This window comes from Temnothorax americanus, unplaced genomic scaffold (assembly GCF_048541705.1).
Source record: "Temnothorax americanus isolate GAGA-0224 unplaced genomic scaffold, ASM4854170v1 Scaffold44, whole genome shotgun sequence".
Lineage (NCBI taxonomy): Eukaryota > Metazoa > Arthropoda > Insecta > Hymenoptera > Formicidae > Temnothorax > Temnothorax americanus.
In genome coordinates this window covers 125342-197430 of record NW_027509591.1, presented here as the reverse complement: position 1 = coordinate 197430, position 72089 = coordinate 125342, and the positions used below count along the sequence as shown (strand labels likewise).

General features: G+C 40.3%; 7 protein-coding genes and 1 pseudogene across 30 annotated transcripts in view; 5 read left to right on the top strand and 3 right to left on the bottom strand.

Moving 5' to 3' along the window:
• Positions 1-4506, top strand: part of LOC143903161 (uncharacterized) — a 4622-nt gene extending 116 nt beyond the window's left edge. The window contains exons 1-9 of the mRNA XM_077416629.1: positions 1-331; positions 435-489; positions 579-710; positions 914-1096; positions 1291-1474; positions 1669-1859; positions 2044-2227; positions 2422-2612; positions 2797-4506. The exon at positions 1-331 is cut by the window's left edge and continues 116 nt beyond it. Of these exons, the coding sequence (XP_077272755.1) occupies positions 947-1096; positions 1291-1474; positions 1669-1859; positions 2044-2227; positions 2422-2612; positions 2797-2838 (942 nt within the window). The 5' untranslated portion in view covers positions 1-331; positions 435-489; positions 579-710; positions 914-946 and the 3' untranslated portion in view covers positions 2839-4506. The remainder of the gene's footprint in view (positions 332-434; positions 490-578; positions 711-913; positions 1097-1290; positions 1475-1668; positions 1860-2043; positions 2228-2421; positions 2613-2796) is intronic.
• Positions 1-20875, top strand: part of LOC143903155 (uncharacterized) — a 368826-nt gene extending 347951 nt beyond the window's left edge. For 16 of the 21 annotated variants that reach the window (XM_077416615.1, XM_077416605.1, XM_077416604.1 and 13 more), the window contains 2 exons: positions 17649-17726; positions 18123-20875. In XM_077416615.1, the coding sequence (XP_077272741.1) occupies positions 17649-17700 (52 nt within the window). In that variant the 3' untranslated portion in view covers positions 17701-17726; positions 18123-20875. Of the gene's footprint in view, positions 1-7795; positions 13093-17648; positions 17743-18122 lie in introns of those variants that run through there. The other 5 variants (XR_013258624.1, XM_077416616.1, XM_077416617.1 and 2 more) reach the window with 3 other exon arrangements.
• LOC143903164 (uncharacterized) lies at positions 18786-23174 on the top strand (annotated as a pseudogene).
• Positions 23175-24855: 1681 nt separating this feature from the next.
• On the top strand, positions 24856-29060 carry LOC143903162 (uncharacterized). The gene is made up of 8 exons (XM_077416630.1): positions 24856-25090; positions 26535-26760; positions 26860-27018; positions 27396-27548; positions 27669-27808; positions 27894-28065; positions 28150-28818; positions 28917-29060. The coding sequence occupies exons 1-6, from the start codon at positions 24986-24988 to the stop codon at positions 27957-27959; spliced, it is 849 nt and encodes a 282-aa protein (XP_077272756.1). The 5' UTR covers positions 24856-24985; the 3' UTR covers positions 27960-28065; positions 28150-28818; positions 28917-29060.
• Positions 29061-37947: 8887 nt separating this feature from the next.
• LOC143903242 (E3 ubiquitin-protein ligase rnf146-like) lies at positions 37948-38815 on the bottom strand. Its single transcript, XM_077416698.1, has one exon. It carries the CDS (start codon positions 38548-38550, stop codon positions 38098-38100), a length of 453 nt encoding a protein of 150 aa, XP_077272824.1. The 5' UTR covers positions 38551-38815; the 3' UTR covers positions 37948-38097.
• A 56-nt stretch (positions 38816-38871) lies between these two features.
• On the top strand, positions 38872-40185 carry LOC143903244 (uncharacterized). Its single transcript, XM_077416699.1, has 2 exons — positions 38872-39803; positions 39877-40185. Exons 1-2 carry the CDS (start codon positions 39631-39633, stop codon positions 40013-40015), a joined length of 312 nt encoding a protein of 103 aa, XP_077272825.1. The 5' UTR covers positions 38872-39630; the 3' UTR covers positions 40016-40185.
• Positions 40186-54021: 13836 nt separating this feature from the next.
• On the bottom strand, positions 54022-57167 carry LOC143903246 (uncharacterized). The gene has a single exon (XM_077416700.1). The coding sequence runs from the start codon at positions 57067-57069 to the stop codon at positions 54022-54024; it is 3048 nt and encodes a 1015-aa protein (XP_077272826.1). The 5' UTR covers positions 57070-57167.
• A 13924-nt stretch (positions 57168-71091) lies between these two features.
• The window catches only part of LOC143903220 (uncharacterized), a 3898-nt gene continuing 2900 nt past the window's right edge, over positions 71092-72089 (bottom strand). The window contains exons 8-10 of one of the 4 annotated variants that reach the window (XM_077416673.1): positions 71974-72089; positions 71633-71897; positions 71092-71324 (exon numbers count right to left, since the gene is read on the bottom strand). The exon at positions 71974-72089 is cut by the window's right edge and continues 200 nt beyond it. The gene's annotated coding sequence lies outside the window, so the exon portion shown is untranslated. The remainder of the gene's footprint in view (positions 71325-71632; positions 71898-71973) is intronic. The other 3 variants (XM_077416674.1, XM_077416671.1, XM_077416672.1) reach the window with 3 other exon arrangements.

Genomic DNA, 72089 nt, shown 5'->3' with positions numbered 1-72089 from the left:
TTTTTCAGGCTGTATTGCTAAAGCGGGGAGCACGCGGCAACGCCGCACAGACGCGGCAACGCCGCAGTCTTAGCATATGTTTTTCTACCGTGCGTCCGCGTGAGCAGTTCAATGGTGTGTGTGCGTATTCACACATAAAACCAGAAGTTAGTTTCTCGACGTTGGCGACACTGAAACGAAGTTTTGTATTGTCACCGCGCGAGGTCTCCAACATCAATTCGGAGTTTGGCCGTGACTCCTGTCGACCCTTAACCTATCTCGATCGATCGAGAGACACGGTAGTACGCGCGGAGCGAGACCGATTGTGTGACTCTTTATTACGCGTCGCGAGGTAAGGTGCGACAACGCGCGCATACGCGCGTACGCGAAACGGCAGTAACACCGTAATCGTGCCGGCGATATACTGAATTGAATTGCTTCGTGCTTATCTAAAGATTTCGTATCCCTACATTGGGTGCGTTCAGCCGATACTTCGCTAGCCTAGCAATCGTGAGTAGTCGCTCGTTTTCGCTCGTTTCCTCTCCTTTGACCCAATGGATTAAAAGGAGAGGAAACGAGCGACTGCTCACGATTGCTAGGCTAGCGGAGTATCGGCTGAACGCACCCATCTACTATCGCTGCCGGAAAAGAAGGTTCTCTACGCTTGGCAGAAAGTGACGACTGACACGTTCGATCCCGACTTCGTTGATCGCAGAAGAGCTCAACTCGAGGTACGTTTCCGATTTGCAATTAAAAAATTTTGTGCGATGAATGATATATAGGCTACGGTCAACGTGATACAAATGCTTTGGAGCGTTCTTCTTCTCCTTCTTTCCTCATTGAAAGAAAAGAGAAAAGGAATGCTTCGAAGCATTTGTAGTGTCACGTTGACCGTAGCCATAATATCATATTAATACATTATTTTATTTTTTAGGTCAAGGATTGCCATTTAAAGCTGGTACGTTTGATGGGGCTGTCAGTATTTCTGCGCTTGTGGTTGTGCTATGCAAGCAAAACTTGCACAATCCTACAAGACGTTTATATCGTTTCTTATCAACGTTGTATGCATGTCTGTCAAGAAGCGCAAGAGCAGTGTTACAATTCTATCCAAAGAACGGTGAGAACAGGTTGTTGATATTATATATATCTTGATATATAGGCTACGGTCAACGTGATACAAATGCTCTGGAGCGTTCTTCTTCTCCTTCTTTCTTCATTGAAAGAAAAGAGAAGAGGAATGCTTCGAAGCATTTGTAGTGTCACGTTGACCGTAGCCATAATATCATATTAATACATTATTTTATTTTTTAGGACAAGGATTGCCATTTAAAGCTGGTACGTTTGATGGGGCTATCAGTATTTCTGCGCTTGTGGTTGTGCTATGCAAGCAAAACTTTGCACAATCCTACAAGACGTTTATATCGTTTCTTATCAACGTTGTATGCATGTCTGTCAAGAAGCGCAAGAGCAGTGTTACAATTCTATCCAGAGAACGGTGAGAACAGGTTGTTGATATTATATATATCTTGATATATAGGCTACGGTCAACGTGATACAAATGCTCTGGAGCGTTCTTCTTCTCCTTCTTTCTTCATTGAAAGAAAAGAGAAGAAGAATGCTTCGAAGCATTTGTAGTGTCACGTTGACCATAGCCATAATATCATATTAATACATTATTTTATTTTTTAGGTCAAGGATTGTCATTTAAAGCTGGTACGTTTGATGGGGCTGTCAGTATTTCTGCGCTTGTGGTTGTGCTATGCAAGCAAAACTTTGCACAATCCTACAAGACGTTTTATCGTTTCTTATCAACGTTGTATGCATGTCTGTCAAGAAGCGCAAGAGCAGTGTTACAATTCTATCCAGAGAACGGTGAACAGGTTGTTGATATTATATATATCTTGATATATAGGCTACGGTCAACGTGATACAAATGCTCTGGAGCGTTCTTCTTCTCCTTCTTTTTTCATTGAAAGAAAAGAGAAGAGAAATGCTTCGAAGCATTTGTAGTGTCACGTTGACCGTAGCCATAATATCATATTAATACATTATTTTATTTTTTAGGACAAGGATTGCCATTTAAAGCTGGTACGTTTGATGGGGCTATCAGTATTTCTGCGCTTGTGGTTGTGCTATGCAAGCAAAACTTTGCACAATCCTACAAGACGTTTATATCGTTTCTTATCAACGTTGTATGCATGTCTGTCAAGAAGCGCAAGAGCAGTGTTACAATTCTATCCAGAGAACGGTGAGAACAGGTTGTTGATATTATATATATCTTGATATATAGGCTACGGTCAACGTGATACAAATGCTCTGGAGCGTTCTTCTTCTCCTTCTTTCTTCATTGAAAGAAAAGAGAAGAAGAATGCTTCGAAGCATTTGTAGTGTCACGTTGACCATAGCCATAATATCATATTAATACATTATTTTATTTTTTAGGTCAAGGATTGTCATTTAAAGCTGGTACGTTTGATGGGGCTGTCAGTATTTCTGCGCTTGTGGTTGTGCTATGCAAGCAAAACTTTGCACAATCCTACAAGACGTTTTATCGTTTCTTATCAACGTTGTATGCATGTCTGTCAAGAAGCGCAAGAGCAGTGTTACAATTCTATCCAGAGAACGGTGAACAGGTTGTTGATATTATATATATCTTGATATATAGGCTACGGTCAACGTGATACAAATGCTCTGGAGCGTTCTTCTTCTCCTTCTTTTTTCATTGAAAGAAAAGAGAAGAGGAATGCTTCGAAGCATTTGTAGTGTCACGTTGACCGTAGCCATAATATCATATTAATACATTATTTTATTTTTTAGGTCAATATGTATAACCGTATCGTATATAATTATATTGTATAATCAGAACCGTTTGCCACCAGTGTCGAAAAAGTGAAAGTGACGTTTCTGATTATGACGTCATCATATAAGACGTCGGCGTTAGAAGTATATACGTATTCGTATCTTAAAAATAAATTTTCACATTTGGACTTTGCGTCGCAATATCTCCGCTCGTAGGGCACGCAGCGGAATATTATGAGAGAAACCCCCCCCCCCCCAATTGGACCTCAAGCTATCGATCAAGCCTACTTAGAACTTGATCCGTTCACTCATCGTTATCGAGATCTCAACATCTCGGGTACTCGCAACCCGTCGCGTCGCGTAAAAGAGTCACGGTCTTAATAATTTATTAAAGGATACATTTTTAAATTGGGGTCCGTTATATGGAAAAACATGCCAATTTTGTGCAGGAAATCTAGTATTTAGAAATGAATTAATGTTGACGAAAGAAATAGTTATCATTCATTTAATTTTGTTCTCGTCACAGGATAATAAATTAGTGAAAATACCACAGACATTTAATTTAACTGGCATATCAACAACTAAAATATCGATAGCGAAACAGCAGTATAAAGTAATGAATACTATATTTCATCAGGGTACATCTATTGAAGATGGTCATTATACAAGTATGTGTAGAGAAAAGACATTTTGGATTGAATTTGATGATGGAAAAATTATAGAAAATAAACGATGGCCTACAGGTGCTAAAGGTCTTTATATATTATTTTTGGAAAAAGTTGGTAAGAAATAATTTATACAAGCAACGTAATATACATGCATATTTTACATAAAAGCAATGTCCGGCAATATGTATATATATATATTTACAACTTCAGACACATTTCTTTATAAGATGTAATTTTTTTCTGTTAAGATTAAGATGCGTAACACTACAAAAAGGCGTGATATCCGTACAAAATTACCTTTTTCAAAAAAAAAGGTAAAAAAAGGCGCCAAGTACACGCATAGTAGTACATATGTTTTATGTTGTTACCTCGAAAAAAACAAAATGGTAGTATTATACCTCGAAATAACATCCTGTACATACTGTTTATACAATGCGTAATACTACAAAAAGGCGTGATATCCGTACAAAATTACCTTTTTTAAAAAAAGGTAAAAAAATGCGCCAAGTACACGCATAGTAGTATATATGTATTATGTTGTTACCTCGAAAAAAACAAAGTGGTAGTATTATACCTCGAAATAACACCCTGTACATACTGTTTATACAATGCGTAATATTACAAAAAGGCGTGATATCTGTACAAAATTACCTTTTTTAAAAAAAAGGTAAAGAAAGGCGCCAAGTACACGCATAGTAGTGTATATGTTGTTACCTCGAAAAAAAAAAACAGTGGTACTATTATACCTAAAAAAAATCTAAGTAACAAGTGGTAGACGTAATCTTTGTATTTCGAAAAATCTTGAAAAAACCTAAGCAGTAGTATCTTTACCTCGAAAAAACCGAAGTAACAAGTGGTAGACGTAATCTTTGTATGTATTTCGATAAATCTCGAAAAAACCTAAGCAGTAGTATCTTTACCTCGAAAAAACCGAAGTAACAAGTGGTAGACGTAATCTTTGTATCTCGAAAAATCTCGAAAAAACTAAACAGTAGTATTTTTATTTCCAAATATGTTGTTACCTTGAAAAAAAAACAGTGGTAGACGTGGTAGTATTATACCTCAAAAAAATCTAAGTAACAAGTGGTAGACGTAATCTTTTTATCTTGAAAAATCTCGAAAAAACCTAAACAGTAGTATTTTTATTTCCAAAAAATTATTACTCAAGTGATACACATCACAAAATTACGTTACCTTATGAAAAATGAGTCGCGCTTCAAGTGATCTATTATTTTATTACAATTACAAAAAAGAAATGATATCTCTTTTTAAATTACAGCGCCAATTACAGAGAACATACACTGAGAAAAAAAATGTGTCAATCCCAAGAAATATTTAGTCCGATACGTTTAGCTAAACATTTTAGTTAGTTAACTAAACATTAATTGAATTAATTAATTCTTGATTAAAAAAACGAAATAAATTGTTGAAACAATTAATATTTACTTAACTAACTAAAATGTTTAGTTGAACGTATCGAACTAAATATTTCTTGGAATTAACAATTTTTTTTCTCAGTGTATTTTTCGAGATACAAAGATTACCTCTACCACTTGTTACTTAGGTTTTTTTGAGGTACAATATTACCACTGCTTTTCTTCGATTAGAATAAAAGATTGAATCATGAAGAATTACACAGAGGTAACAGTACAAAATACAAATATTTTATTAAAATATTTAAATCCAACAAAGAAATACAAGGTATTTAAATACAAAGTTTATATATGTATTTTAAAAGATTTAATTGCATCGCAAAGAATTACAGAGGTAACAGTACAAAAAATAAAAATATTTTATTAAATAACATAAATTTTTCTTGTCAAAAACTTGGCGCTGCTAGAGAGAGAAAGAGAGAGAGACCTTTTATCCTATACTTAATCATAAGCCGCATTATTCGAAAGAGAAAGAGACCTTTTACAAATGTAAATATTACTCATTCTATACTTATTCTATACTTATTCTATACTTTTAATTCTAATCGCTTTAAAAATATAAACTTATCCTAACTTATCCTATACTTAATTATAAGCCGTCATTCACCGTCACACACACACACGCACGCACGCACGCACGCACGCACGCACGCACGCACGCACGCACGCACGCACGCACGCACGCACGCACGCACGCACGCACGCACGCACGCACGCACGCACGCACGCACGCACGCACGCACGCACGCACGCACGCACGCACGCACGCACGCACGCACGCACGCACGCACGCACGCACGCACGCACGCACGCACGCACGCACGCACGCACGCACGCACGCACGCACGCACGCACGCACGCACGCACGCACGCACGCACGCACGCACGCACGCACGCACGCACGCACGCACGCACGCACGCACGCACGCACGCACGCACGCACGCACGCACGCACGCACGCACGCACGCACGCACGCACGCACGCACGCACGCACGCACGCACGCACGCACGCACGCACGCACGCACGCACGCACGCACGCACGCACGCACGCACGCACGCACGCACGCACGCACGCACGCACGCACGCACGCACGCACGCACGCACGCACGCACGCACGCACGCACGCACGCACGCACGCACGCACGCACGCACGCACGCACGCACGCACGCACGCACGCACGCACGCACGCACGCACGCACGCACGCACGCACGCACGCACGCACGCACGCACGCACGCACGCACGCACGCACGCACGCACGCACGCACGCACGCACGCACGCACGCACGCACGCACGCACGCACGCACGCACGCACGCACGCACGCACGCACGCACGCACGCACGCACGCACGCACGCACGCACGCACGCACGCACGCACGCACGCACGCACGCACGCACGCACGCACGCACGCACGCACCAGGCTGACCTAATTTTGAGGTCTAGCTAGCAGCGCCAAGTTTTTTGACAAGAAAAATTTATGTTATTTGATAAAATATTTTTATTTTTTGTACTGTTATCTCTGTAATTTTTTGCGATGCGATTAAATCTTTTAAAATACATTTATAAACTTTGTATTTAAATACCTTGTATTTCCTTGTTGGATTTAAATATTTTAATAAAATATTTGTATTTTGTACTGTTACCTCTGTGTAATTCTTCATGATTCAATCTTTTATTCTAATCGAAGAAAAGCAGTGGTAATTTTGTACCTCAAAAAAACCTAAGTAACAAGTGGTAGAGGTAATCTTTGTATCTCGAAAAATACACTGAGAAAAAAAATTGTTAATTCCAAGAAATATTTAGTTCGATACGTTCAACTAAACATTTTAGTTAATTAAGTAAATATTAATTGTTTCAACAAGTTATTTTGTTTTTTTAATCAAGAATTAATTAATTCAACTAATGTTTAGTTAACTAACTAAAATGTTTAGCTAAACGTATCGGACTAAATATTTCTTGGGATTGACACATTTTTTTTCTCAGTGTATGTTCTCTGTAATTGGCGCTGTAATTTAAAAAGAGATATCATTTCTTTTTTGTAATTGTAATAAAATAATAGATCACTTGAAGCGCGACTCATTTTTCATAAGGTAACGTAATTTTGTGATGTGTATCACTTGAGTAATAATTTTTTGGAAATAAAAATACTACTGTTTAGGTTTTTTCGAGATTTTTCAAGATACAAAGATTACGTCTACCACTTGTTACTTAGATTTTTTTGAGGTATTTCATTTAATGGGAAGTCACACATAAAAAACTTTTATTATTCGGAGGAATCTATGAAGATCCCAAAAATATAGTTCACCGATTGTAATTGCGTACACCAGATTTGAATGCTTGAAGAATTATGCAACAGACTATACCGTGATGTATTGTGTTGAGTTCAATTCGACATAAGATTTACAAAAGATTAATACACTCGAGACTTTTAAAATGTTTTTTTTAATTTGTTTGTTTTAAAAATTTACATTTTTATTATTTTTATGTAATTATATTGTACAACTTAAATTTATTATTTACATTACTTTGGTTTTATTATTTATAAAACTATAGCATTCTAGTTTCAGTCTCATTAATTATAACTTAGAGATTATATAATATTGTAATAAAAATAATTTTATCTTGTTTAAAATAAAACGCTATATAGTTAAGATCACACAATATTATATCTTTACTAATTGAGTAATTAATTCTAATATTATAATTAAAATTTTAATTTTTAACGTTGATATACATTTTTTACAAATAAATATCTTTTATATAAATTATTTATTTGCGTCATTTCTATTTATTGTAATAAAATTTAGTAGAAATTCTAACATATATCATGTTTATAAACTACTTTTAAGAATAAAATATGATTATCTCATGAAATTAATTAAATTAGAAATATAATTTTTTTTGTTGCAGACTGCAGAGAGATACTAATTGTGTTTGTGTGTGCGCGTGTAGCCACTCATAGAGCAATCTGAGCTAAAATTTTTTGCAGCGAATCTTCAAGATTCACAAGTTTTTTTCTATTTTTTCCGTTATATTTAGATCTATATCATTTGTTTATTTTTTATTATTAAAAATATAAGAATTATATTTCAAAGATTTTTTTGTTTAAAAAAATCTTATGCAAATAGGTTTGAGAAAAAATTTGTTTAACCTTGGAATATTAAAAGGTTTTTTGGGATGTGTTAAGAAATTCGGTTCGTACACGGAAAAACGATATAATTGCCATAGCCAAATAAATGGTAACATTTGGCGCAGCCATATCTGATGGTTTTCACACCCACATTGATGAGATGTCTTAACTATATTATAATTGCCGCACCACTACCGCGCCATGCGCCAGCGCTGGTATCAATTCTCTATGGTTGTCCCAACCATATATAGATGTATAGTGATCCATCAATGTGGGTGTGACAACTACAGATATGACTGCGCCAAATGTTTCTATTTGCTGGCTGTGGCAACCATATCGTTTTTTCCGTGTACTATTTTTTATTACTATACATTTGCTTTATATTTCATATATATATATATATATATACAAACATTCTAATGTTTAACATTAGAATTTAACTGATCAGACCTTCAAAGCTGACAAGAGTGAAAATCTTGTGTTATCGCAATATTTTTATCTAAAATAATGGAAATTTTATGTCTAAATAGTGAAAACATAAACCATGTAAAATAGTATATTGTACAACTAGTGGGAAAAGTGGTCGATTCTGAACGAGTGTAAAGTTGCTCGCTTTGCTCGTGCGACCATCACACTCATTTGGGCTCGACCACTCTTCTTCCCACGAGTTGTTCATACTATTTTTCCTAACGCGAGCGTGAAATAGGCCGCTTTTCGCGCTTGTTTTGAGTGAGCAAAACGATCCATTTTGCAACAATGACGTAAGCGTTGAGAAATAGAGCCATTTCTTAACTGTGAAGAAATGAAATTGTAAAACAAGCGCGAAAAGCAGCTTGTTTCACGCTCTTGTTAGGAAAAATAGTATGAACAACTTGTGAGAAGAAGAGTGGTCTACATTACCGCATTGTTTCGACTCGTGTGTGGAATTGGCTATTTGTCGCACAGATGGCGCGCGCGTAATGGGCTACTTTCCACGAACGTGTGATATAAACAATATATAGTGCAATTCAACTTAGAAAGGAGAGAAAATATTCACATGTCACACATTTGCAATGCTAATATTAATATAATTATTAACTTATCTTTGCTTTGTAATAGTATTCTAGGGTCAATACAAAAATATTCAATAATTACTTCAAGTACTTATTTATTCGCTGATTTATGCCGCTCATAAGTTACATAAAAAGATTAAATATTTGAAACTAATTTAGGAAGGTCCCCTATTATGAAATAGGCTCCTAATATGCGACAGCGAGGTTTCTGCTAAACTAATAGGCCCTATCTGTTGGTTCCACCATGAACTTATTGCCTTTGGGGTAAAACCTATTTAGTGGAAAATTCATTATTTGATCGTGCGTGTAGTCGTTGCAGAGAAAGAAATTATGAAATTGGATGTTGTCAAGTGCCATGGATATGAGTCTTTAAACCTTGTTTATTATATAATTAATAAATATTTGGCAATAAGTTCTGCATGCAACGATAGAATAAGGTCGTATTAATAGGAAAATACGGGATATGTTGAGTTGCTCAATTGTAGAGATTAGATTTGGTGATCGTGAAACCGCAAGGCGTGGTGCTCGTAACATGAGATACTCAGGGTACTCTTGGGTTGCTGGAGTATGAAAGTTATTGTATAGTAATAAAAAAAGAGAAAATATTATATTAACGTTAAGGGAAGGTTTATACGAATTTATAAGACTGTGCTAACCTTGATTTGAGAGGGGAGGATGGAGGGGGAAGATTAGGTACAATATTGAGTATAAGTGGGTTTACGATTGTTGCAAATATGCTTCTCCATTACATTTGTCTTTCAAAAACTTTATATAAAGTTTTTTAATTGCAATATCATGTATTTTGCACTTTATTAGCGATTTCCCGGGGTCTCTCGTATTAGGAGCACACTTCTGCGATTTTGCCGAAAACTCATTTTTCACATTTTTCTAATTTTCAGCAAAATTAATATTTAAATTAAATTTTACATTTCAAAATGACTTATTACATTTTTCAATTCTGCCCATAGACTTCCGGCAATCACACAAAATAGATATGGGATCTCATAATCGGGTACTTTCCCTATATTCTTACATATAATTACTAAGATACCAAAAAAAAATATTTGTTATTTTTTTGCTTTCAGTATTTAATGTGACAAAAGCAAGAAATTTATTTTCGCGATATCAATCATTGAGATTGCAATGACTCGTTATATCTCACATATTTTTGGTTGGGATATGTGTATTCTCGATAATATTAAGTAGACGAAATTAAAATCCGATAATGGCGTCACGTTGATTGCGTGTAAATATGATGTACAAAAGATAACCGCTGCGATAACCAAAACTCGCTACAGAACAGAAGATGTACATACTATTTAAGATATGTTCGACATTTGCTTAATTGTAGAAGATGTGTAACTTTTATTTTATTTACTTGAATAATCATCAACTTGATGTTGCTCATTCATTAATGCAGGAAGAAAAAAGAGGGAGACAAAGTTAGATTGTTTCTTCTTAGTTCGGTAGAACCGTTCGATTCTAGCTTTGGTACAATGTATACTAAAATAAATTTTAAAAAGATAGAAAATGTTAAACACCAAAGTTAATTGTTGGATGGCTCGATATCGGTACTATTATAATGTTTGATATTGACTACTAATAAGTCCTAATTTTCGCAATTAACTGTAAGTTTCTATCAACGGGACCAAAGGTGACATCTTATTTTTACGTATTGTAGAATGAATTTAGAGTCGTAGAACATTACTGCACTGAATACGAGATAGGTTTTTAATCTTTAAATCTGGTCAATTGAGTTATTATGTATTGAAACAATTGGGAATGATAAATATAGATTTATTTACAACGTTATCTATAAAACGTTGAATGATCTATTTTCCTCCGTAAACATCGTATTAATATAATAGATAATTATATTACGGCTAAGATGTGAACGGACCCACACAGCACACTTTACCTAATAGTGTTTTTCATTGGTAGAAATGATGCGCACTCAGTGCACATTAAAGCCGTTGTACACTGATTTAATCTCTAATATTTAAAGTAAAATGGAAATATTTTGACTGATAAAATTCCTAATACATATATTTTACCAATTATAGTATAATAAAGAATAGTGAGGATTTCGTGACTTAACCGATTGATATTAAACATACACTTTACGTTGATTTGTATACGACTGCTTTAATGTGCACTGAGTGCGCACCAGTTCTGCCAATGAAAAACGCTGTAAGAGATGTCCTATAGACATCATTTTGGGATATTTTATTAACCGCAGGACATCTTAAGATGAGATGATCTCAGCTATTCGGTGAATATCCAGCAGATACACTATTAGTGTTCAGTTATATGATAGCAGACAACATCCAGAGGATGTTTAAAGCTGATCAAGAAATATCACAAGATATTACTTATTCCATACAGCACAGAAAGGTTGCAAGAAACATTGCATAGACACTGTAACATTATTTTCTTTTAAGTCTAAAAGAATAAATCTAATCTCAACTCAAAACATTTCCAAATTTCCAAAATAAACGTTTTGCTAAACGCGACCACATCTATTCAATTTACGTGTAGATTTAATAAAAGAGCGAGGGCTAGTCTTGCGCTGTGCTGCCGGGTTTGAAGACCCGCGGATGTCGCGATTTTACTTCGCCGGGGGTCTGCTTCGCCTCCAACTGAGATTTACTTACGAGTTAGTCTTACCGTCATGCACCACCTAGCGAAATATCTTTGGATATCTTTAGATATCTTATGCAAAACCGGATGGCAGAATATTTAGATATCGTAAGACTATAATAGGATATCTCACAATGTCTTATTGGAATATCCCGGGCACAACCTACTGGGATATCCGTGAGATCGCATGGAAATCTGGATCAATTTGGGATATCCTCAGGATAAAGTGTGCTATGTGGGATATATGTCTGTATACAGATTTTGTTAACATTAAATATCTACGGAATGCTTGTTTTAATTTTTTATAACAATTATATTTTTCCAAGACAGCTAAAATAGATGTTTTGTTTTCTTTTCAACGATCAGATACTTAATTTTACGTTTTGCGTTTTACGTTTCGTCGGTAGGGTACTGTCGTGAGTGTCTAACATAGAGACAGTATGGATTGCTCGTATAGAATAACGTACTTTTATTACAATATCAGGAGATACAGAGCTCGTAACCGCCAGACAGAGTACATCCACGAACCGGCGACTGAAAAATTAACTGAGAACGGACTCTCGCGCTATACTCGTTCTTGATTGGCCGATCGCGCGCATGTGCTCATACATAACACTTAAGAAACTGTAATTTATGTTATTTCTTTTTTTCTTTGAAAATAATGTTTGAATCAGATCTTTGAAGCGAGAACGATCAATGTTATTCTGCAAGTTAAAGGTGCAAGACATAAAAAAAAATTATATATTTTATGAGTTTACTTTCTCGTGATATAATATCTTTATGTCAATGATCACATTTCTGTTGGATAAATAACCAAGCGCTTTCTCTGTTCCGAACTTACAGTGCACTCTCGCTTTAGCGCTTTAGAAATAAGCAAATTTTTTGAATTATTTATGATTGATGTTTTTGCAATTATTGGAAAAGAAAAATTAATTATAACTTTTATTCTCTTCATCTATGTCTATCGTAAGATTAAAATTACTCCAAAAAGGTAATAGAACAATTTGGAAAATGTAGCACAAACATAGTTTTATTTTATGAAATTATTTTATATTTTATAATATATTAAGGGATCATGCCACCATGCAACTTTTTTCGATTTTTTTTAATTTTTTTAAAGTTTGAAGTCTTAAGAACCTTTTGAGTTAAGGCCAATGAGCTAAGAAATGCAATTTTATCACATAAGAAACTTGAATCTTTTTTTCTTTTGCGTTTTTCTCGAAACTACATTTTTCAAGTCGGGCGGTTATACAGCCGAAACTATAAATGGTTCGACTGACTTGAAATTTGGCAAGAATGTCTAAATGGATTTTCTCCGACCTAGCATAGAATTTTTTGGATATGTTGCTCCGTTTTTTAATAACAATTTTTTTTATTTGTTATTTTGAGGCAAAAACGATGTTTGATTTTAGAATCGAGCGCATTTCCACAATTTTTGAAAAAATTGAAAACCGCTATGCTAAGTTTTAGCTATTTTTTTTATTACAAAAAAATTTTTCATTTAATGATTTCAAACTATTCGTGTGGGCGTGAGAATGTCGCCCGCCGGTCCGTGCAGAGGCAGCGGAGTTTCACAAGAATTGCTGTACTGGCCACAATTATTAATAAAATCGAATAAAATTTTTATGAATTATACATAAAATTATGTAGAATAGACCCCTTAAATGTAAATTAATTTTACGCAGTAGTTGCAGAGAAAAAATCTAGAATTTATGCTTGTTTTGGAGATGGTCATGGTGGCATGACCCTTTAAGGGCATCCTATAGTGGTATGCACTAAGTGCACGTTAAACTGCATTTTAACTGCACTTTAACTCCACCCTCACCCACCAGTGTTTGCGGGGGAGGGGCGTAGCCTTCCAATCGTGCGGTGTTCAATTGTGCGGTGTTCAATTGTGCGGTGTCCAATTGTGCGGTGTCCAATCGTTCAGTGTCCAATCGTGCGGTGTCTAATTGTGCGGTGTCCGATTGTTACGTGTCCAATAATACGTGTCTAATCAAGCGGTGTCCAATTGTTACGTGTCCAAACAGAGGTCACCCACTTTTATCCTATATTTTATAACATATATTCTTTAAAGACATCCCACATAGTGGTATGCACGCAGTTTAACGTGCACTTAGTGCATACCACTATAGGATGCCTTTAAAGAATATATGTTATAAAATATAGGATAAAAGTGGGTGTTGGACACGTAACAATTGGACACCGCTCGATTAGACACGTATTATTGGATACGTAACAATCGGACACCGCACGATTAGACACCGCACGATTGGACACCGAACAATTGGAATGGACACCGCATGATTGGACACCGCACAATTGAACACCGCACGATTGGAAGGCTACGCCCCTCCCCCGCAAGCACTGGTGTGTCTAATCGAGCGGTGTCCAATCGTTACGTGTTCGAACGGGATACGCCCGATAAAAATTATATAAAGTTATATAATTTATCATCATCATCATCATCATCAGTTGCGCTATAACCCAATGCGGGTCTCGGCCTCCTTGTTATATAATTTATATATAATATAAAGTTACATAATAGAGTATATATAATCTGTAGTTTCTTTATGTAAAGTAATAAGTAGAAATAACCATACACGCGACGCGAGCGCACACGCACACATGCAATTATGTGTATGTGTATAACGAGTCTCCTTCCTCTCAAAGCCAAGTTCCTGGATTCGATGCCACAAATAATAAATAATGGTTAATTTCACATATCTTATGACATTGAAATTCGTATTCACAGTCAACGAATAATACGTTTTCACTTTGTAAAAGGGCAAATGTAATATGTATATCTGAAAACCATTTGTTTGTTACATGAATAGAACTAATATAAAATTTCAGAAAGTTAATGTTTTTTTTTTTAATTGCATTTATACATTTATTTGTAAATTGTTTATTTTTTTTTTTTTTTTAATATTACAAATGTATGTTATAGTTCATTTTCTTTTGCAAAAAACTTCAAAAATTACAGAAAATTTATCCCGTTTTTAACAAAAAATGGGATAAAATTTTAATAAAATTTAATAAAATTGTTGGTAAAAATGAATAAATTTATACGAAATATCTGATCGTTCTGACTTCGAGTTCACACATGTGTGTGTGTGTGTGTGTATGTATTCATACTGTCGAGTATGATAAAATATGATACATAATAGTATTATGTATCATACTATTATGTATCATACAGTATGTAACAATAAAGATAATAATAGCAACAAATGTTTCATAAAATAAAAACTGTTATGATACGATGGCTGTTATTGTTATAAATTGCTTATCCGTAATAATAGCTTAATCTACATTTTGCGATTTCATAGGATTTAGTCATGGTAAGTGGTACATTGGAGGACAGATATATTGTAAATATTACACACTGTCAATATTGTTCAATATTTTTCCTTTACATACATATGCTACACAGCAGATCTATTTATATGTTATAATTTATATAATCGCATTAAAGTTATAACAAAATAAATTTGTATTATTTACTCAATCCCACTTATTATTAGTTAACTTCATTTTCAACTTTTATAATTTGTTTTTATTTTCATAAGTAGAAATTTCTTTGATAGTTAAAAGGAAGGGTGGAGAGAAAGAGGGAGGAAGTGAGGGAGAGAGGGAAAAGATAGATGGAGGAAGAGAGGAAAGAGAGAGAGAGAGAGAGAGAAAGAGAGAGAAAGAGAGAGATAGGTGTATAATTCCTTTTTATATCACACGTGCGTGGAAAGTGGCTTATTCCGCGCGCGCCATCTATGCGACAAATAGCCAATTTCCCACGCGAGAAATTCCCCACTCGAACCCCCACTGCGTGCGGGAATATTTCATTCCTGCACGGCTCGAGTGAGAAATCTCTCGCGCGTGCGGAATCGGCCATCCGTCGCACAAAAGGCGCGCGCGCAATAGGCCACTTTCCACATACTTTATAATATAAAATAGGGTGTGTAACACGTGCGGGTTGGCTCGTGCGTCTACTTCGCACTCGTATCCAATTATCAACTTCCCGCACTTGTTACACAAATAACTATTTTATTTTTCGAGGCTTTTATGTAGTTGTTTCGCGACAATGTAATCTGTGGCGGTCAGCTACCCGCCACAAGCGCGCGACAAGTAACACGGACTACCACGGAAGGCGCGCGGCGCGGGCGGCAGCATGGGCTCGTGCGGCCGGATAGTTCGGCGCGCGCCCGCTACGCGGCGCATCGCCGCGCAGGCTCTCTTGCTCGTAAGGAAGATTCTACATCGACCTCTATATAAAGGGCAGCTCAGCGGGGCTTCTCCAGCGATTTAGCTCACCAGTCAGGGTGTGCTCATAGGGCCCCTGACACAACCCTCTTTTGGAGACGGAGCGTGCTCTTCAGGGCCTCCGTTTGATACGGAGCGTGCTCATTCCGGGCCTTCGTTTATATTTGCTTTGCAGGGCATTAACTCTCCTCGGTAAGAGTCAACAGACTCCCTGCCGTGGAAAGGTATCCTGGGTCGTTTACGACCCAGCTTACCGGACAACACCGAGACAAAGGCGCTGCCTTCTCCAACATTCCGACTCCGATTCCTATACTTGAGGCCAAGACGAAGTCTGTTCCTAATCTCCAAGGTAAATACTTTCCTCCCGTGAAAGCCACGCGTCATCGACCGGCCAACCCGAGTACCACGCATCCAGTTCCAACCGGAGCACTCTGTGACGCACATACTGGCCTCGTCTTCAAGGACTTCAAGACTCCTCTCCAAGCTCAGCCTCCTCGAATCTAACTGTTCGGGACAACACGCAACACATCGCGTTAACACTACACATTAATCTCCTACACGAATCACACACGTACGTCTACCTATCCGTACACATCCAAGAAGTATTCTACTTGTATATAGAGCATGAATAAATAGAGCAAGATTTTACCTAACTGAACGATTCGTTATTGTGGGAACCGACGCACCTTCGCCTGACATCCTACCCCACCCCCACCAGCACACGAACGACGTGCGAACGTTTGGGGAACGAATTTTCGTTCGGCGTGCGCGTAATCGTCCGCCTTCCGAACCAATCAAACGAAAATCGCTGAGCCGCGAAAATGGGCGATGCTGGGTCGTCTAGCACGCCGTTGGAACGTTGCGAGGTCGTTTGTTATGACTTAAAAATCTTTGGCCGTTGCGAGCCCAGCCAATCATTTTGTCAACTACATATAATGAATAATTAATAAAATTGCTGCTTTCAACAAAAGTAAGCATGCATGACCAAGAATTATGCAGCGGTCTTTTTTGTATTAATACTTAAGCTTCTTGACACAACAAACTCTTGAATAATAAGATGGACGCCAATCAGTGCTGCCCACGGGGTGCTGCCCATCGACATTGTCCCGAGGAGGCGCGGCACGCGGCACCATTGTCTGGCAGCACTGACACCAATTTGACGCGTTTCCGTCTTCCGTCCCTCCCGTTTCTCTTTAAGACCGTGGCACATAGAAAAACTTAAGCAGTAAAACTCAAGCAGTAAGCAAATCAGCCAATCACAATTAAGAACTTAAGGCACGGCCCTAAGCGGTAGCGAATCCATACCGTTGATTTCTTACTGCTTAAGTTTAACTGCATAAGTTTTTCTATGTGCCAAGGCCCTTACTCATCAGTTTCAGTGTCCTCAGTGGTTGTGTGTCACCGAATTTACGGAACTTCGATTGAAACTTTCTTTTTTTCTTCGAAACCATATTGTCAATGTATTACTGTTTGAATAATAAAAAGAAAGATCAGATGTCTTGAATCGCTGGAATTTCATTAAATGTGTGACGGTCGGCGCGTGCTAAATAACCTGCATGCACAAAAATGGATGAGAAAGTTTGGTTTTTATTTCGTATGCACATAATCTTTTCGAATTTTAGAGTGTTTTTTCAGTACTCTTCTTCTGATTGTTTTTAATTTTTATGCGCTTTATTTGCAGGTTATTGCGAAGTTATTGTATAATCAGAGTGAAGGACAGTAAAGGACAGTGAAAGACAGTGAAGGATTCACATAATTTGTAAGAAGGATCTTTAGTAAGAACTATTTTTTTTTTTCAATTATACTGAAAATTTCTTCGGTCGCAACTTTTTCTTTGGTATCTAAAATAGTATCTATATCTAAATATATATTTTGATCATAGCAATAACATTTATTTTAATGCTACAATTTTTAATTTTTTTTTAATTTTTTATTTGGAAGCCTATTCTTTTTTTTCACACATGGATCTAAAATTTTGATGTTTTTTGATATGGAATTAATCAATTAGTATTATTTTATGTGCCTAATTAACCCCTCTGTAGCAATAAGAAAATGTCAAATGTCTGCGTAAAACAGGGTCTAATTAATGACTTGATGATAATACACTGTTCCCAAACTCCACTACATGTAAGAATTTTTGTTATTTTTGTTTCAGCTTGCGTTATTTCTCTGCAGGTAAAAATTTAAATGAGAATTTTAAATTAGATTGCTGCACTATATGGAAGGTATGAATATTATTTCTTTCTAAAAAAAATTATAGCTGTCTGGAATCAAAATCAAATATAATGTAACTCTTCAAATTAAATAATATTACTTAATATGCTCTCATACATTTTAAGAGTAAACTAATTTTCTTCAGATTGAGGTGTTTGATTTGAATCTTTTGCTCCTTTATGATAGGTACTACTGTTTTTGAGATCAATGTTTATATTTTATTTTGTTTTGTTTAATCTGTTTTCTATATTTTAGGACTTTAGGTGATTATCTCATCATACTGTAAACATTATAAAATATACTACAGTTCTATTGTACTTTAAGTTTGTTTAATTGTTTTTTTTTCAGCTTTCTTAGGGTTGGTTTATAATAGCCGTAACCGTTAATTTAAGCCGTAATCTTTAAGAAATTGACCAATCACAGTCGATTATTCTTCTCACATTCGACTGTGATTGGTCAATTTCTTAAAGATTACGGCTTAAATCAACGGTTACGGCTATTATAAATCAACCCTTAGTTTGTATATTTCTTATCTGAAGTTAAACCCGTGATCTACGTATAAAACTAATTCGAATGTGATTAAATTGAGTTTCCTGGTTGCAATATGAGCAATTTACAAAGGGGATTTGTAGGTTTGAAGCAAATTAGACAACGAGCTAAATCTGAAGCTTCAGCAGTATTTGCTGAAATCACTGAGAATGACTTGCAGTTTTTAGATAAAGAAGTAGATTTATCAACTTCTTTTCATTTTCCAGAAGATAACTTAATTTCAGGAAATTCAAATAATGATAAAGAGAACCAACAAAATAACCTTCTAAATATTTCTAACCAATAGGATAATAATTCAAATTGTGACGAGCTAAGCAATGCTGAAAATAATGACGATATAGAAACAGAATATATTATTGAAGAAAACGTGATTCGTGTCAGGCACGACTTGTTCAATAGAAGCAACAGCTCTGAAACTTTCAGTTCTAGCCCAAGTGAGGCGGCGAGTGATGCAGAGGTTCAGGCCGATACTATGTCTCATAAATTGCGCTTATGGAACGTGCAGTACAATATAACATTAGATGTAGAGCATTGCTGAAAGTCCTTAAACCTTCACATCCCGAATTGCCTTTACATCCAAGAACACTTAATCGTACTCCCAAGGAGACACTAGTTCAAAATCTAAGAAATGGTTCATATGTCCATGTTAGTTTGATAGATGGGTTACAGAAACGTATAAAGAAAAGTGGCGTAAAATTGGTGGCAATATTCGTATAGGAATAGACACAAATATCGATGGAATAAATATGACAAAGAGTACAATTATAAATGTTTGGCCAATATTATGTCGTTCTTTGGACTTAAAGGATAACAGGCCATTTGTGGTAGGATTTTTTGTTGGCACTGGCAAACCTTGCAACCGCATGCGCTGTGTCTACTATTTGTTGGTAATGGCGACGGAGGCGCCGCATGGATCGACGCCAGACGAGAGGGACGAACTGGACGAGGAATTCTGGAGCATGTCGGCGGGAGAAGAAACTCCAAAGAACGGGGAAGATGCCCCAGCCAAGGCCAGCCCTCCCATAGCGCTCCAAGGACGGATCACGATAAGGAGCCCAAGCCCCACGATTTTAAGTATTGTTCCCCCATTTAATAACGAGTAAAAGATGGTTATTTGCTTCGATCTGTCCGGCGCACGTAGAATTAAGATTCGCGACAGCGGTCATGGTGTGATGAGCGAAAGAGCGGCGCGAAACGCTCATTGGATCGCGAGATAGCGCGTCAGGGTCAATAGGTGGTAGAAATACGCATGTCGAAAGATGGTTAGCGACGTGGCCCAAATCGCGAGAGCGAGAAATAGATGATCGGCCGAAGAACGACGCGATCCGACCACCAGGAGGCTAGTTAGGAAACCAAACAGTTGCCGTCAAGCTCGGACCACCCGAACGCGAGATACGGCGACATGTCGCCAAAACTCGAAAACCGGACGTCGTCTACGAGGACTAAGCCCGGAATCGAGTAAGTAGGGACCTCAATAGCGAGGTCACCTAAAGTGAGGTAGGAGAAGGCGTGCGCACGGGTCGACGTCGTCGTAGGGTCAAAATTACGGAAAGTGGAAAACCACTATCCAGGGATCGATTCAGGGCATCGTATATATGGTACTGCCAGTGGAAATTTCCACCGCGCACACATAGTACTGCCAGAAGTTGTCAACAGCTATTGTAACTGCGTAGCGGCGAACATCTGGCGCACACCTGTGAATCCGAAAGTCGTAAACACCCATTGTTAACGCGGAGAACGGAAAATTACCGCGAGGAGAAAGCGACCAAGAACCCCATGGTGGGGGCAACTCACCGTAGGTAGGGAGCCCGAGAGAGGAAGATTCCTCGCAGCAGTCTGTCGGGAACGCTCGTAGGTATAACTTCTGTCTCGCGCGTATATCTCGGAGTATCGTTCGAATAATCGCGATTACGTACCGGATTACGAATTTAACGTACCACAGCGCTCATAACAATCGGCAACGCCCGCGAAACGCGTTACTCGTCGCCGATACGAAAGGCGAAAGGTTTGGACGTACCGTAAACGAACACTTCGCACTTTGCGAGACGTGCGACCGCCATCTTGTGCGGGAACAACAAATTGTGAACAACCATCTGTGTGAATTGACAACAATAAATAAAGAGAAGAATCATTTGTAATATTAAATACGTTGTTAACGATTTTTTACCTGAAACTTACCTGATCAAGCGGAGTGTCGCACCATCTTGCGAAGGAGTCCATCCGGATCATGAATTATCATCGGGTCTGTTTCGGAGGAGGTCATAGACGAGGACCCCGTGGCGGAAACTAAAAAGGAGCAGCATTAATTAGAGTTCTAGCGACAGTTCTCTCAGTGACGCGGTATCTTCTATACGCGGTGACCTTGGACAGCGGTGGCAGCGGTGATCCATGACATCGGCGATGGGGATGAGGACCGTGTAGAAAAAACCTGAAAATAAAAGAGAATTAGTTAATTGATTGAACTTTTAATGTTGGGACTTAGCCGATCAAGCGGGTGTCGCGCCATCTTGGCTCCACGTTGACACAGCCTGATGAGTGATAGCGGATATCCGAAGGGAGCCGACGCAGATGAAGACCCCGTGGCGGGAATCTAAAATTTAGCGAGGATTAGGGAATTATCGAGCGCGTACTTATCTGATCAAACGGGTGACGCCCAATCTCCGAACCTGGACGACATCGGGAGGCGATTGATATCAAGTCCCGGATAACAGGCGATGGTGAAGAGGACCCCGTGGCGGGAGTCTGAAAATTGAATTGTTTAAATAAATTGAGGAACCATAGAGTCATTCACCTCAAGGATACTTACCTTCTCGGTAGAAATAGGACAAACCGAGTGGCGACCGATGACTTTTAGGAAATCCTAGCGTCCCCGTAACCGGTTTACCTAGTGTTTGGTTACAACTTAACCCTCTTGAGGACTATTTGGATGCATTTATAATAGAGTATTTGCAGTTATTACATGATGGCTTGACTGTTGATGAGAATAAATATAAGATTTATATTAGATGCTTTATATGTGATGCACCTGCTACGCAATATCTGAAACGTATTGTGGGACATGCATCTTATAACGCTTGTGAAAGGTGTAGGCAATCAGGGGATTACATTTTTAACAGAATGTGCTATGCTACCAAAATAATTGGGCTCAGATCCGACGAGAATTTTATTTATCAATCCGATCCAGACCGTCATGTTGGGGTTTCACCTCTTTTAAGATTAAATTTAAAAATAGTTTTTCAGTTTGTTCTTGATCCATTTCATTTAGTTTTTGAAGGTGTAGTAAAAAGGTACTTGCAATTTATTTTAAAGGGCACGAAATCAGGAATCCGATTGAAAGGTGAAAGCATTCTTGAGCTCTTTCGGAGATTGGTAGAGTTGCGTAAACACATTCCACAGGAATTTGGTCGCAAACCAGTTGGACTGGAGCAATTAGGAAAATGGAAGGGAACCCAGTTGAGGTTCTTTCTGCTCTATGGAGGGTGTGTAGTACTGAAAGATGTTGTGGCTGAAACCCTCTACAAATTATTTCTAATGCTCCAAATAGCAATTACGATATTTTCTGTACAGAAATTTATCGACGATGAAAATTTTTTTTATTTGCTAGAGATCTTATAACTCAATTTGTCATCTTATTCTCTAATAAAGGGGTATTTGAAGAAAAATTTTGTGTTTACAAGTTCATGGGTTGTTGCATCTCCATGAGAATGTAAAAAGGTATGCATGGAGACATTTCAAATATAAGTGCGTTTCCGTTTGAAAGCTATTTGGGAATATTCTAAGATCTCCAACCAAGCCAACCCAACAACTATTGCGTAGACTAGCTGAGAAAGATTTTTTAAATGATTTTTCTGAGAGGGCAGCTGATTTCCAGTTTCATTTGACTGTTGACACCTAAGAATGTTGTGCATGGCACCAATAATTATAAAACATTGACATCATCTCTGTTTACTTTAAGTTCAATTTACAGGCAAGATAGCTATTTCCAATATAAAGGAAGTGTTGCCTCTGTGTGCTCTATCCAGAAGTTGGAAAGTGGTGATGTTGTGATAGTTGCCAATATTTGTGATACAAACAGAAACTTTTTTGACTATCTATGTAAGTCTAGTTACTTCGGAATTTATAATCTGGGTGATATGAAGTGGACTCAAAGAAATGTTGTCATCCCAGTTGATGCAGTAACAACCAAGTATGTTGTTCTGCTTTACAAATATAAATCCATGGCACTACAGCTCGGGAGAGCCTTGACCTGCATTACTATAGTAATGTGTTCATGACAGATTTGTTTCATTAGGTGGGTTGTCAGCTCTACGATAACTAGAAGTCACCATGCTCATCGAGCGGGTTGGTGACTTTTTCCTGAGGTATTTAACCCTTTGGACCAACGGTTTAACGTCTCTTCCGACAGACAGAGCTTAGTTTTCTCCGCATCTTGCACGGAGGGGCGCGGTTTTTCGGAAAAAACTTTATCCATGATACATGGCTCTAGTGGACTCGAACCTGGTTCCTCAGATTACGAGTCTGACGCTCTACCACTAGACCATACCGCCGCCCCTGTTCTGCCTTACAAGAATGACAATATTGCCATCCCTTTACTGCATTTATTTTAAACAAACTCACAGATTATGTTATATATCTATTTTTTTTCTATCAGTTTATGTCTATCTCTATCTCTCTATCTATGAAACAAGTATTGCTATTTTGGCTCGGTTCAAACTGATAGATTTCTACAGAAAATAGAATGAGCTAAGAAAAAACATTATTCAAATAGTGATGGACATGATTAGAAATGACATTCAAATTTTTTAGTTGTATCTTTTTTCAGAATACTTGGTCTTAATAACAATTCTTTTAACTGATTCTGTATCTTGTATGCGCTGTCTAAAAAATCCAATGATTTGTTGAGCAATCGTATCTTCCCATTAGAATACTTTATTTTATGAAATTCGGCACGCAGAAGAATGACACCTTGTCATGTGATTAACTTTGTTTGTTGTAACAGACAAAATCATTGGCTTTGCAGACCAGAAGAACTGTACTACTTGCGCTAATTAAAATCTTTTCTTTTTATTACTTTACTTGTGCTATCTGTGGTTGTACGGTTCTAACTTCTATCTCAGTTTTACATTTTGAAGGTGATTGAAATGCTTGAGATTATTGTCATTGGTACGAAGATCAAGGTCAAGGTATCTCATATTAAAATTATTTTTCAACGAGATAATATTAGGTCACCACTGCATCAATTAATATTTTTGTTGATTTTGTTTTGTATAATTTTTTCTGCTCTTTTTGGCGTGCTATTTTATTTTTAATTAAGCCATGCACACACTTAATATTTTTATTAATAATGTTAATCATGAAGTTTGCTTGCTATTTCTTATTTATAAAACTGGCATGCAAATGTTGAGAAAAATATTTGATACTGTTGGTTACTTTAGTGAGTTGATGTGTGCTCCTCCTTGAGGTGATGATTCCCTCCTAATGTTTATATTTTTCTAGAAAAGAAGTATGCAATTGCGGACCTTAAGGTTACTCTTGGTGACGATAAACATTTGAATGTGTGCGTAATAGCGCACAATTGGATGAGTGAAGACGGAGAAAATTGCCTTTATCCTACTTATTCAGCTCCTAAAAAACAAGGCATTGCGGCCAAGAAATGCATAGAGTCCACTGCAAAATTCAACACCTATCCGGCTACTATTCGTGCTTGGTTTGGTAAGATAAATTCTCTCATTATTCCTTTTTTGCTTGTGTTAAAATTAAAAATGACAAGATAACCCGTGAAAAAAAAAAGATTATATATAATTATATATAAATATATATGATTATATATGAACATATATAATGATATTATATAATCATATATAATTATATATAATTATAGGATCCATATATAATTTCATATATGAGCATATATGATCTATTGTTTATATCTAGTTATATTTGGAATTATATATGTCCATATATAATCATATATATTTATATATAATTATACATAATCTCTTTTTCCCGGGAATGTACTTTTCTCGCTCATTTTTGTAAGTCCTGTTTCATGCTTTGATCATTTACTTTCAATTTTGATCACTGTATGTATCGACACCTTAATTTTATTCTTATTTCTAGTGACATATGAGGAAGCAAGGAGGAAGCTGGAACGGGTTGTTGAGAAAACTGACCTAGAATTTGATGCAGATAGAGACAAAGCAAATCAAGGTTTTCGCAAGAGAAAACATTTAGCAGATTTGCCATGGTCCAAAGATGAAAGTGATGAAAATCCGACAAAAGTGGGGAAGTCTCAACCTGCTTCACAGAAGGACATTATTCTTCCAACATTTACTTTCTCGTCTGGAGCTAGAGAAACAGGTAAATATCTTTACCTTATTTATTTATAATTTAAGATTTCTATCCTGAGGGAAACTTTGAAAGATTTTAAATTATAAATCTTTTCTTTGTTTTTTGAAACATAATGAAAAAATTTCCATTTGTTATGTGTTGACAATCTGGTTGGTGTTGTGCGAATGAGATTAAGAATGTCAGGAATGATGAAGAAGCGTAAAGAGCAAAAAAAGTTTAACACAAAGAATTTAGGAACAGCATAAACATAGATCACAAGAATGAATGGTGCGTAGATCAAAGATGTTTAATATGAAAGACGTAGAAAAATCAGGAACGTAGAACGCAGGATGAATGGCGCGCAGATCAATGATGTTTATCGCGCAGGACGCAGAAAAATCAGAATCGTAGATCGCAAGGATGAATGGCGCACAGAAAAATCAGGATCGTAGATCGTAAGGATGAATGGCGCGCAGGAAAATCAGGACTGAGTTAAATCTGTAAATAACAAATCCAAATAATTTAAAAGTCTCAAAAAAGGGGTATCAATTCGTCATTCGGCGTATTCGGTGTATCAACGTAATTCAGCATTATGATAAACTCAAAGCGGTGTATCAAAAACGTCATTCGAAATCTCTTTACAGTTTCGAACTATTCGTCATCAGCGGTGTATCAAAAAACATTCATTCGAAATCTCCTTACAGTCTCGAACTGTTCGTCATCACGTAAGAGGTCTGAATCTTACATCGCAGTCTCGAACTGCTCGATCACCTTTAAAGGTGTACGCAAGAACATTCGTTGTCCTTCACCATAATATAAAGCTGATCGCAAAAAGCTACGCGGTAATCACGCAACATCGTGTTGCCCGTCATGACCTCGAACGTATGAATCCGCGGTTAACTCAATCGTAGTAAAGCTTACTCTTACCTTTAAACTTCTATATACCTTCTTACGTATAAAGACGACGAATTCGAATAATCCGCTATGACTCCATCATTCGAGCAATCCGCTATGACTCCATCGAATCTCCTTTCGAAACTCCCTTCGAAATGTCTCCGTCGAATCTCCTTTCTCCGTCGAATATCCTTTCTGTACGTCTCCGTCGAATCTCGCACTCCACTCTTTCGAACTCGCACTCTTTCGAACTCGCACTCTTTCGACTTTATCCCTTTTATCTTTCGTTACGATATTTTCCTTTTCAAAATAGTTCGCGATATCGGAGAGAGAAGTAAGCAGATAGACAAGAAAAAAAAAAAACAACAACAACACGAGAAATTCATCGTTGCTAAAATCGATTCTCTGAAGCCGCGTTCGTTGATCGTCACGCTTTCCTCGATCGCGCTCGCGACGTCCAATCCGACGTTAAAGCGGCGTTAATTTCGAAACACCATTGCTGTTTGACTTACAATTAATTTTACTTGGAGACTGCACTAAAAGAATTACTATTATTATTACATTATTTTTGTTCTGATAGAGGATTCCAGGAAAACCAGTGATGGTTCAACACCCTATCTGGCTGCCACAGTTAGTAAAGGGTAAAGGCTATAATCTACCTTCAACTGAATCACAAAGCACCAATGCCCAGACCAAAGATAAGGGCTTGGATTTTGGCTCCATCACAAGTGACATTACTAAGTCCCAGATGAGCTCTACAATCTCATTAACACCTTCTCCTCGTGGGGCATTAAAGACAATGATTGGTATGTCCAAAAATGTATTTTTAGTTGTGTCTTGAAACTCTCAAATATAGATATTATTTGAGAATTTAAATAATTATTTTTCTTCTTTTTTTCATCTAGCCTTACCTAAAAAACTATCATTTAATGTTAGCCAACCGGACTCCAGTAATTGCAAGAAGCAATTAAATCGGGGCAGCAAAACGTCTGTCAATGTTTCCAAGACCAATATCAACACTAAAAAAAAACAATTCAGCCAGGGCAAGGACAGAAGTGATAAAGGTAATGGAAATTATGATTATTTTTTGCAATAGTACCTAGTAAAAATAGTCAAAATGATGTCAATATGACATCAAAACCTAAATTTTTGTAATTTTTACTTTTGAAATTTTCACTAAATTTTGAAATACACAATCGACCCTCTGGAATACAAGTAAAATTTGGTATTATTTATGCAGTCACATTGCCATCATTTTGATCACTCATTTTGACATTATCCTCCTCATCAATTTGATGTCACTTTAATATCATTTTAACTAGGTTGTTTTCACTGGGTACTTTTTGATTCCGATGTTAGTAAACACAAAAATAAGAGTGTCTAACAATGTTGTTTTTTCTTTTATGTTATTATCAATTATTTTTTATTAATTATTTTACAGCAACAACTGATAAATCTCAACGACCTATTCTCGAAATTGTTGACATCAATAAAGAAGTAGAAAACAGTAATTCACTTGCTTCGAGTTTGTTGGAAAGTGGCAAAAACCTCTCAAATTCTATTTTAAATGCCCTTTTAACAAATGAAAAAAATGGTAAGTTAATGATTGTATTTTCCCAGTTGAATGAACCAGCCGTTAGCAACAATACAGAAACCACAAAATGTCGTGATAGTTTTGGATACATTTCTTTTGATAATATGCCTTGTTTCCAAGAAATGACATTCACAATGATTTTGAGGAGATGGACCCTCAAGCAACAAGCTCCTTACGAGGACATGACCCTGCCTCTGACACTTTTTGCGAGGATGACGCTAAAGATTCAGATAATTCTTATGAACCACATTCAAATAATGGTGAGATACTGTTTTGTTAATAACTATTTGGCATTTTATAAACAAATGTTCTTCTGTAAACTCATCGATTTATTTCTAATTGCAGATTCAATTAGCCGCAAAAGTCCTGATGATTGTGTTGATGAGATGCGAATCAGCCAATCGCCAATGACTGGATTCGAATTTAAGTGGGAAGGAGATTGAGGCAATAAATGAAACCACTAACAAAACGGCTGTTAGCAACTCTGCTAACCAGATTGATAAATTTTTAACTATTCGTAAATAACATTTTCTTCTTTTCAAATATGCAATTCTTTCAAGTATTAAACATCATTTTTTAAATTTATTTTGTTACTTTGCAGAGGTCATGAAACTGCAGTATGAGAAACTCAGTAGACTTGAAAAGTCACACGAAAAGCTCCAAACGACTATTGAAGAAATACGCCAACTTTTATTGAATAAAACAGAAGTGCTCCCCCCTTACCATCCAAAGGGCCTCCCAAGCCTCCCCTTCCCAACATTCGAGGATGCTAAAACTGCTGAAGATCTCACAAATGGAAACTCTTCCATAAAGGATTATATTGTAAATTAAAAGATATGAATTACATATTTAACTTAAAATTGTATATTTTGTAACTTAAAGCTTTTCTCATTATTTTGTTATCTTAGGTAAAAAAATTAATGTTTGCAAGCTCTGGGAAGTGTGAGAAGGATTGCTCAAAGAAAATAAGTCGTTTTATTTTCGAACCGATCCGCAAATTTGTTATGCGGATCGGTGTAATCTAAAGCACTTGATAAGGACCGGAATTCGGTCGAAACGTTGTGCAATTTGGTTTCAATTGGCCAGTTGGGTCGAAAATAAAACGACTTATTTTGAATTATTCGCTGGCGACGGAAATTGTTTTGTTTATTGCTCAAAGAAAGTTATGGCTCTTCTTATGACAAATCACACAAGAACATTTTTTAACTGGAAAGGCGGAATAGGAAAGCAGCCATTTTTGGGAGCTGGCATTTAAAAAAAATAGTGATCAGTAAGTAAAATTGTGAAATTTATGTTCTTTTACATTACTTTCTTTCCTGACAATTTTTGTTGGAATTTTGACATTTCATAAATTTTGTGTTATTTTAGCGGCAATTAAAAAATTGAGAGGAGACAAACTAGACACAAGAAAGGCAGAAGATGTGATAAAGGAATGGTTGAAAAAAAGATGTTTTAGAAAAAAATTGTGTGAAATAAATTTTGTGAAATAAATAGCTTTTCTTTAAAATACTAGCTTTTCTTTTTCTTTCTAATGTTTCGTGAACGCACGTTATTTGCACGTTCTCTTAACGTTTCTTAGCACGTTCTCTGAACGTTAACGTTCTATCCAAACGTCAGACGAACGTTTTTGTGGTGGCACTTCCGAACTGTTTCCGAACGGGTCAGGTTCGAACGTTACCTAAACGTTTTACCGGCGTGCGCGTACATAATCCAAAATCTTATACTTTAAGTCAACGTCAAAACATCCGACTATTTATGATTACAGGCTGAAAACTTTTGGATACTTCTATCTTTACAAAAGAAAAAAAATACGCTAAGTATACATAACAAACCAAAGTATATATGTAGATTTTGGAAAAAATAAATGTTTTAAAAATTAACTTTGTTCAAAAATAGACATGAGATCAATACAATTAACCAAGTACATAATATTATACTATCGATATTATAGATAGATAGAATTTATTGTTTCCCTTGAGGATATAATCTTTACATACAAACACAATACTTAACACTAACTTAACCTATAACTTAACCTACGCCTTAACGGAGTTCGGCTTGAGCCACTGTGGGAGATGGACGTGCGCCTCGTTGCTCTACCCGTGAAACACTCATTGATATAATTATGGTATGATATACGTACGTATCAATGGTTTAGAATTGGTATAGGATATAAGTAATAGACGATTATTATACCGTATAGCAGTATTCGTTAAGAAATTGTAATAAATATACATTTTTTAAACGTTTCTAATAAATTCTTATTGTTTCTAATAAACCTAATTAATACTTACTGGTATAAAGTATAAAGTAAAGTACATTCGTAAATTGCCAATATAATAATTAAACAAATAAATATGTTAATAATTTTTGATACTTATATATAAGCATCTCATACTTAAAATAATTTAAATTAAATTAAATTATTAAATTTATTGCGAAAAATATTACCTCAGCCAGGGTAAGAACAAAAATGTTCTTCTTTATCACCCAGACAATCTTTTCTTAAATATTTGAAATATATTTTTGAAATATTAATTTAAATCTCCTGTTTTTCTGTTTTATAATCTCGTTCCAAAATATTTAAAAATATTTTTAATTTATTTAATTTATTTAATTTATTTTATATATATATATATATATATATATATATATATATATAAAATAAATATTTTTAAAAGATTCTTAAGGTATTTTCTGAAAAATGTTAACATAAAAAGTTTTTTAATTTTTTTATAATATTCCTAAAACCATTTTAAAATATTTCTTACAATATTTTTATAGAAATATTCAGAAATATTTTTTGAAAATATTTTATGCGGTATGGGCAGGTTCAAACCCTACTGGCTGAGGTAATATTTTTCGCAATAAATTTAATAATTTAATTTAATTTAAATTATTTTAAACTCATAAATATGAGATACTTATATATAGAACAGGAAGGGAAAGTACGTGGTGGCTGTAGGGAAGGTGAGTCGTGAGAAGAAGCGGACAGTGGAAAGTAAGCGGTGAGGATTGGTAAATGTTCCGAAAGGTCTAAAGGTAAAGGTAGAGGTAAGTAGTGATGTAAATAAGAGTTCTAGGCCGGGGATCTTAGGGGTGGTGAGGGGCGGGGGGGAGAAGAACTCGAGGCCGAAGGGTCTGCCGGGGGGGACTCTAGCGCCGCCGTCATCCGAGAGGGGGGGGGTGATCTGCGTTTCTGCCATATGGTTGGCGGGGGGGAAAGGGGGAAGGGCTTCGAGATCAAGGAGGTCCTAGGGGGGAGAGGGGGGAATCAGGCGAGCGCGTCAGGACATGTTCGATAAACAAATGCCGCCTTGCGTCGATGTTCGTCCGATATTATTTATAAACAGATGTCATTTCACACTTCAAATGCGAGCGAGCGCCTATGGCAGGCGGCTATAATTTATGACCTGCGACTAGCGTGACACCGCGGTCCTTTTCACTTTTCTTCGTAAGTAGAGCCGCTCATCGGTGTCTCGCGGCGCCATTCGGATTTGCAACACAACAATGATTTTATACAAAATACTTAGAGTTTTGAACACAGATAAGTTAAAAAGAAGCAACACATGTAAGCATAAACTGCAGTTTTTTTGATATGCAATACAGACAACCTTCGGACACCATGTCTTTGCCACGTAGCACTATCAATCACAAACAGTGCAAATTGAACAGAGATTACACGGCATTATTTGATGTAAGTGGGCCTACCACACGACGCACAGAATAAACAATCGATCAGTATATAGGCGCGGGTGTCATGTTTTCGCTCAGCGTACAACATTGAGAATAATCCTCGTAATCTCACAGTACACGATGCACAAAATTTTACATTACCAGAAGTATAATAAAAGGCAACACATCTTTTTCAATTAATCTAAGGCATTCACTTCAGCCTGGTTTAATACTCGGAAAATTACTTTTGAAACATCCTCAAACCTTTCACTGTCGTAACACGAATTGTTTGACAAAATTGCATCATCATCAATTTCTTGTTCATGTTCTTGTTTATGTTCCTCTTCATTTACTTCCATTTCTCCAGGCACTTCCATTTCTTCAAGCCCTTTAATTTCCATCTTGATAAAAAGGGAACGTTTCTCTTACGAGAATGAACCAATTTATTTGGAGATCGAGAAAATCTTGATGCAATCGGAGATCGGCAATTCCGATTTTGCGACGGAATAGATATCGCACTACGTCGACTCTCCTCTTATACAATCTGCTACAGTTTCTCATCTGCGGTTCGCTGATTTTCACAATCTTAAATTTAAAATTACGTATCGGTTTGCAAAGTTTTGCGTACTCTATCATATCGGTGGGCTTTGATATACAGCTCTTAAGATGGTGAACCAATTGTTGTATAAACCGCACGATCAAGCACACTAATTGACTCGAGTGGCACCCGTTTGACCACGTTAATATTGACCACGGTCCCGATTGACCACGTTGAAATTGACCACGTTGCGATTGACCACGTTGATATTGACCACGTTGCGATTGACCACGGTCCCGATTGACCATGGTCCCGATTGATCACCGTCCCGATTGACCACGGTCTCGATTGATCACGATTCCTATTGACCACCGTCCCGATTGACCACGGTCTTAATTGACCACGGTCTCGATTGACCACGGTCCCGATTGATTACCGTCCCGATTGACCACGGTCCCATTTTACCACGGTCCCGATTAACCACGGTCCATTGACCACCGTCCCAATTGACCATTGTCCCGATTGACCACGATCACTATTGACCACGTTGAAATTGGCCACGTTGCGTTTGACCACGTTAATATTGATCACGTTGCGATTGACCACCGCCCCGATTGACCACCGTCCCGATCGACTACCGTCCCGATTGACCACCGTCCCGATCGACCACGGTCCCGATTGACCACGGTCCCGATTGACCACCGTCCCGATTGACCACGGTCTCGTTTGACTACATTAAAATTGACAATATTGAATGCGATTTTGTTATCGCTGCATTTAATAGTATTTGTTATTTTTTCCCGAGAAATAAATTGATATAGTCGATACTGCATTATGTCACATTTTTCATCATTTTTTTTGTTTATATACAGCTTTTATATTTTACATATTGCAGTAATTTACGTTAGTATAAGAGGTTAGGAAAAATGTCATATCATGATATGAGCAATGTGCAATGCAGTGGTACGGAATTATATCCGACATTGTCATCTTATGATGAATTTATTAGAATTATAATTTGTTAATAAATTTCTTAAACTAAATATACAGTAGTAAATAAAAATGCTGGAACAACAATGTTATTAACTTAATCATTAACAGAATAAATTGTAAACCATATTGTTCGAGCTGGTTATAGCGTTATCCCCGCTAAAGAAGTTCAATTTTTGTATAAAAAGTACTTTTTAGTTCCTATCTTTAAGCGAAAAGTTCTATTTTTTTCTGAAAAAAAAGAGAAAGATGTATCTACGTTTTTTATATTAATTTTATTATTTGAGGCAATTGCGTTACAATTTATATTATGATAGTATAAGCGCTTTCTATTTACATTTAAGTGAGCTGAGCCACTCAGTTACGTGAATACTTTAGGCTGAGAATAATCATAAGACGTCAATTTTTTAGTGAGTAAAAGAAATTTACCTGATTATTTTGGTGACAAAGCTATCGCATAACAATACAAGTTTCTAATCTCACTTTTAATAGTACAGTAGAAAGGACATGGTCTCGATTGTGAATAAAAATTCATTGAATCTCACTCTCCATCAGCATTAAAAGGAACGTGCATTCAATTGACGTCACAAGTGAGAATTAACTGAGTTTTGATGTAAATAGGAAGCTATTTATGTGTCTTAAGTAAAATTGCACAATATATAAGACCCGGATTTATGATTTATTTGTGGTTATCGAATACATATCAGATATTAAGGTAAATATTAAGATAGATATTAAGAGAGAGAGATAGTGGAAAATGTAATCTGCTTTACTTGACATGCAGAAGTCTCCCGCCTGACTTTATCGCTAAGTTTATATTTATGAGTGCAAGCAATATGGCTTAATAATACAAAAAGATATCAAATCTTTTTAAATACGTTTTTTATACTTCACACATTAAAAAATATATTTTTAGGCAGTGTTGCACTTACAAAAATTATCGCATTTCAATTTTGTAATTGCTTCATGTTACATAACATTACGTACATCCAATTTTATTGCCTCAAAAATTACAAAATACGTTTTTAGATAACTTAAAAATACTGAGAATACTAACGAAGGAATTAAACAGAACTAAACAGAATTAAACAAAACTACTGTTTCCGTCGAATAAACTTAAATCGGTCGCTTACTTATTTTCATTTGGCAGTACGCATAAAAAAATCTATTTTATTATTGATATTGATACACATTGTTATTTTTTATAGTTATAGATTTTAATATCACGCTCAAATGCGCAGCCATATTGGATATACATTAAAGTTACACGTTACGCGAAAAATATCAGTCCATGTGACCACACCCTTAAGCTGGTTTCACATGGGGCGTAACTTGCGTCAGCCAATCAAATTGTCTCATACGCGTATAGTAACTGAGACGATTTGATTGGCTGACGCAAGTTACGCATATGCAATTTACGCTCCATGTGAAACCAGTTTTAGGGTGACGTCCCATGGCGCGTATCGGGCGTACGAACTCAGCGACTGCGATTGCGATTCCAATTTCGTCCCATGATCAATGAGAAAGAAGCTCCTGGCAATTCGGGCATTTTCAAACGAAATCGCAATCGCAGTCGCGGCCGCGAGCCGTTAGTCTGATTTGGGCTCCATATTTTTCCGAAACAGTAAAGGCCGTTGCACGTAACAAAGTTTTAGTTTTAATCGTAAGGCCGTAAGAAAATAGACCAATCACACTCGATTATTCTTCAAGCGCAAAAAGAATAATCGACTGTGATTGGTTTATTTCCTTACGGCCTTACGATTACAACTAAAACTTTGTTACGTGCAATGGCCTTAACAGTAAGGTTTTGATCTATCGCGTTGCTCGATTCAGCCGTTCGTAATCGTAACTGGCCGAATCGAGCAACGCAATTGGTCGAAAACTTATGGCTTAATCAACTGTTGTCCGTGCATACTAACACAACCTTAACAGCCAATCGGAACGTCCGACAAAGCTACGTTTTAAGAAGTCAACGGTATGGATTCGCTACCGCTTAGGGTTGATTTATAATAGCCGTAACCATTGATTTAAGCCGTAATCTTTAAAAAATTGACTAATCACAGTCGAATGTGAGAAGAATAATCGACTGTGATTGGTCAATTTCTTAAAGATTACGGCTTAAATCAACGGTTACGGCTATTATAAACCAACCCTTAGGGCCGTGCCTTAAGTTCTTGGCTGTGATTGGCTGATTTGCTTACTGCTTGAGTTTTAGGCTGGTTTCACATGGGGCGTAAGATGCGTATGCGTAACTTGCGTTAGCCAATCAAATCGTCTCAGCTACTATACGCGTGTGATACGATTAAATACTGAGACGATTTGATTGGCTGACGCAAGTTACGCATACTCATCTTAAGCCCCATGTGAAACCAGCCTTACTGCTTAAGTTTTTCTATGTGCCACGGCCTTAAGAGTCAGGCAACTGAGTGAACTCACGTGTATTGGCTTTGGAATAAAATGGCGAGAGCCAATAGAATTATTCTAAGCTTTAGGTTAAGGCCAGTTAAGGCATAAGTTCGTGCATATGTACGACGATACGACTCACTCATGCCCCATGTTCCTAATCACTCCAACGCACTCCAAAAACTTATAAACCATTTTATTATTCAGCTTAAAGGCCATTGCACGTAACAAAGTTTTAGTCATAATCGTAAGGCCGTAAGAAAATAGAGCAATCACACTTGACTATTCTTCAAGCGCGAGGAGAATAATCGACTATGATTGGTATATTTTCTTACAACCTTACGATTATGACTAAAACTTCGTTACGTGCAATGGCTTTAAGGCCATCGCGCACAAAATGCATAGTTTAGCATAAGCGTAGCGTAAGACCGTTAACCAATGAGCATCCAGCATAAAGTCGCCATATTAATTTACATAAGATGCTCATTGGTTCAGCGGTCTTATGCTATGCTTATGCAACCTATGGAATTTTGTGTGCGATGACCATTATAAGCGGGAAGCACATACATCTGCACAACGGATAATGCGTAAGCATAACAGAATTGATTAGTCTATTTCCTTATGCACATGTGTATGGACCAATCAACTTTCTTATTTTTACGCATTATGCGTTGTGCAGAAGTGTGTGTTCCCCGCTTTATTCTGCATCTTTGCTTGCCTTGCACATCATTGTTGTGACAGATTGCCTAACCTCTCGTAAAATTATTGTGTTGTAAATACTGTGATATTACTTATATCTCAGTGGTTGTACATACATAATAATGTATATCCTTCCTCTCGCAGGATTTGGACAAAATCAATTAAGGCCAGACTCTGTATAGAGAGTCTGTAAACATGTTAAATTGACGGAATAAAATCATTGCATCGCAGTCGTTGTGACAATTTAATTAAACGCCCGTCACGCCGTAACGAAATGTCGTTGACCCATGGTTTCTATACTTAAAGTTGGTGTATTTATTCCTTCTTTCATTACACAAATTTACGAAACTTAGTCTTTTTGCACCCTGTATATATATCTCAGGAACTGCTTAATATTGTAACTCGTGCTCAATCGTGATCAATCGGGACGGTGGTCAATCGGGACCGTGGCCAATATCAACGTGGTTAATCGGGACCGTGGTCAATATCAACGTGGTCAATCGGGACGGTGATCAATTGGCACGGTGGTCAATCGGGACGGTGATCAATAGAGACGGTGGTCAATCGGGACCGTGGTCAATTGGGACGGTGGTCAATCGAAACCGTGGTCAATCACAACGTGGTCAATCGCAACGTGGTCAATTGCAACGTGTTCAATATTAACGTGGTCAATCAGGACCGTGGTAAATATTAACGTGGTCAAACGGGACGCTCCCACTGAATCTCACTTCTAGTCCACAACTACTGAGCGTACCCTCAAATTCATCCTTCTATATCTCACTATTGTCACAGCGTTTGTTTAACATATCTAATTTCACAATGATATCAGCATCCGTACGCATGCGTCTTGCGAAAAATCTACGATGTATGTACAGTTTTGCACGTGAGCGATGAAATCACCGCGAGACACGTATGTTCATGAAAACGATATCGCACCATTAACTTTCAGTGGTTTAGTTTAATCTGTATAACTGCAATTGAACAGCTATCAAACCAGCTATTGAACCGCTATGAAACAGCTAAAAACAGCTAAAACAGCTATCAAACAGCTATCAAACAGCTCTTGAACAGCTATCAAACAACTAAAACAGCTATCTGTATAACTGCGATCTGTATAACTGCTATTGAACCGCTATCAAACTTCTTTTAAACAACTAAAAACAGCTTTTAAACAGCTATCAAACAACTAAAAACAACTAAAAAACAGCTAAAAACAGCTAAAACATCTATATTAAACTACAAAGTATGTGGGAAAAGAAAATAAAACATTTATATATACATATATAGTTTATTTCAAAAAATAATAATTTTTCTGGTGTCGCGACCACCAGTTAAATATTTTTAATACATTTTGCAACGCGCAATTCTTAACATGTTTTTTGCATCTTACAGTATTAGTAACATCTAGATTATTTAAAGATTCGATATCTTCGTAATCTGCATCCAAAGTCTCAATTTTTAGATTTTACTTACGCCATGAACATTTGGCATAGTTGAGAATACACATTTTCAACGCAATGTTCTAGTTCGAACAGGAAGAGTACGGTTGACGGTTTCATGTACAAGCTGGTGCCGCACGACGTCAATTTTACAACATCTGCGTCGCGTATTTTAACGAGTTCCAAATCTCGAAACGCTAGCGATGATGGTGCCGGCGACTGCACGAGTCGCTGAATACCTGCACGTTTTTCGATGAACGTCCCCACATTGCATGAGGCAGAATTATCCGATTGCCTCGGTTATCGCCAATAAGTATATCCACAGAGGACACAGGTCCAGCGTTGATTCCAACATCCAAAAATTTATATGCGGTCGATGTCAAGGCAAATCTCTTTCCTAAAATACGAGGCGTGTAGCGGGGTTTATCAAAACTGAAAAAATACAATTATGTTTATAAAAGTTTTTTTTGCACAAGTATATACGAAAATTAGCGGTACTTACTCATTGTGCTGTTTCTCGCACGTGACTCGATCACACGCTGAACAATATCGTGTGCAATGTTGAACGTGATTGTGCATGCATGTATATACCCGATATCAAGTATTTGTATAATGCTGTATGAAACCAATGAATATAGTTGAGTATGTTGTTAAATATTGGTTTGGAAGTAGATCTTCGATCTTAACGGACAAATAATCCATTTTACAAATGTTATTGTACACCCGAGACACCCTTGCACGGAGCATTTTTTCTGTCACGTTTGATATTACGTTTGTAACGTGGGTTGTATTTTCTATATTGACATTACTTTTCAAAGTCAATTACGTAAAGCATGCCACAGATCAAAAGTTCGCATTGCGCGTCCCCTAGTTTGTAAATAGTCTCCAGATCATTGCTTGTCCTCGGATCATATTTCCACCAACCATTTCGACCTTTGTAAAACCATTGGTACTCTTCCTCGGGATGTTCCGACTCCTTCTGAAGCTCCTCCACTTCCACCAGCTGAGGTCTCTCGAGAAAATCCGATGGGATGTCTTGACGACACATCGGACACCGCTTGCTCTGATTAGCGACACCCTTTACGCACAGATAGCAGTATATATGGCTGCAGGGTAATCGTGCTGGATGGATACAAGGCTGCAGGCATACTGCGCATTCTGGCACAACAGTGGGACCTTTCTTTTCCTCGGAATCCTTATCCTTCTCTTTAATGCCGCCACCAGATTTCTCCGGCACGTCGAGCTTCGCTTGCGCCATGGCAGGACGAGTCGCGCGACCGCCGACAGGGTCAGAGTCTCATCCGACGAAGCCCGATACAGCTCTCATGCATGAACGACATAGTGCAAGTGCACCACCCGTTGAATAATAAAAAAGATAGTACACACTCTTTTGTATGTAAATTTAGTACAACGATTTCCTCACGCGACACTATTCTTTCAATGACTTCTTTACCACCATCTTCTTCATCGCTGAAGTAATCACTGTCGTCCGTTAACGCGCGATCCATATCGGTATTATTGTCATCTCGCAAAAGTATTTTTTTCAAATCGGTGTACCGACGCGTAGACTTTCAAATCACAGACTGTGATTTTGACTTGCTTTATTCTTTTTATATACTTTTTCTATTGCCTTTTCCTCTCGTTCCCACTAGAGCATCGCGTATTGTTTCTTCTGTTTTAGTGCATGGTGTGCATACACTGCAAATTTTTCAAGTTCGCATAAATCAATGGAGCGATATTGTTTTCAAGAACATGTCGCGACATGTCTCGCGATGATTTCATCGAACACGTGCAAAACTGCAAATTTTGCAAATAGCGCCGATGTATGGCTGCTGCAATTATACAGATCAAATCACCGAAAGTTAATGGTATGATATCGTTTTCAAGAACATACGTGTCTCGCAATGTTTTCATCGAACACGTGCAAAACTGCAAATCGTACATTTTTCGATAAAAAAGCAAACGATGCATCATTAGTAGGATATAAAATGACGAATCTGGGGGATACGCTCAGTAGTCGAGAATTGGAAGTCGTGAGTACAATAAATTGTGTTAGAAAAAAGATCGTGTAATAACATGTGTTTTGTAGAATTACTGCGAGAAATTAAATTGAAGAGAGCGGTGATAAACGTGCAATCAATAGACAATGCATGTTTCACATGGTCAGTGGTGGCTGCTCTGCATCCAGCCCAAAGAAATGTAGAACGGGAATATTCGTATCCACATTACACGTCGGTGCTAAATCTTACGGACATTGAACTTCCAATTGAATCAAATTAAAAATTTTGAAAATTACAACGACATCTCCATCAACGTATTTAGCATCGAGAAAAAAAACATGGAACTTACAATCCTGCCAATACGGGTTACCGATCGAAAGATGGACAGACATGTAAATCTGCTGTACGTGCATGACGATAACGTGGGACATTTTGCATGGATTAAGAACCTATCCCGCCTCGTGAGCTCGCAAATCAACAAGCACCGTGGTCGGAAATACTTTTGCGATCGGTGAGTATACATCCTAATAAATAATAAAAATAATTTTTACGTAAAAAATATATAAAAAATTCATTATTTACAGATGTTTGCACTATTTCTACACGAACGAGAAATTGGAAGCCCACACCGTCGACTGTCGGGAGATGAACGACTGCGCGATCAAGTTACCGAACGATAACGACAAATGGTTGGCCTTTAAGAATCACAGCAGGCGTGCATAAGATCCAAACAATACAAAATGTACACCTTGTCCGAAACGAAAATAGCTCTAAGTCCGTACGACGATAAGCGATACATTTTACCCGGTTCTACCGAGACGCCGCCATGGGGGCATTATAAAATGCCATCGTAAATATATATTGTAATTACATTTAGATATGTATGAAAATAAATGACTCATTTTTGTATGTATAATATGTTTTTATATTGTAATAAATTTTTACAATACATTATTCTTGTGTATCCATAAATTATGTGAATTATCAAATCCTAACCACTTTACATAAACCTCATCCCCCCTTTTACGCAAAACTTTTTCAACGAGATGCACGTCGGGATTAGCAACGCGATGTAACTCGTATTCGTAGAACCTGCCGGCGACGGGTTTTCCGCAGGAATCTTCCAATAGATACGTCACGGGATTAGTTTTCAGCACTTTGACGATTCTAAACACCTCCGTGGTCCAATTTGGTGTGTGTATCCTTTCTTGAAAATTGTCTTGATTTTACTCACGCGTACCGAGTCGCCCACTTTGAATCGCGCGGGAGCAGCAATCTTTACGTGGCTGTACACCGTTGTTAGGAGCTTGTCGGCGATCGCGGTAGGGATGGATCGCATGCCGATAGTTCGATGCTTTCGCGCGTTGTAATCCGATACGAGACCCGGCAGCGAGTCAATCCATTTGTAATTTCCATTGCGCGTAAACATTTTCCACATGTCGTTCTTGAGCGTGCGATTGAATCGTTCGACGACCGATGCCTTCATTACGGAATAGGTCGAATAGTGATTGATATTATGTTTTTTCAAAAGTTACAGCACGTTTGCGTTGTAAATTTCTTTCCCCTTGTCAGTCTGCAGATTTTTCAGGCATCTCCCGCCGTCTCGAATTATTTTCACAATCGCCGTAGTAACCTCGGTTCTGCTCTTGGCCTTTTGAGCGGTACGGCCCATGCGTGCTTGCTCAGCACGTCGATAACGGTGAGTATTTAGCGGTAGCCTTTGTTGAATCGCGTGTATGGGCACATCTCGACCACATCCGCCTGCCACAAGTCATCGTATCCGCGCACTATGACGCGTCTTCGCGAATAATTTTTTCTCGCAGGAGCATGTAATTTTTCCACCAGTCTCTGTTTCTCAGTTGATTGCTTCTTATTAGCCATGACGATGACGCGCAACTGACGCAGAGATCAGATGTACGTTCTCATCTGTTCGCGATGATTTGCAATTACATCATGAATCATCTTTTAAATTTTTAAAACGTCTTTAAAAACATCGAGTTTTTCTCAGTTAAAGTTAGTTAAAATTGGATACATCGGCGCTATTTACAAAATTTGCAGTTTTGCACGTGTTCGATGAAATCATCGCGAGACATGTCGCGACATGTTCTTGAAAACAATATCGCTCCATTGGCTTATGCAAAATTGCAAAATTTGCAGTGTATGCACACCATGCACTAAAACAGAAGAAACAATACGCGATGCTCTAGTGGGAACGAGAGGAAAACGCAATAAAAAATATATATAAGAAAGAATAAAGCGAGTCAAAATCACAGTCTGTGATTTGAAAGTCTGCGCGTCGGTGCATCGATTGGAAAAAAATATAGCGAGATGACAATAATTCCGATATGGATCGCGCGTTAACGGACGACAGTGATTACTTCAGCGATGAAGAAGATGGTGGTAAAGAAGTCATTGAAAAAATAGTGTCGCGTGAGGAAATTGTTGCACTAAATTTACATACAAAAGAGTGCGTACTATCTTTTTTATTATTCAACGGGTGGTGCACTTGCACTATGTCGTTCATGCATGAGAGCTGAGTAGGTAAGTAACGGAAGTTCTGGACCACATACCGAGGGCGAGGGGGGGTGAGGGGCAGGGAGGAACCGCGGGCGGGGGGGGGGGAACCGCGGGCGTAGGGGGATCGCGGGCGGGGGGGGGGGAACCGCGAGCGGGGGGAGGGGGAACCGCGTTTTTTCATGCGCCGCGGGATGGGGGAGGGGGAACCGCGTTCTTGGGCGCCGCGGGGGAGGGGAAGGGGGGAACCACGTTTTTTGGGCGTCGCAGGAAGGGAGGGGGAACCGCTTTTTTGGGCGCCGCGGGGAGGGGGAGGGTGGGAACCGCGTTTTTCGAGCGCCGCAGGGAGAGAGAGGGGGGAACCGCGTTTTTCGGGCGCCGTGATTTTCGGCGCCGCGGGGCGAGGGGGTCCGCGTTTTTCGGCGCCGCGAGGCGAGGGGTCCGCGCTTTCCGGCGCCGCGGGGCGACCGCGTTTTCGCCGCGGAGCGGGGCGAGGGGGTCAGCGTTTCGCCGCACCGCGGAGTCCGCGTGACGTCACACGCTCCCGCTCGCGTTGTCTCTCCATCGTAGATGTCTCCCCCGGTCGCGCGCGTTTTCTCGTTCGCGCAGTCTCTCTCCCGCCCGCATCATCTATCTCCATTCACCTCTTCTTACCTATCCTCTCTCACTTGCATCATCATATCTCACTTGCCGTCTCCACCATTCGCCTATCTATTTGCGTATTATTTGTCTCCCGCTCGCGGTCATTCCTCTTCTTAGCTCGTATTCATGTCCTCTCTCAACAGTATCTTAATTCTCGAATAATTCTCATTAATTTATTTAAATAAACCTGAGGACAATATCGCAGCGTAATCCTAAAACGTCTTTCAAACAACTATCAAACAACTAAAACGTCTTTCAAACAACTATTAAACATCTTTTGAACAACTATCAAACAACTATCAAACAACTAAAACGTCTTTCAAACAACTATTAAACAACTAAAACATCTTTAAAAACAACTTTTAAACAATTAAAACATCTTTAAAACAACTAACAAACAACTAAAACATGTTTAAAAACAACTATCAAACAACTAAAACATCGTTAAAAACAACTATCAAACAACTAAAACATCTTTAAAAACAACTAAAACATCTTTAAAAACAACTAAAACAACTATCAAACAACTAAAACATCGTTAAAAACAACTATCAAACAACTAAAACATCTTTCAAACAACTATCAAACAACTATCAAACAACTAAAACGTCTTTCAAACAACTATTAAACATCTTTTGAACAACTATCAAACAACTAAAACGTCTTTCGAACAACTATTAAACAACTTTTAAACAACTATCAAACAACTAACAAACAACTAAAACGTTTTTCAAACAGCTAACAAACAACTGAAACGTCTTTCAAACAACTATTAAACATCTTTTGAACAACTATCAAACAATTAAAACATCTTTAAAACAACTATTAAACATTTTTTGAACAACTATCAAACAACTAAAACATCTTTCAAACAACTACAACATCTTTAAAAACAACTATAAAATAATTAAAACATCTTTAAAACAACTATCAAACATCTTTTGAACATCATTGAACATCTTTGAACGTTTAAAAATTCAATATTTATTATATTTAATACAATTTATATTTTAAACATTATTTATATTATAAACACCATTTCTATTATAATCATTTAGGGAGTAATATACATATTATATTTGCGATTTAAATAACAGAAGAAAATGATAAATTTATCTGACAGCGTTATAAGCATCTTAAGTACGTTGTGTGTGTGTGCGTGTGCGTGTGCGTGTGCGTGTGCGTGTGCGTGTGCGTGTGCGTGTGCGTGTGCGTGTGCGTGTGCGTGTGCGTGTGCGTGTGCGTGTGCGTGTGCGTGTGCGTGTGCGTGTGCGTGTGCGTGTGCGTGTGCGTGTGCGTGTGCGTGTGCGTGTGCGTGTGCGTGTGCGTGTGCGTGTGCGTGTGCGTGTGCGTGTGCGTGTGCGTGTGCGTGTGCGTGTGCGTGTGCGTGTGCGTGTGCGTGTGCGTGTGCGTGTGCGTGTGCGTGTGCGTGTGCGTGTGCGTGTGCGTGTGCGTGTGCGTGTGCGTGTGCGTGTGTGTGTGTGTGTGTGTGTGTGTGTGTGTGTGTGTGTGTGTAATAAAGAGTCGGAGGGGGGAAAGAAAAGGGGAGAAAAAAACAGAGAGGGGAAAGAAAAGAGAGAAATGTTCTTCTCCATCACTTCTTATTCATCATTTGATCAGAATGATCTGGTGCTAACGGTTTACAGGGAACATAATAAGCTCTAAAGCTCATAACTGACTATAAACACTTTTTATTCATCATCACATTATTAAAAGCCGTGAGAACTCGGAAAGAATCTCAGTTCAGTGCGTTTCAATCAACATTCCACTTTTAAAAAAGGCGTGTTACCTGAGTGAATTTCGTTTGTATCGTAAAATTGAAGCTTCTTTTCCGCGATGCCGATTGGCTATCTCGATTGATTGCCGCGCCGCGAGCTTGCTTCATCCCGTGAGGGACTGTCATCGCGAAGTAGTGTGGCGAGTTTCGTGCGTGTAGTGCGTCGTGTGTGTCGTGATGTGACAGCTCGCGTCGTGTCGCGAGGTTAATCGTTCCGCGTCGTGTCGCGAGGTTAATATTATTATTAATGTGATCTCTCATCATTATTATAAATATGAAATTGCTTAATTCTGAATTTCGGTCGCGTCACGCAAGGATCGAAGTGCCACGCGAAATATCAGCGGATCGGAGATAGGTAATTATAATGACTCTTTCTCTTCTAAAAAGGACATGTCGTAGGTATTGTTGTCACTTTTCCGCGATGCCGATTGATTCTCTTGCTGCGCTTACTTCATTTGCAACTGTCATTGTATATTTCGACAGTTGTGTGTATCAAGGCGGGTTAATAGTGTAATAGTAATAGCATAACGTTAAAGCTAAATAGCGCGCGCGAAGCGCGCGCGTCTGTAGTGTCTAGTAAAAACTGAAAAGTGTTTCCGTTTTAATAGCTTATTTAGCTAGTCAACAGTTTGCCAAAAGTTTTCCCCGGGGTTCCGAACGATCTTAGGTGCATTTTTTATTTGTATTTATGTCTAGAAAACGTATGGAATAGGTTTTATTTATTCCCCCAAAGAGCAAAAAATTGGCTTTTTTTAACATTGTCCTTTATCTGACAGCGTTATAAGCATCTTAAGTACGTTATATGCATAAAGTTCGAATTCCACATTAATTAATTAATTATTCAAAAGTTACACAGTAATGTGGAGATATTGCGGGAACAGGGACAAAAGCCAATCAAACATATAGTATAAATTGTGACCAAAGGTTCTTTAGAATAGTTTATTGTAGTAGTTTATTAGCAGTACAGAACTATCTACCGATTGCACACAATAATCTCGACATAAGACATAAGCGTTTAAACTTAAACGTAATTTTTCCGCTCTTTGCGCACGCCGCCAATGCATCGACGCAACACACATGGGTATGACAAGCACAGTATACCCAACAACATACAGAACATCAATAATACAATATACAATAGTCATCTTGTTCGAAATCGAACTGCTGCCAAAATGATAGCAGAATTTCTCGAGCAACGTAATCGGATTATTTCGAATATTTCAAGCTAAATGTATTCTCGTTTCGAAGAATAAGTGCCGTGTCTCCGAGAAGTTGCGAGAGATCATAAACAGTGTCACGCTGTTTCCGCGTGTACCGATACGCTCCCTTTGTCTCGAGAACCTCTAAGCGAGAGGTAAACGCTCGGGACACAGGAAGAGACAAATACCAAAACAGCTGATCGGTCGTCGGCCCCAAGGACTGCTGAAATTGTCGAGTGACGTACGTCTCGAAGGGTCGATTGCCGATTGGTCCAGCGAAATTTCGGAGCGCGAACGGGGAGGCGGAGTGCGAGCTGATAAAAGCTCCGGCCCTCCGCGCGCCAAGGGACATTCGTTTTCCGAGTCATATCGAGAGAAAAGTGAGAATTGCTATCGACGACGATACCGAATTAGCGAGCTATTGCGATTCCGCGTCTCGTTTTCAACTTCGATCGGACTCAGCGCTTTTTCGCTGCTCTCGGGATTCAGCTCGTGCTTCGAGTGACGGCTCACGCTTCGCGCATTCGCCCGCAAGAATATCGAATCTCTATTGTAAAATAGCTGTAAATATAGTTTGTAATTATTGACTATTATAGACGTTGTTATAAAAGGATAAACTTTATTGACCTTTGAACGCTAAATCCCAAGCCCATTCGCGCACATTTTTTGGTCCTTCGAGCCGGATATCCGTGACCGGTATCCGCGAAGTGTGTGAGTGGGAATTCCGGTGAGCTTCTCGTGCTTCGAGTGACCGCCGAAGAACAATGCCTATCGACACCGAAACTCTGAGTCGCTCGCAAACCGAGCTGCACGGCCGCATTTCGCGTGCTTATGAGAACTTGAAAAAGTCGGGAACTACCAAGGTCACCCTGGGAGTGGCTGAGGCTCGTCTCCAAGGACTGGAGTCAAACTGGGCTAAATTCGAAGCCCAGCATGAGTCGATATTCGCCTCGCCCTGGGAAAGAATTAAGGAGCTCGACTACGTCAAGCAAAGCGTGTTCGCTCTCGCCGAGGAAGCTTATCTACAACAGAAGGGCATCTTCCTGGACCTCATACGGTCATTGAAGGCGAAGGAAGACGCCGCAGCCTCGACGGCCGGTCAGGAGACAGCGACGGTGACTTCTCGCACAGCGCTGCCTCGCATTCAGCTGCCGGAGTTCACCGGGAAGTACGAGGACTGGCCAGCGTTCCGGGACCTGTTCCTGTCCATCGTCGGCAAGGACACGGCGGCGACGCAGGTAGAAAAACTACATTATTTAAAGAGCTGCCTAAAAGGTGAGGCTGAATTGCTTATTCGGAACGTGACGACGACCGGTGAGAATTACGAGCGCGCGTGGAACCTGCTTAGTTCGTATTACGAGAATAAACGCTTGCTAGTGCGCGCATATCTCGCGAATTTCGTCTCCTTACCGAAAATGAAGAGTGAGTCCGCGGTCGAATTGCGCAAGATATTCCACGGCGTGAAGGCAACCGTCAGTTCGCTGGACGGGATCGGCCGACCCGTGAGTCGCTCCGAGGATTTGTTCGTGTACCTCGCCGTCGAACTCCTCGATCCGCGTTCGCGTCGCGAGTGGGAAACCTTAATTAGTGAGACCAACGAGCCGCCGACGTATTTCGAACTGGAACAATTTCTCGACCGCCGCTTGCACGCGTTGGAATCGATGCTACCCGTTAGAGTGGACAGTGCCGCGAATAAGTCGGGAAACGGAACGGCGAAATCGGCTCGGAGTCATCTTGCGACTAAGCAGGGGGGTAAGTCCGAGGGCAAGCGTGGCCGCTGCCCGCTCTGTACTAAGGAGCACATTTTAATGTTCTGCGACGAATATAAAAAGAAGACGGCTCAAGAGCGACGGCAGTTCGTCGAAGAAAAGAGCCTATGTTTCAATTGTCTCGGTCGACACAAGGTGAGCGAGTGCGTCGTGAAGAAAAACTGCTCGGCGTGCGATGCCCGTCACCATTCTTCGATCCACGACGCGTGCCGCGAAACCGAAGTCGCGAAGACGTCGCATGTGGTACGCGGAGCTCCTGTTAAGCCGGTGGCCGTGCTCCTCGCCACCGCTCGCGTTCGCGTCGCCGATCACTTCGGCGCCTGGCATTCCGCGCGCGCTTTGGTTGACCAGGGATCAGAGATTTCGATGATTTCCGAAAGACTCGCGCAGCAGTTGAAACTTCCGCGATCGCCCGTGTCGATTTCGGTCTTCGGGATCGGCGGCCAAAAGACTTGCACGGCGCGAGGCCGTGTCTCGCTGTCAATGTCGCCGCGGTCGGGTGGAGCAGCCATGGCGATTTCGGCCATTATTCTCCCTCGTCTCTCTGCTTACGCGAGTGGAACCTCAGCCGTCGCGATGTCCTGGGCGCACATTCGTGGCCTGAGTCTGGCAGACCCGGACTACTCCGCGCCCGATGCTATAGACGTGCTACTCGGAGCCGACGTCTACGCCGCCATCCTCCGACAAGGGCTCCGTCGGGGTGGCGATGGCGAACCAGTCGCCCAGAATACGACGCTGGGCTGGATAATCTCGGGCTCCGTCGGGGAATCGAGCGCTGGCCATTCGGCACAGGCCTTCCAATGCCGGGTCGAGGAGGATCTAGCGGACATGGTTCGCCGTTTCTGGGAGCAGGACGAAATTCCGTCTACGAGCGTGATCCTCAGCCAAGAAGATCGGGAGTGCGCGGAGCATTTCGCTCGCACGCATAGACGCAACGCCTCCGGTCGGTACGTCGTGCGTCTTCCCGTAAAAAGTCCGTTGCCGGATCTCTCGGACACGCGTCGCGTAGCGGTGCGGGTGTTAAAGCACATGGAAGGAAGATTCGCGCGGGACGCCTCCTTCCATGCGTTATACCGCGATTTCATGCGTCAGTATGCCGAGCTGGGGCACATGACGCCGATTCCTCCGAACGCGAAAGGGAACAGCAAACCGCGTTGCTACCTTCCGCACCACGGCGTGATGCGAGAATCGAGCACCACAACGAAATTGAGGGTCGTCTTCAACGGGTCGACCACCGTTCCCTCCGGAGAGTCCCTCAACCAGCATTTAATGGTCGGTCCTAATCTGTTGCCGCCGCTAATAATTCTTATCATAAAATGGCGTCGACATCGGTTTGTCTTCGCTACCGACATTGAGAAAATGTACCGACAAGTCGTGGTGGATCCTGAGGACAGGGACATGCAGATCATCGTGTGGCGGAACGATCCTAGCGAGGAGATCCAGGATCACTGGCTAAATACGATCACTTACGGCCTGACGTGCTCTCCCTTCTTAGCCATTCAATCGCTGCGGCAGCTAGCAGCCGACGAGCGAGAGAAGTGGCCGCTCGGCGCGGCCGTCTTGGAGGACGAGACGTACATGGACGACGTCTTGTCGGGAGCGGCTACTATTCCGGCAGCCAAGGCCATCCAACGACAACTCGTGCAGATCTGTACGGCGGGCGGCTTCCCGCTCAAAAAATGGTCTGCGAACGATGACGCGCTGCTCGAGGATCTACCCGTGGAAGACCGATTACAGCAGGAACCCCGGGGCTGGCAACCCGGCGAAAGCCACCTCACCCTGGGCCTGCGCTGGCATCCTCGGGACGACTGCTTCGCCTTTGCTACTCTGCTACCTCGAGTCGAGACGTTCTCGAGGCGAGCGGCACTCTCGCTTACGGCGCGGCTGTTTGACCCGCTGGGCTGGCTCGCCCCGGTCACAGTACGCGCCAAGATTATGATCCAGTCGACGTGGCTGCTTGGCATAGACTGGGATACGCCGCTGCCCGACGACGACTCTCGACGATGGCACGCGTTGCAGGACGAGCTGCCCCTCCTCGAGGCCATACGCATCCCGCGATGGCTGACGTGCGGACCCGAGGGACGCCGGATTGAAATCCACGGCTTTTCGGACGCCTCTGAACGAGCTTACGCCGCCGTTATTTACGTGCGGACCGAAGACGAGAGCGGGAGAGTCGAAGTAAGAATGGTAGCCGCCAAAACCAAAGTCGCTCCTTTGAAGCAGGTGACGCTACCGAGGCTCGAGTTAAGCGCTGCCAAGCTCCTAGTTCAGCTGGCAGCTCCCGTTCAGCTCACTCTCGAGGCGAGGGAAGCACCGCTTCATTGCTGGACCGATGCCAAGGTGGTGTTGGGCTGGATCCGCGGCCACCCCGCCAATTGGAAGACGTACGTGGCTAACCGAGTGAGCGAGATCCAAACCTCGCTACCTAACGCACAGTGGCACCACGTTTCAGGACGAGATAATCCGGCGGATTGTGCCTCGCGAGGACTTTCTCCACAAGAGCTGCTTGACCACCTACTCTGGTGGCAAGGGCCCCCATGGCTTCGAACGGAGTCCGGACCGTGGGGAACTCCTTCATCGATGACCGAACTGCAGGACGACCTCCCGGAGCGCCGAACGTTGGCTCACGCTGCTGCGACTTCCGCCAAGGCGATCGACGAGTCCCCGCTTCTTACGGCGCACTCGTCACTCCTACGCCTGCTGAGGGTCACCGCTTGGTGCCGTCGCTGGCTGGCTCGCACTGGTCGAGTGAGGATGCGAGAGGCTTCGATTCCGCTAACACTCAGAGCCGGGGACCTCGAAGAAGCTCGCCGGTGTTGGCTGCGAGTCGTACAGGCGACTCACTTTCAAGAGGAGCTCGCGACCATACGGAGAGGAGAACCGCTGCCATCTCGGAGCTGCCTGGCCAAGTTAAGTCCTTTTCAGGACGAACACGGCCTCCTGCGTGTCGGTGGCCGCCTGAGAAACTCCCTGCTCGCGTTGGATGCGAAGCACCCTGTAATTCTGCCGAGCGGGTCGCACTTCACGGGCCTGGTCATTGAGGCGCACCACAGAAGGACTCTACACGGCGGCGTTCAGATGACTCTAGGATCACTCCGCCAAGAGTATTGGCTACCGAATGGTCGCGCGCTGGTCAAAAGCCGAATACACCGCTGCGTAACTTGTTTGCGATGGCGGGCGGCCACCCCTCAGCCGATTATGGGAGACCTGCCACCGTCGAGGGTAATTCCAGCTCGGCCGTTCTTGAATACCGGGGTCGATTACGCCGGACCAGTGTGGCTGCGGACGACGAGAGGCCGAGGCCATCGCGCCTGCAAGGCGTTCATAACTGTTTTTGTCTGTTTGAGTTCTAGGGCTGTCCATCTCGATGTTGCCTCTGACTACACCGCTGACGCGTTCCTGGCCGCACTCCGCAGGTTCGTTTCCCGTCGCGGCCTGTGTCAGAACTTATACAGCGACTGCGGAACTAACTTCGTCGGTGCTGACAAACAACTTCGAGATCTCTTCTCCGCGAGCGGCCAGGAAGGCCAACGCATTGTCAAGCGCCTTGCCGAGGAGCGGATCCACTGGCGCTTCAATCCTCCGGCTGCCCCTAATTTTGGCGGAATCTGGGAGGCCGCCGTGAAATCGACAAAATACCATTTGCGTCGAGTGCTGGGCGACGCAAAACTGACCTATGAGGAAATGGCCACCCTTCTGACACAGGTCGAGGCGTGTCTCAATTCGCGTCCTATTCAGGCAATGTCCGACGATCCGGAAGACTTGGCGGCCTTGACCCCTGGCCACTTTCTCATTGGCACGGCTCTGACCGCTGTGCCCGAACCGTCTCTCGCTGAGGAGCCGACCACGCGCACCTCCCGGTGGCAGTTGCTACAGCGCATGAAAGATCATTTCTGGAATCGGTGGTCTAAAGAGTACTTGAACTCGCTGGCCCACCGCCCCAAGTGGCTCAAGGACAGCGGGGAACTTCGCGTTGGGCGACTCTGTTTAATCCGAAGCGAGACAACGCCGCCTACCAAGTGGCCGCTCGCAAGGATCGAGAAGTTGCATCCCGGAGGAGACGGGCATACAAGGGTAGTCGAGGTCCGCACCGCCAGCTCAAAGTTTACCCGGCCGGTGAACAAATTGATTCTCCTGCCCGACAGCGCTGCGTCCGAGGACGACGCGTAACACGTATCGTATTAATTGTCAAAAAGTGTATGAAATGTAAAAATTTCGAAACTTCGAAAAAAAAAAAAAAAACTGATTGCGCGCGTCGAACTAAATGGTCTGCGCACGTAACATTCACCGCGGAATTTGCCGCTTAAAGTACGAATTAACCGGAGCTCGTGTCCAAGCGAACTATAAAGAATATTCGTCGAGAGAATCAATCGCCGCAGAAGACTTAAACAATAATCTAAGACGCGGTCACGATTGTTTAAGGCGCCAATTTATAGAATGGTCGAATCGAATCCTTTAACCGTCCCGGGTACCCTCCGATAGTTTCCGCTCGCCTTTAGCCGCGGTTGCGAAGCTCTAAACGCTTTGTAGAATATCCTATCGCAGCTGGTCAAATCCGTGTGAGAAGTTCCGCCTAATGTAAATTCGTTGGTTGCACCAGACGAGGCGGGCGGAATGTTCGAAATCGAACTGCTGCCAAAATGATAGCAGAATTTCTCGAGCAACGTAATCGGATTATTTCGAATATTTCAAGCTAAATGTATTCTCGTTTCGAAGAATAAGTGCCGTGTCTCCGAGAAGTTGCGAGAGATCATAAACAGTGTCACGCTGTTTCCGCGTGTACCGATACGCTCCCTTTGTCTCGAGAACCTCTAAGCGAGAGGTAAACGCTCGGGACACAGGGAGAGACAAATACCAAAACAGCTGATCGGTCGTCGGCCCCAAGGACTGCTGAAATTGTCGAGTGACGTACGTCTCGAGGGGTCGATTGCCGATTGGTCCAGCGAAATTTCGGAGCGCGAACGGGGAGGCGGAGTGCGAGCTGATAAAAGCTCCGGCCCTCCGCGCGCCAAGGGACATTCGTTTTCCGAGTCATATCGAGAGAAAAGTGAGAATTGCTATCGACGACGATACCGAATTAGCGAGCTATTGCGATTCCGCGTCTCGTTTTCAACTTCGATCGGACTCAAAACGTCTTTTCGCTGCTCTCGGGATTCAGCTCGTGCTTCGAGTGACGGCTCACGCCTCGCGCATTCGCCCGCAAGAATATCGAATCTCTATCGTAAAATAGCTGTAAATATAGCTTGTAATTATTGACTATTATAGACGTTGTTATAAAAGGATAAACTTCATTGACCTTTGAACTCTAAATCCCAAGCCCATTCGCGCACACATCTCTTATTATATATATATAAAACTCATCCATATTCTCTAACTTCTAATTCTCTAACTTCTAAATCTATTCTCTAATTCTACTAACTCACTCATTTTCACTCTCAACCAGCATTATACTACTACAATAAATTACACACAATACAGAGCTGTTCACTCTCATAATCACATACTAATCTCATTCATGAAGCTCTATCTCGTAGATTTTACCCCATCTATTGAATCTCGCAAACTCTCTTTCATTGTTTAAATACGCTTCAATACACTCGCGGCACTCATCGGCAATCCTTATACGCATGATTATTTTTCTACACATAAAGCACATTGTTTTAATACGGATTGGGAACCCATGCAACCGCGACGAAATGCCGTGCCATCGCACTTTTCTTTCAAATTCACGCAATTGAGGGTTAAACGTCAGCACATAGCACCGCTGACATAAGCGCATACGTGGAGATCTCCGTCCCACGTAGCAGGTCTCGAGCCCGATGATGCAGAAACCATCTATAAGATTATCGTATGTCTCGGGATACTCCCGAGGCAGAACCCCGTCCAAGAACCTAATATTTATGGGTTGTATCGGCGGTTTCATTTCTATAAATAGAAAAATTTTATGTAATTAAATTTTCACACTGTTCTTAAATCTCTAAAAATAATTTTTTCTTTCTTACCGTATTTTTTCAAACTCGAACAACACAAGTCTTCGTAACACTCAAAAACCACGTTCGCGTGCGAGATGTAACCAAAGAATAGTCCACTCGCCAAGATACAGATCCAGTATCTTCATGGTAAAAGCTGTTTAAGCATTTTTATGTTTATGCAATGACTTCATCAAACACATGCAAAGTGCAAATTTTGCATAGCGCTGATATACGGCTGCTGTGATCACATAGATTAAATCCACATAAGTCAATGGCATGATACCTTTTTTCAAAGACATATCGCGACGTCCCCGATAATTGATGATTTCATCAAACGTTCACAAAACTACAACTGCTGCTTTTTCAAATAGCGCGCCGATATACGACTGCTGTAGGCATGGTGACGAAATCCCTTTTAAAAAAATTTTGAATTTTTGCCAATGACATGATATTGTTTTCAAGAACATGCCGTAACATGTCTCACGATGACATCATCGAACACGTGCAAAACTGCAAATTTTGCATTTTTTCGGTTAGCGCAAATGTACGGATGCTGAGATCACGGTGAAATTAGATACGCTAAAAAAACAAACGATGCATCATTAGTGAGATATAAAAAAAATGAATAATCTGGGGGATACGCTCAATAATCGAGAATTGGAAGTCGTGAGTACAACAAATTGTGTTAGAAAGAGGATCGTGTAATAACATGGAGCAAGAGTTGTTGGAGCAATCCACCCTATTAAATTCGCGGGAAGAATTTACCGCGTGGGAGCAACGATGTGACGAATTTATCGAATCGTTAGAAGAACAAGGCCGAATTAAACGACCGCGATTATCGATCGGTCTCAAACAGTCATTGATCGCTCGTATTGCTCGAATCGAAGGTCTGAAAGACTCGGTACGTCAACGTTTCGTGCATGTGGGTGCAGGATACAGTGCGAGTGAGACAGGACTCAGATGGCGCATATAAATTTTTCTCGAAATCATTCTTGGCCAATGTTCTAAATTTCGTATTAAGTTCTATGTAATCGCGAAGCCATGGAGATTGCGCGAATTTCAATGCGCGGTGTATCTTTGCTATACGGAGACCGTGGCGCATGCACTGCTGCAGGTTGCGAAAATGTATGACATAACGTTTCTTATCGTATAATGTTGCGAGGAGTTTGTGCTGCCGCTTACCGGGTGGTTTATCGCGCGTCGGACAGAACGGTAGGTCGGTGTGCGCGTCGTGAAGATGTTGCGGATACTCCAAGTCGACTTCGAGAATATAGCCTATCGAGGAATCCAACGCGATATCCATAACATTAAAATCGGTTACGTCGTCGACCCATTGAAAATCTCCGTAAGGCAATGGTTGACACATTGCCCAGCCGTACAAGTTGTTTACATCAAAATACATCAGGTACGACGACGGTTTCGATGGATCGTACGACTGCGTGTACTTGTTGTTGGCCCGCGCGTATCTGTTTGAACATTGACTCAGGCCACCGCGTATACCGCGTTCGATAAACATGACCATGTCAATGTCGGTGAGCAATTCGAAATTGATACGCGTATGCTTCAACATAGCGTCCCACGTAAAACCCGGTAGAGTGTAATAATACGCGGGATCGAGTCCATAACTCGCGACGCAGCTATCGCGAAAATTTTCAAAGATATCGGCCAACAGCAAGACATCGGTTTTGAGATATAAATCGCTGTAGTCACCGAGCGTTTGAATGGAGAACCGCTGCCAGACGTTGACGGCGTGCGCGTAATCGCTCTCGGATACGGTGTCACCTGTCAATGAACTGTAAAACGAATCGCGCGGTGGTATGCACAAGTCCTCCAACTTTTCGACGCAGTCAATGTACTCGTACGGAAATACGCCTTTTTGTGTCAGCAAATCAAAATTTTCTGCGGATAATTTACAAAATTCGCGTTGTAATATTCGCAGTTTATCCTTGCTGAGATAAGATGCCAATTTGTTGAGACTAGCGGTGAGAAACTTGTATGAATCGATAAATCGCAATTTGACGCAATTTTTCTTATTTTTATCTTCGGTGCTTTGAACATTTTTCGTAAACGAAATGTATTTATCTTTTGTGATTGGAAGTAAGTCTACACGTCCTTCGTACGCTGTAGCTATTTCTGTGATAATAAAATGCGCGTCGTAGCCCGATAAATTGTGAAAAACTACGGGTATGCAATGTGAATCTTTGTAATTTAAGTTGCAATTTGAATGCGCGGGACCTCTGTATCGACCCGTCAGATGACAATGATCGCGTACTCGCACGTCGTCTGGCTCGAACGGTTTTTCGCACACGTGACAGTGCGTCGCGCTGTTAAATTTTTCCCACTCGTTTCGCGTAAAATCCACCATGGGTACATTAGTGGACAAAATAGTTTTTACGTCGTGAGCTAAACGTCTTAGCTCCTCGGCGAACCACGCGACGCAATCCTTATCGCGACGAAACCGATACATTGACAACGACTCGTCGTACGAGCAACGCACGTAGTACCCTATGCTAAATACGCGATGATATTGATACGTGTACCCCGACGTTTTCGGATCCGCTTCCATCTTCTCCAGGGTACATTCCAGGTCGGCGTATATGATAAATGGAACTCGTTCCTTCCTGTTATAATTTTTAAAGGCCAACCACTTGTCGTTATCGCTCGGTAACTTGATCGCGCAGTCGTTCATCTGCCGACAGTCGACGGTGTGGGCTTCCAATTTGTCGCTCGTGTAGAAGTAGTGCAAACATCTGTAAATAATAACATTTTTTTTATACATTTTTCTCGTAAAAATTATTTTTATTTTTATTAGGATGTATACTCGCCGATCGCAAAAGTATTTTTTGTTCCTATTCTTGTTCACTTGCGAGCTCACGAGGCGGGATAGGTTCTTAATCCACGCAAAATGTCCCACGTTGTCGTCATGCACGTACAGCAAATTTATATGTCTGTCCATCTTTCGGTCGGTGAGCCGTATTGGCTGGATTGCAAGTTCCTTGTTTTTCTCGATGCTGTACACGTTGATTGATATATCGTTGTGATTTTCAAAAATTTTATTTTGATTCAACGTTATTGGAAATTCAATGTCTTGGAGATTTAGCACCGACGTGTAATGAGGATACGATGAATCCCGTTCTGCATGTCTCTCGGCTGGATGCAGAGCAGCCGTCACCGACCATGCGAAACATGCATTGCCCCTTGATCGCACGTTTATCACCGCTCTCTTCATTTTAATTTCTCGCGGTATTTCCACAAAACACCCCGCGTGCAATGGATTATATTTATTTACGTTAACAGTCAAATTGTGTATACGCGACAACGCCCATCCGCTATCACGTTCCTGGAATTCCTCCAGCGATGCTAGAGTAGGCTCGATAACGCGCGACACGTACCATTCTTGCAGATCGGACGTACGAAATATTTCACAGTTTCTCGTAGCGATACTTTTATTCGCGCGTTTGTCACCCGCAGCAAATTCACCATTAAACATTGTGTTAATCTTTACATTGTCATGTCGTTGCATGACGTTCCGCACACGATCGAGTACAATTTCTCTCGCATCTTCGAGAAATTGACGAGGTTCGATGTGTTTGGAATTTATTATTGCACCAGTCAGTATACGACTTTCAAAAGCCATATCTATCTCGCGCCATCTGAGTCCTGTCTCACTCGCACTGTATCCTGCACCCACATGCACGAAACGTTGACGTACCGAGTCTTTCAGACCTTTGATTCGGGCAATACGAGCGATCAATGACTGTTTGAGACCGATCGATAATCGCGGTCGTTTAATTCGGCCTTGTTCTTCCAACGATTCGATAAATTCGTCACATCGTTGCTCCCACGCGGTAAATTCTTCCCGCGAATTTAATAGGGTGGATTGCTCCAACAACTCTTGCTCCATGTTATTACACGATCCTCTTTCTAACACAATTTGTTGTACTCACGACTTCCAATTCTCGATTATTGAGCGTATCCCCCAGATTATTCATTTTTTTTATATCTCACTAATGATGCATCGTTTGTTTTTTTAGCGTATTTAATTTCACCGTGATCTCAGCATCCGTACATTTGCGCTAACCGAAAAAATGCAAAATTTGCAGTTTTGCACGTGTTCGATGATGTCATCGTGAGACATGTTACGGCATGTTCTTGAAAACAATATCATGTCATTGGCAAAAATTCAAAATTTTTTTAAAAGGGATTTCGTCACCATGCCTACAGCAGTCGTATATCGGCGCGCTATTTGAAAAAGCAGCAGTTGTAGTTTTGTGAACGTTTGATGAAATCATCAATTATCGGGGACGTCGCGATATGTCTTTGAAAAAAGGTATCATGCCATTGACTTATGTGGATTTAATCTATGTGATCACAGCAGCCGTATATCAGCGCTATGCAAAATTTGCACTTTGCATGTGTTTGATGAAGTCATTGCATAAACATAAAAATGCTTAAACAGCTTTTACCATGAAGATACTAGATCTGTATCTTGGCGAGTGGACCATTCTTTAGTTACATCTCGCACGCGAACGTGGTTCTTGAGTGTTACGAAGACTTGTGTTGTTCGAGTTTGAAAAAATACGGTAAGAAAGAAAAAATTATTTTTAGAGATTTAAGAACAGTGTGAAAATTTAATTACATAAAATTTTTCTATTTATAGAAATGAAACCGCCGATACAACCCATAAATATTAGGTTGTTGGACGGGGTTCTGCCTCGGGAGTATCCCGAGACATACGATAATCTTATACATTGTTTCTGCATCATCGGGCTCGAGACCTGCTACGTGGGACGGAGATCTCCACGTATGCGCTTATGTCAGCGGTGCTATGTGCTGACGTTTAACCCTCAGTTGCGTGAATTTGAAAGAAAAGTGCGATGGCACGGCATTTCGTCGCGGTTGCATGGGTTCCCAATCCGTATTAAAACAATGTGCTTTATGTGTAGAAAAATAATCATGCGTATAAGGATTGCCGATGAGTGCCGCGAGTGTATTGAAGCGTATTTAAACAATGAAAGAGAGTTTGCGAGATTCAATAGATGGGGTAAAATCTACGAGATAGAGCTTCATGAATGAGATTAGTATGTGATTATGAGAGTGAACAGCTCTGTATTGTGTGTAATTTATTGTAGTAGTATAATGCTGGTTGAGAGTGAAAATGAGTGAGTTAGTAGAATTAGAGAATAGATTTAGAAGTTAGAGAATTAGAAGTTAGAGAATATGGATGAGTTTTATATATATATAGTAAGAGATGTGTGCGCGAATGGGCTTGGGATTTAGAGTTCAAAGGTCAATGAAGTTTATCCTTTTATAACAACGTCTATAATAGTCAATAATTACAAGTTCTATTTACAGCTATTTTACAATAGAGATTCGATATTCTTGCGGGCGAATGCGCGAGGCGTGAGCCGTCACTCGAAGCACGAGCTGAATCCCGAGAGCAGCAAAAAGACGCTTTGAGTCCGATCGAAGTTGAAAACAAAACGCGGAATCGCAATAGCTCGCTAATTCGGTATCGTCGTCGATAGCAATTCTCACTTTTCTCTCGATATGACTCGGAAAACGAATGTGCCTTGGCGCGCGGAGGGCCGGAGCTTTTATCAGCTTGCACTCCGCCTCCCCGTTCGCGCTCCGAAATTTCGCTGGACCAATCGGCAATCGACCCCTCGAGACGTACGTCACTCGACAATTTCAGCAGTCCTTGGGGCCGACGACCGATCAGCTGTTTTGGTATTTGTCTCTCCCTGTGTCCCGAGCATTTACCTCTCGCTTAGAGGTTCTCGAGACAAAGGGAGCGTATCGGTACACGCGGAAACAGCGTGACACTGTTTATGATCTCTCGCAACTTCTCGGAGACACGGCACTTATTCTTCGAAACGAGAATACATTTAGCTTGAAATATTCGAAATAATCCGATTACGTTGCTCGAGAAATTCTGCTATCATTTTGGCAGCAGTTCGATTTCGAACAAGATGACTATTGTATATTGTATTATTGATGTTCTGTATGTTGTTGGGTATACTGTGCTTGTCATACCCATGTGTGTTGCGTCGATGCATTGGCGGCGTGCGCAAAGAGCGGAAAAATTACGTTTAAGTTTAAACGCTTATGTCTTATGTCGAGATTATTGTGTGCAATCGGTAGATAGTTCTGTACTGCTAATAAACTACTACAATAAACTATTCTAAAGAACCTTTGGTCACAATTTATACTATATGTTTGATTGGCTTTTGTCCCTGTTCCCGCAATATCTCCACATTACTGTGTAACTTTTGAATAATTAATTAATTAATGTGGAATTCGAACTTTATGCTTATAACGTACTTAAGATGCTTATAACGCTGTCAGATAAAGGACAATGTTAAAAAAAGCCAATTTTTTGCTCTTTGGGGGAATAAATAAAACCTATTCCATACGTTTTCTAGACATAAATACAAATAAAAAATGCACCTAAGATCGTTCGGAACCCCGGGGAAAACTTTTGGCAAGCTGTTGACTAGCTAAATAAGCTATTAAAACGGAAACACTTTTCAATTTTTACTAGACACTACAGACGCGCGCGCTTCGCGCGCGCTATTTAACTTTAACGTTATGCTATTACTATTACACTATTAACCCGCCTTGATACACACAACTGTCGAAATATACAATGACAGCTGCAAATGAAGTAAGCGCAGCAAGAGAATCAATCGGCATCGCGGAAAAATGACAACAATACCTACGACATGTCCTTTTTAGAAGAGAAAGAGTCACTATAATTACCTATCTCCGATCCGCTGATATTTCGCGTGGCACTTCGATCCTTGCGTGACGCGACCAAAATTCAGAATTAAGCAATTTCATATTTATAATAATGATGAGAGATCACATTAATAATAATATTAACCTCGCGACACGACGCGGAACGATTAACCTCGCGACACGACGCGAGCTGTCACATCACGACACACACGACGCACTACACGCACGAAACTCGCCACACTACTCCGCGATGACAGTCCCTCACGGGATGAAGCAAGCTCGCGGCGCGGCAATCAATCGAGATAGCCAATCGGCATCGCGGAAAAGAAGCTTCAATTTTACGATACAAACGAAATTCACTCAGGTAACACGCCTTTTTTAAAAGTGGAATGTTGATTGAAACGCACTGAACTGAGATTCTTTCCGAGTTCTCACGGCTTTTAATAATGTGATGATGAATAAAAAGTGTTTATAGTCAGTTATGAGCTTTAGAGCTTATTATGTTCCCTGTAAACCGTTAGCACCAGATCATTCTGACGTTCTGTATTCATTGAGTTATGATGATGGTGATAATGATGAATAAGAAGTGATGGAGAAGAACATTTCTCTCTTTTCTTTCCCCTCTCTGTTTTTTTCTCCCCTTTTCTTTCCCCCCTCCGACTCTTTATTACACACACACACACACACACACACACACACACACACACACACACACACACACACACACACACACACACACACACACACACACGCGCGCGCGCACGCGCACGCGCACGCGCACGCGCACGCGCACGCGCACGCACACGCACACGCACACGCACACGCACACGCACACGCACACACACACACACACACACACACACACACACACACACACACACACACACAACGTACTTAAGATGCTTATAACGCTGTCAGATAAATTTATAATTTTCTTCTGTTATTTAAATCGCAAATATAACATGTATATTACTCCCTAAATGATTATAATAGAAATGGTGTTTATAATCTAAATAATGTTTAAAATATAAATTGTATTAAATATAATAAATATTGAATTTTTAAACGATCAAAAATGTTCAAAGATGTTCAAAAGATGTTTGATAGTTGTTTTAAAAATGTTTTAATTATTTTATATTTGTTTTTAAAGATGTTGTAGTTGTTTTAAAGATGTTTTAATTGTTTGATAGTTGTTCAAAAGATGTTTAATAGTTGTTTGAAAGACGTTTCAGTTGTTTGTTAGCTGTTTGAAAGACGTTTTAGTTGTTCGTTAGTTGTTTGATAGTTGTTTAAAAGTTGTTTAATAGTTGTTTGAAAGACGTTTTAGTTGTTTGATAGTTGTTCAAAAGATGTTTAATAGTTGTTTGAAAGACGTTTTAGTTGTTTGATAGTTGTTTGATAGTTGTTTGAAAGATGTTTTAGTTGTTTGATAGTTGTTTTTAACGATGTTTTAGTTGTTTGATAGTTGTTTTTAAAGATGTTTTAGTTGTTTGTTAGTTGTTTTAAAGATGTTTTAGTTGTTTGATAGTTGTTTTTAACGATGTTTTAGTTGTTTAATAGTTGTTTGAAAGACGTTTTAGTTGTTTGATAGTTGTTTGATAGTTGTTCAAAAAATGTTTAATAGTTGTTTGAAAGACGTTTTAGTTGTTTGATAGTTGTTTGAAAGACGTTTTAGAATTTCGCTGCGATATTGTCCTCAGGTTTATTTAAATTAAAAAAAAGGTAAAGAAAGGCGCCAAGTACACGCATAGTAGTGTATATGTTGTTACCTCGAAAAAAAAAACAGTGGTACTATTATACCTCAAAAAAATCTAAGTAATAAGTGGTAGACGTAATCTTTGTATTTCGAAAAATCTTGAAAAAACCTAAGCAGTAGTATCTTTACCTCGAAAAAACCGAAGTAACAAGTGGTAGACGTAATCTTTGTATGTATTTCGAAAAATCTCGAAAAAACCTAAGCAGTATTATCTTTACCTCGAAAAAACCGAAGTAACAAGTGGTAGACGTAATCTTTGTATCTCGAAAAATCTCGAAAAAACTAAACAGTAGTATTTTTATTTCCAAATATGTTGTTACCTTGAAAAAAAAAAACAGTGGTAGACGTGGTAGTATTATACCTCAAAAAAATCTAAGTAACAAGTGGTAGACGTAATCTTTGTATCTTGAAAAATCTCGAAAAAATCTAAACAGTAGTATTTTTATTTCCAAAAAATTATTACTCAAGTGATACACATCACAAAATTACGTTACCTTATGAAAAATGAGTCGCGCTTCAAGTGATCTATTATTTTATTACAATTACAAAAAAGAAATGATATCTCTTTTTAAATTACAGCGCCAATTACAAAGAACATACACTGAGAAAAAAAATGTGTCAATCCCAAGAAATATTTAGTCCGATACGTTTAGCTAAACATTTTAGTTAGTTAACTAAACATTAGTTGAATTAATTAATTCTTGATTTAAAAAACGAAATAAATTGTTGAAACAATTAATATTTACTTAACTAACTAAAATGTTTAGTTGAACGTATCGAACTAAATATTTCTTGGAATTAACAATTTTTTTTCTCAGTGTATTTTTCGAGATACAAAGATTACCTCTACCACTTGTTACTTAGGTTTTTTTGAGGTACAATATTACTACTGCTTTTCTTCGATTAGAATAAAAGATTGAATCATGAAGAATTACACAGAGGTAACAGTACAAAATACAAATATTTTATTAAAATATTTAAATCCAACAAGGAAATACAAGGTATTTAAATACAAAGTTTATATATGTATTTTAAAAGATTTAATCGCATCGCAAAGAATTACAGAGGTAACAGTACAAAAAATAAAAATATTTTATTAAATAACATAAATTTTTCTTGTCAAAAAACTTGGCGCTGCTAGAGAGAGAAAGAGAGAGTGACCTTTTATCCTATACTTAATCATAAGCCGCATTATTCGAAAGAGAAAGAGACCTTTTACCAATGTAAATATTACTCATTCTATACTTATTCTATACTTAATTCTAATCGCTTTAAAAATATAAACTTATCCTAACTTATCCTATACTTAATTATAAGCCGTCATTCACCGTCACACACACACACACACACACACACACACACACACACACACGCACACGCACACGCCCACGCCCACGCCCACGCCCACGCCCACGCCCACGCCCACGCCCTCGCCCACGCCCACGCCCACGCCCACGCCCACGCCCACGCCCACGCCCACGCCCACGCCCACGCCCACGCCCACGCCCACGCCCACGCCCACGCCCACGCCCACACCCACACACACACACACACACACACACACACACACACACACACACACACACACACACACCCTCCTGCGGCAGAGGAGAAACTGCTACCAGGCGCGTCTCCATGAGAATTGGAGAACGCTCGCTGTTCTTGGATGACACTGAGAGACTAAGTCTCTCAGTTGATAAGGTACAGAGGGTAGGAGTTAAATAAAATACGCTCCCGTGAAACAAACTCCCCTATAAAGGGTTCGGTCACTCCATCTGACCGTGCAAGATGATCGTTCCCTGCTGTAACTCACTGGAAGTGTCCGGAACCCGTGTCGATTATTTCCGACGATGCGGGCTACGGCTGATGTGAGCTTGCTCTGCCGAGGTGTAAGTTGCAGCAGTGGATCAGGAGCCAGTCACCTCGGGCCTTGATCAGGAAGTACGCAGTGAGTGATAGATATCGGATCTTTCACCGCCCCGAGCGAGTCTAGTCCGTCCGTGTATTCCGGGACTGGCTAAGTGTCGACTAGGCCTCAGAGGACTGGGGTAGGAGTACTATCTCCGAGGGTACACCCGTTCCTAGTTATGACAACCCGCTCCACTCCGTACGATGCGCTGGTAAAACAAAAATAAAAGCATGGAGAAGAATCAGGAAATAAACAAGAATTTTAGTGGGCCTCACGCCCAAGAAGCAGCGATTACAGCAAGCGCTGAAATGAAGAGAACGCAAGCGCTGCAACGCCTTGAAAAGCTAACCAGCGAATTGCATGAGTTTGTCAAATCAAAAGTCAACATCCATAAGGAGATAAAGACCAAGACAACCAGTGTAGTTAACGCCCTTCAAAGGTTTAAAACACTGGATGAAGAATGGCAGTCATCTCGACGACTCACTCCCCGTGTTACTCCGGAGAAAAGCAGTCAACCTACTGCTGAGACGGAAGAAGCAATGGACACCGGAGTCGATGGTGACAATGAATCTGTCGCTGGAGACAAAAGCGAAACTGGCACCAAGTCTAATAAGAGAAAGTACCGAACCTCTCCGGACCCAACGGTCAGCCAAGTCACGAAGAGGAAGAACTTGAAGAGGAGCTCTCTGCAAAGGGCAACAGTGCAGAGCGGCGAACATAAAAAGACAACTGCTTGGCAGATTTTTCAGTCCAAGAAAGAACTGAAGAAGCAAAAAAAGGAGCAGCTCCCAAAGCAGCCGCCAGCGGGACCCCGACTTGAACCCAAGCGAAAGAAACCGCGTAAATGGATCAGACCGGATGCTCTTATTATCCGACCAGCCCAGAAGGAGAAATACGCTGACATCCTGCGGCGAATAAAGACGGACGTCCATGATGACCAGGCCCGCTCGTCTGTAGAAAAGATCCTTAAGACCAAGAGCGGTGACATGCTCATCACCCTTTTGAAGAAGTGCACTGACAAAGGTCAAGCATTGCAGAAGGCCATTGCGGGCATCCTCAAAGAGGACGCTGAAGTAATCTGCAAAGGACCGCAAGAAGTCATCGAGATACGAGACGTGGATGACACGACAACGAAAGAAGACATCCAGACCGCTCTACGAAAAGAAGCTGGGGGAAATTGTGAGATACCACTGGAGGCAATCAAGATCCGTAAGGCCTACAGAGGTACTCAGACTGCTACAGTGTCTCTACCAGCGGTTGTAGCCCAGACACTGCTAGGAAGAAACGGCAAAATAAGGATCGGTTGGGTCAACTGCCGAATAAGAGCAACAAAGAGACCGATCCAATGCTTCAAATGCTGGAACTTTGGACATTTTGGTTCCCAGTGTAAAAGTGAAGTGAACCGGTCTGATCTGTGCATCAGATGCGGGCAAAAAAGGCACAAGATCGCTGACTGTAAAAACCCAGCTAAATGCGTACTGTGCATTGAACGTCACGGCGCAGAGGAGGCTGCCCACCATGCAGGCACTCACAGATGCCCGGCCTACCAAGAAGCGCTCCAGAAGATAACGAACACAAGAACATGAAGATATTACAGCTCAACCTCAATCATTGTGAGGCTGCGCACGACCTGCTCATGCAGACCGCGCGCGAACTTGAGCTAGACCTAGTACTAATATCAGAGCCATACAAACACCTGAATACCCAACCTTGGGAATCGGACAGCACCACCAAAGCTGTCATCTGGTCTTGTGGCAAATCTCCTTTCCAGGACGTAATAAATAATAGAGAAGCTGGATTTGTGGCAGCATGGGTAGACGGTATACGTTTCTACAGTTGCTATGCACCGCCAAGTCTCTCTACTGAGCAATTCGCAGATTTCCTTGATCGGCTAATCGAGGATGCAAGACAATACTACCCCGTAACAATAGCCGGTGACTTCAACTCCTGGGCGATAGACTGGGGTAGCAAGTTCACTAATCCACGGGGAAAGGCACTACTCAAGGCAATGGCCACACTAGATGTTGTCCTCCTTAACACCGGTGAGACATCAACATATTCAAAAGGAGAGGCAAGCTCAATAGTGGATCTTACGTTCGTCAGCAGCAGTCTAACTAGAGGAAGCTTTTCTTGGGAAGTGATGAACACCTATACAGCCAGCGACCACAGCGCAATACTGTGGGAAATATCGACTGGTCAGAACTCTAGAAGAGCAAACAGACGATTTAATGCAATTGGATGGAAGGTAAAATCCTTTGACCCAACTGTTTTGATAGCAGCGTTAGACAGCGACCAGTTTGTCGCAAGAAGTACAGAAGAGAAAACGAAGGAACTAATAAAGAGAGTGACCCAGGCTTGCGACGCCTGTATGCCCCGGAAACGTGGCATAAATCGAAGACCCTCGGTGCACTGGTGGAACGATCACATTAGCGCCCTTCGTACAGAGTGTCTCAGGAAAAGAAGAATATCACAGCGTGGCTTCCGTCGACCTAACTCTGCAGAGCTGGTGGCAGAGTACAAAAAGGCCCGCCTGGAACTGAATAAAGCCATCAAAGATAGCAAAAAACGCTGCTGGAAGGAGCTCGTCGAAGAAGTAGACAAGGATCCATGGGGCAGACCGTACAAGGTGGTCATGACCCACCTGAAGAGCCAGCCAATGCCGTCACCTACGTGTCCACAGCTTCTAGAGAGGATCGTAACTACACTGTTCTCTCGACAATGTGAAGTCACATATCGACATGAGCAGACTAATTCTGAAGACATCCCAACTGTTACGCAAGATGAGCTGATGGAGGCATGTAACCGTGTAGGGAATAATAAGGCGCCGGGATTGGATGGAATCCCAAATATTGCTTTAAAAACATCTATCAAAGCAGCGCTGGCATTATTCTTAGAGGCCTACAATACGTGTCTCAAAGAAGGAATCTTTCCTAAAAGGTGGAAGCAACAAAGACTTGTACTGCTCCCTAAAGGAAGGAAGCCGCCGGATGAGCCATCATCTTACCGTCCACTCTGTATGCTGGACACGGCAGGTAAGATATTCGAACGTATAATTCACCAAAGGATAGAAGCAGTAGTCGACCCACTTCTAGCAGACAACCAGTATGGTTTCCGAAAAGGAAGATCAACCCTAGATGCAATTAACCTGGTTGTTAGTACGGCCAAGGATGCAGTTGCAGGGAAAAAATGGAGGGGCGGAAAGAAGAAATACTGCTTAGTGGCCACTCTGGACATTAAGAATGCTTTCAACTCTGCCAACTGGGACTGCATTATGCGAGCCCTTGAAGAAATGAACGTACCAGAATACCTCCGTAAAATTGTAGCGAGCTACTTTACGGACAGGGTCCTTAAATATGACACGAAAAACGGCCCAGAAGAGTACGCAATCACCGGAAGAGTACCACAAGGCTCAGTCTTGGGTCCCTTACTGTGGAACATCATGTACGATGGCCTCTTGAGAATAGCCTTGCCAACAGGAGTCAAACTTGTGGCATATGCTGATGATGTAGCAGTAGTGATCGTCGCGAAGCACCTTGAAGAGATAAATCTGGCTTTCGACATCACATTCAGAAGAATTAACATGTGGATGAATACGGTGAACTTGCAACTAGCTCAACATAAAACCGAAGCAGTGCTGATCACAAGCAGAAAACAAATTGAAACGATCAAGCTAAATGTTGGAGAGCACGAAATAGAATCACAACCATTTATACGATATTTGGGAGTGTTGATTGATGCCCGACTTAATTTCAAGCAACAGGTCGAACACGTCAGTGCCAAAGCGTCAGCAGTGAGAGCTAGCCTCGCACGACTGATGCCCAACGTCGGAGGTTCAAAGCAGAGCAGAAGACTACTTCTATCATCTGTAGTCACATCAGTGCTCACATATGGCATATCCATTTGGGCCAACGCACTAGACATACAGGAAACATGGAGAAAAGCGGGTCCAATTTATCGACAGAGCGCTCTGAGAGTAGCCAGCGCCTTCCGCACAATATCAGAGGAAGCAGTGTGTGTCATTTCCGGAACTCTGCCTCTCAGAGTTCTAGCGGAGGAAAGACGGGCCCTCTATGATCGAAAGAGGTCAACTACCACACTAAGCGCTGAGGAGATTAGAACAGAAGAACGGCAGAACAGCATAAGCCGATGGCAACTCCAGTGGGATGCCGCAGAGAAGGGAAGATGGACACATCGTCTGATACCAAGAATTGACGTTTGGCTGAACCGGAGGCATGGCGAGGTCAACTACTACCTAACGCAGATGTTGTCAGGATATGGCTGTTTCCGAGAGTATCTACATCGCTTCAAGCACGATAATTCTCCGGAGTGCCCATCCTGCCCAGGAGTTACTGAAGATGCTGAGCACGTTTTCTTTGTATGTCCTCGTTTCAATTCACAGCGTAATGAATTGGAGAACATCTTGAATCAGAGAATCCAACCAGAGACATGGATAGATGCAATGTTGTCAACTCAAGCTGCCTGGAACGCCACAAGCACCTTCGTCACAGAAGTCATTATAGAGCTGCGTTCAACGGAGAGGAAGAGAGCTAAAGAAAGCAACTAGAAGAAACGATGAAGTCATCTTAGCCACCAGAGGGAAGAGCAGTAGCTAGATCCTCCCCTCACGAAGTAATGCCTAACGGCGGTTTCCGTGAGGATCAGAGGCCAGAGTTTAAGGGGAAGTTTTTAGTCGGTATTAGCATTGACAAGTCACCAGTCAATGTTCGAGTCCGACATATCCGGGCAAAACACCTAAGCCTGGAATGCGTAAATGCATTTTTCTTTCACAACCCCTATAAAAAAAAAAAAAAAAAAAAAAAAAAAAAACACACACACACCCACTCGCTCGCACATACACACCAGGCTGACCTAATTTTGAGGTCTAGCTAGCAGCGCCAAGTTTTTTGACAAAAAAAATTTATGTTATTTAATAAAATATTTTTATTTTTTGTACTGTTACCTCTGTAATTCTTTGCGATGCGATTAAATTTTTTAAAATACATATATAAACTTTGTATTTAAATACCTTGTATTTCCTTGTTGGATTTAAATATTTTAATAAAATATTTGTATTTTGTACTGTTACCTCTGTGTAATTCTTCATGATTCAATCTTTTATTCTAATCGAAGAAAAGCAGTGGTAATATTGTACCTCAAAAAACCTAAGTAACAAGTGGTAGAGGTAATCTTTGTATCTCGAAAAATACACTGAGAAAAAAATTGTTAATTCCAAGAAATATTTAGTTCGATACGTTCAACTAAACATTTTAGTTAGTTAAGTAAATATTAATTGTTTCAACAATTTATTTCGTTTTTTTAATGAAAAATTAATTAATTCAACTAATGTTTAGTTAACTAACTAAAATGTTTAGCTAAACGTATCGGACTAAATATTTCTTGGGATTGACACTTTTTTTTTCTCAGTGTATGTTCTTTGTAATTGGCGCTGTAATTTAAAAAGAGATATCATTTCTTTTTTGTAATTGTAATAAAATAATAGATCACTTGAAGCGCGACTCATTTTTCATAAGGTAACGTAATTTTGTGATGTGTATCACTTGAGTAATAATTTTTTGGAAATAAAAATACTACTGTTTAGATTTTTTCGAGATTTTTCAAGATACAAAGATTACGTCTACCACTTGTTACTTAGATTTTTTTGAGGTATAATACTACCACGTCTACCACTGTTTTTTTTTTTTCAAGGTAACAACATATTTGGAAATAAAAATACTACTGTTTAGTTTTTTCGAGATTTTTCGAGATACAAAGATTACGTCTACCACTTGTTACTTCGGTTTTTTCGAGGTAAAGATAATACTGCTTAGGTTTTTTCGAGATTTTTCGAAATACATACAAAGATTACGTCTACCACTTGTTACTTCGGTTTTTTCGAGGTAAAGATACTACTGCTTAGGTTTTTTCAAGATTTTTCGAAATACAAAGATTACGTCTACCACTTATTACTTAGATTTTTTTGAGGTATAATAGTACCACTGTTTTTTTTTTCGAGGTAACAACATATACACTACTATGCGTGTACTTGGCGCCTTTCTTTACCTTTTTTTTAAAAAAGGTAATTTTGTACAGATATCACGCCTTTTTGTAATATTACGCATTGTATAAACAGTATGTACAGGGTGTTATTTCGAGGTATAATACTACCACTTTGTTTTTTTCGAGGTAACAACATAATACATATATACTACTATGCGTGTACTTGGCGCATTTTTTTACCTTTTTTTAAAAAAGGTAATTTTGTACGGATATCACGCCTTTTTGTAGTATTACGCATTGTATAAACAGTATGTACAGGGTGTTATTTCGAGGTATAATACTACCACTTTGTTTTTTTCGAGGTATCAACATAATACATATGTACTACTATGCGTGTACTTGGCGCCTTTTTTTACCTTTTTTTTTGAAAAAGGTAATTTTGTACGGATATCACGCCTTTTTGTAGTGTTACGCATCTTAATCTTAACAAAAAAAAATTACATCTTATAAAGAAATGTGTCTGAAGTTGTAAATATATATATATACATATTGCCGGACATTGCTTTTATGTAAAATATGCATGTATATTACGTTGCTTGTATAAATTATTTCTTACCAACTTTTTCCAAAAATAATATATAAAGACCTTTAGCACCTGTAGGCCATCGTTTATTTTCTATAATTTTTCCATCATCAAATTCAATCCAAAATGTCTTTTCTCTACACATACTTGTATAATGACCATCTTCAATAGATGTACCCTGATGAAATATAGTATTCATTACTTTATACTGCTGTTTCGCTATCGATATCTTAGTTGTTGATATGCTAGTTAAATTAAATGTCTGTGGTATTTTCACTAATTTATTATCCTGTGACGAGAACAAAATTAAATGAATGATAACTATTTCTTTTGTCAACGTTAATTCATTTCTAAATACTAGATTTCCTGCACAAAATTGGTATGTTTTTCCATATAACGGACCCCAATTTAAAAATGTATCCTTTAATAAATTATTAAGACCGTGACTCTTTTACGCGACGCGACGGGTTGCGAGTACCCGAGATATTGAGATCTTGATAACGATGAGTGAACGGATCAAGTTCTAAGTAGGCTTGATCGATAGCTTGAGGTCCAATTAGGGGGGGTTTCTCTCATAATATTCCGCTGCGTGCCCTACGAGCGGAGATATTGCGACGCAAAGTCCAAATGTGAAAATTTATTTTTAAGATACGAATACGTATATACTTCTAACGCCGACGTCTTATATGATGACGTCATAATCAGAAACGTCACTTTCACTTTTTCGACACTGGTGGCAAGCGGTTCTGATTATACAATATAATTATATACGATAAGGTTATACATATACATAAAATACCTGAACGCAATTTTATTTTTTATAATAAAACAATACGAATGCATTCATCTCTAATTACTTTTCAATCATTTTTAATGTGTATCATATATATATATATATAGATTATACAGAGACATTATTATATATAGAGATTATTATATAGAGACATTATATAGACATTATTATATATAGAGATTATTTAGAGACATTATATATAGAGACATTATATAAAGATTATATAGAGACAAAGATTAAATCCTGTTGCTCTCAACGTCTGCCTCTGCCTCTGCCTCGTCTACCTCAATGGTAATTGGATGATGACAATTTATATAAGAAGGCCATGAACCTTTCTTCTTGCCGTCGTATCCCTGCGGCTCTGCCTCTTGGTCTTCGAACTGTAAAATAATAAAATTGTATAAGAAATTTTATGAATTAAATACATATAATATGAATTAAATTTTTCATATATAACAAGAAGATATTTATTAATTTCGATTAAGATGGTATGTTTGTTTGTTATTGCGATAAATGTTACCACATGCCTCAGTGGTCGAATTGAGGCGACGCCTGCACGGATAGCGGGAGGTTCCAGGTTCAAACTCTGGCTGGGGTAATACTTTTCGTAATCGCAATCAAATTATTGGCGGAATATATCATAAATATGTCATTACTTTCTGTTAAATATACATAATATTAATATTACCTTGTCTATCATCTTCGGCATCGAAACGAGCAGCGGCACGATCGGCGACGACGGGATCAGCGGCGACAGGTCCGGCGGCGACAGGATGGTCGGCGACGACGGAACCAGCGGCGACAGGTCCAGCGGCGACAAAACTGGCGGCGACAGGTCCGGCGGCGACGACGGAACCGGCGGCGACGGGACCGGCAGCGATATCGGTGGCTGATTTTTCTTCCAATGATAATTCTAGCTCGAAATCGGCGAAATCGTTATCATCTATATCCATCTAAAATAAAATAAAAATAGCAACATTGTAATTATGTGAAATTATGTGAAATATATATTGAAAAGACAGTACTTACCATTTGTACTTTCGCGATTTCTCTCAGTATAAAACGGTGGTTTCGTTGGCTCCTGCCTCTAACCGAGGACAATACGGCCAGTATTTGCCATCATATATATCAAGATATATATAATA

Bases quoted from the DNA above. Each gene is read 5' to 3' on its own strand.
- LOC143903246 (XM_077416700.1), bottom strand. From the start codon at position 57,069: ATGGAGCAAGAGTTGTTGGAGCAATCCACCCTATTAAATTCGCGGGAA.
- LOC143903244 (XM_077416699.1), top strand. From the start codon at position 39,631: ATGGAACTTACAATCCTGCCAATACGGGTTACCGATCGAAAGATGGAC. The intron at 39,804-39,876 runs GTGAGTATACAT...CATTATTTACAG, and splicing joins CGGAAATACTTTTGCGATCG to ATGTTTGCACTATTTCTACA.
- LOC143903162 (XM_077416630.1), top strand. From the start codon at position 24,986: ATGAAAGTGATGAAAATCCGACAAAAGTGGGGAAGTCTCAACCTGCTT. The intron at 26,761-26,859 runs GTATGTCCAAAA...TTTTTCATCTAG, and splicing joins GGCATTAAAGACAATGATTG to CCTTACCTAAAAAACTATCA. The intron at 27,019-27,395 runs GTAATGGAAATT...ATTATTTTACAG, and splicing joins CAAGGACAGAAGTGATAAAG to CAACAACTGATAAATCTCAA.
- LOC143903242 (XM_077416698.1), bottom strand. From the start codon at position 38,550: ATGGCGCAAGCGAAGCTCGACGTGCCGGAGAAATCTGGTGGCGGCATT.